This window comes from Ochotona curzoniae, unplaced genomic scaffold (assembly GCF_017591425.1).
Source record: "Ochotona curzoniae isolate NIBS_2020 unplaced genomic scaffold, NIBS_Ocur_1.0 contig_514, whole genome shotgun sequence".
Taxonomy (NCBI): Eukaryota; Metazoa; Chordata; class Mammalia; order Lagomorpha; family Ochotonidae; genus Ochotona; species Ochotona curzoniae.
Window position 1 is genome coordinate 47,203 of NW_024466452.1, and position 72,089 is coordinate 119,291.

General features: G+C 40.0%; 2 protein-coding genes and 2 pseudogenes across 2 annotated transcripts; 2 read left to right on the plus strand and 2 right to left on the minus strand.

Annotated features, from left to right (window-relative positions):
• Positions 1-2,911: 2,911 nt before the first annotated feature.
• Positions 2,912-3,817, plus strand: LOC121162102 (putative vomeronasal receptor-like protein 4). The gene has a single exon (XM_040988933.1). It carries the CDS (start codon positions 2,912-2,914, stop codon positions 3,815-3,817), a length of 906 nt encoding a protein of 301 aa, XP_040844867.1.
• A 15,697-nt stretch (positions 3,818-19,514) lies between these two features.
• LOC121162104 lies at positions 19,515-48,440 on the minus strand (annotated as a pseudogene).
• Positions 48,441-49,588: 1,148 nt separating this feature from the next.
• Positions 49,589-50,412, minus strand: LOC121162100 (annotated as a pseudogene).
• A 17,766-nt stretch (positions 50,413-68,178) lies between these two features.
• LOC121162103 (putative vomeronasal receptor-like protein 4) lies at positions 68,179-69,123 on the plus strand. The gene has a single exon (XM_040988934.1). The coding sequence runs from the start codon at positions 68,218-68,220 to the stop codon at positions 69,121-69,123; it is 906 nt and encodes a 301-aa protein (XP_040844868.1). The 5' UTR covers positions 68,179-68,217.
• The last annotated feature ends 2,966 nt before the right edge of the window (positions 69,124-72,089 follow it).

Consider the following 72,089-nt stretch of genomic DNA (forward strand, 5'->3'; position numbering starts at 1 on the left):
ACCTGCATAGGCGACCCAGAAAACTCTTGGTCAGTGGCTTGATAAAAGTTCAGTTCCAGTCAGTGTGGTCATTGAAGTAGTAAATTAGTGGATAGAAGATTTTTCTCTCTCACTCTCCGTTTCTCTGTAAATCTGATCTTTTCAGAAAAATTTAAAATATTATATAAAATATTATTATATACAATCTACACATGTGTATGATATATAAATATAATAATATTTAAATATAGTTTAGATATTACATATATTTAAGTTGAAAATATTTTTCCCAATAAAAGTAAATGTTTTGTAAATATAAGTATGTATATCAGCAGAGAAATAAAGAGATTATGAAATTTGAAGTAAGTTGATCAACCTAAAAGTTGGTCCTGATGAACATTTTCAGATATTAAAAACACTATAAGCCAAAAAGCTAACTTGAGGAAGTGACCACTGCTGACTCTCAGATACTTCTTCCAAGTTGGCTTATGAGTCTTGGTGGTGAGTGGCAGAGGTAGGATGAGATCACAGTCAAGTCCAAGGAACCTGGACCCTCTGAGACCTGCTCATCATCATGCTGCCTTCTGCTCATTAGTGCAGCTTCATTGTAATTAAGAACTGGGTGTTTATGGACTCAACAGCCAAGGGCTCAGCAAGAGAGAAGGCAGAGCTGGCCCCAGGGACCCAGAGCACCCTGAAGGAGCCAAACTCATTACACTGACATGTTGACATCACTGACAGCATCAATGAGTGCTGGAACTCAGGCAAGGATAAACAGGCCTGACTGTGCTGCTCTGCCACAGCTCCAGCCACAACCCTACAGACTGCTCAGGTGAGTGAGGCAGAGTATGTGTGTGCAGGGGGAGTTGCCTTTGCTCTCGAAGGGAAGCTGTTTCATGTAGGGCTCTTCAGGGCCAGGTCGGGAGAGGGCATTGTCTCAGCTTCCCTGTCCCTGTGGAAGAGCAAGGTGTGAGTACCAAAGGAGAGGGTGGCTATCGCTGCCCAGTGTATCCTGCAATACCTGCTTGTGTGGCCCTGGAGGGAGACTGTGTGCAGCAGAGCCATCGATGCCCTGAGTCTGAGGCTGCTGCATCTCTCAGGTGTGAGAGAGGCAGTGTGCATCAGTCAGTGGACTCTGAGCACAGATGGGGAGCTCTTCCTCTCACAGGCTCCTGGCTTTTGTATACCTTTCCTCTCCAAAGTTTTTTTTTTTTTTTTTTTGCTTTCATTTTAGTGTCTCTTCCTTCTGGTGTCCTTCAGTACTTTGTGGCATTTTATGATTAATTGTTTTCTGACATTTTTTAGACTCAAGATATGACAGAGTAACTATAATATAGAGAATCGATCAAATGTGACAACTAGTGTAAGGACAGCACAGACAAGTCTGTTTAGGAAATCAGTCTTTTTTCATGTTGGGTACTGACATGAGCATTGCATGCATCTACCCATTTAATTCTCACAGTAAATCTTGGTAATATAAAGCACCATCCTGTAACAGATGAAAAGTTAGTGACTGAAGAAGCCAGGTTGCAGTTTTAGGGTCATACATGGTAGTTTTCTTTAAGCAGACAGAGAGCAAGGACAAGGTAAACAGGAATGTAAAACAGACAAAAACAAAGCCATGAAAAAGCATTTGCTCGGATCTCCCCAGAAGTAGAGAAGCACAGAAGCCTCAGCTCTGCCACTTCCACCTTGGGCTAGGACCCTTTTCTTTTCTCTCTGTTAGCTACTGGGCAATTGGCTTGAAATGGTCAAGTGTAATTCTTCTGAGATGCTACCACTAATGCTAAATGTATAAATGATTCTTACATTTAGATTTTATTAATAGTATACATATATTAATTGCATCAATTCACAGGCTAGAACATGACATTTCAATCTTAAATAACATATGAAAAGGGCAGAGCCTGAAAACTGCTGTGTTTAAATACCTCCCAGTTTGTCATTCCCTCTGTTGGGAACATTCAAAATCCTAAGGGCTGCTCTGAACCTTGCATTTGTCCTGGTTCAAAATACATATTTTGCTGAGCTATAGAATGTCAAAGTTACTTCTCCTGTTAAGTCTCAACCTTCTGTCCACTGACTTTCATTTACCTCCTGTGCAACTACTTGTGTGTGTTTGACATTTTGCAATGAAATTTTCACTCCCATAGATAAGTGAGAATATGCAGAGTTTCACTTTCTGTGCATGGTTAGTTTCCCAAAATCCAGTGGAAGTGTAAGGAGGATGCCCATCAGATACCAGCACAGACCAGATTGATAAGTTGCTGAATGTGAGCAGAGAAATGCAAGGATCTAAGGATCGTGATTTAGACCTGATGAAGGACTGTTGTCACTGAATCCACATCTTTTTTGTAACAAACCTCTAGTAAATTTGGATGTAATTGATACACAGAAGGATTTTGTTAAAAGGCAAGAAAATGTCCTATCACAGAGTTAATGTTTAAACTGTAACTTTTACCATCATTGTTTCAGCAGAAAGAAGACAAAAAGAAGATACCAAGTAGAGATGGGAGCCTGGGACTGGCATGGTGATTCAACAGGCTGATCCTAAACCTGCAGCAGTGTTATTCCACTTGGAAGTTAGTTTTAGCTTTGGTTGCTCCACTTCTGATTCTTCTTGATAATGGACTGGGAAATCATCAGAAGATGACTCAAGACCTTGGGTACCTGCAAGCCTTTTGGAATGCTAGACTCCCCCCCCCACACACACCCGTCTCTCCTTCTCTCTGTATACCTTCATTTTGAAAAATAAATAAATCCAAAGGAAAGATAAGTTTTATGCTATACACAAGGAATGAACTATGGACATATTGTTGCATCAGTACTATTCTTTTCACTAATTCCAAAGCACATCCACTGATCTGAGACTGTCATGCTCACTTCTTTGCATTCCGCAAGTTTTCTCTAGGTCATTCCATGAAGTGAGAAGATGACACAGAGACACCTCATCCCGAAAATGAGCTTCCTTTCTCTCACAGGGCCTGGAATTTTGGGAAACATCCTTATGCTTTTGAAACATGTACGTACTTTAGTCATGAGTCATGAGAAAAATTCCATAGATCTTATGCTCATTCAATTGGCTATTTCAAATATTGTCATTATTTGTACCAGATGGATCAGAGACATAACCACAGTGGTGTATTTTAGTAACTTCCTACTAGGTGAGATTGTTTGCAAAGTCATGGTTTACCTGAGTAGGGTGGCTCGAAGTCTCTCCATCTGCACCACCTGCCTCCTCAGCGTTGTCCAGGCCATCACCATCAGTCCCAGGAACAACTTATGGAGAAAGCTCAAACCACGTACTGCATGGCAGGTTCTTCCCCACCTCCTCCTCTTCTGGGTCTTTAGCTTTCTCATAAGCTCTAACTTGCTGCACTACATCACAGCAGTTAACAACAAGAATGAATCAAATGTTAGAATGTATGTTGGTTATTGCTACATGCTGCCAGCTCCACAAATGGTCAGGTGGCTCTTCCTCTGTCTCATGGCTCTCCGGGACCTCACCTTTCAGAGTCTCATGGGCTGGAGCAGTGTGTACATGGCTCTCTATCTGTACAAACATCACAAGCGTGTCCTCTACCTCCAGAGCTCCAGGTGTGCCAAATATCCCAGCCCAGAGATCAGAGCCACTCAGAGTACTCTCATTCTCATGACCTGTTTCCTGTTCTTTTATTGGACAGATTTCATTTTGTCCCTCTACACAGGGATCACATTGTCAGAGGAATCAACCACATTGCATGCTAAAATACTTCTAGAACTGGGTTATTGCAGCCTGAGTCCCTTTGTCCTAATGAGCAGGGGTATTCATATTACTGGATGCTGGAGTGCTCACTGAGAACCTCAAGGATCTACTTCTGCACAATCCTTCAGGTATGAAAGATTTGTTTCTAGGGATTTCCTTTCCTTGCATTCATCATAATATTAAACTCATCAAAGTCGTGTAAATGGACTTTATTTTAAAAATAAAAAAATTAACCAGGCAATCTATGCCTGTTCAGGGCTTCCAGGAAGTGGAAAATACAGATTTCTCCCAGTTTCCCATTCTGTTATCCATGCCTTATTGCTTTTACCTTCTTGCTTATACAGCTGGGGCTGTTGTTTCGTTGGCATTCTGAGTTTGAAGAAAAAGGAAAATAATAGAAAAAGAGACTCTGTGTGTTTGCTGACACACACGCACACATACCCACATGCACATATAGAAAGAGAGAGACAGAGAAAATAAGCCCAAAATTTGTAGGACTAAAAACAAAGAAAACACACACACACACACGTTTTGAGAAATTTCTGAGGCACATTTATATATTCTTAAAATTACAGTCTGTGCATCCTCCAAATGTAAGGTGGGCAGAGAAAGGCTGTCATCTACAGACACACATCATCTACTGACACATCTTTTTCACAAGATATCCTGGTTCAGGCTACTCTTTCTCTGCATGCAAAAGCATGTAATTCCTCGTCCTGGTGCCAAGAGACAAATCAGTTTCTAGGCAGGAGAAGGACAGAGGTCAAGGTGGATACAAGTATTTTGTTTGATTTCTCAGAATTCATGGACCTGACTTCCAAAGGCTTCTCTTGATTTGAGATACATCTTTTAGAAATGCAAGCTGCTTTCTGAGTGATTGATCCATAATGAAAATTCTGCCCAGGTACATAGATTAGTTAGTTTTCACTCACTACAATGAAATATCTGAGGCTGTTAATTTATAAAGAGAAGAAGTTTAAGTGGTTCACAGTTTTGAATATTCAAATTCAACCTTGGGAGGCGCCATTGGCTTGGCATCCCATCAATGCATAGGACAGCAATGGTGAAGTGTGTTTAGAACAAAGATGAGATGGGGCCAGGTTGCAGTTATTAGAACAACCATTAAGTGCACAGCCACAATGATCTGGTGGTGGCCTTCCACCAGACTCCCCTTCTTAACATTATGATTTGATTATTTTCTCTATTTCAGTGTCATTAACTATTGACTAGTGGGTTAAGCCTTTGCCTGAAATTGAGCGCCCTATAGCTGCCCTTTGTAAATCATCTCATGCAAGCTTTATATTAATCCTACAAGGCAGACTGTACATGAGGAGCAAGACACAGGTGATGCCACTTGAGGAAGGATGGCTGAGTATGGATAGGTCGTTCATGGTTTCTCAAACTCCCATATATCATTTTGCCAACACATTGTGTGGTACAAGATGAATCACAAATCTGTTAATGAATAAACAATGATCATGGGATTTTCAACATACCAGTCTATGTATTTCATTGACAATAAGAAGCTGTGCCAGAAGTTGAATTATATTGAGTAAGATATTTGGTTCATTTTTAAAGAGCAATGCAATTGTCAAGCAAATCCAGAATCCATTTCCTTCCTACAAGCTAGCTACCAGCAAAGTCCAACAAATAACAGGATGACTTGAGAAGAAACAGCAGGACAGACTGTCTGGAATCTTGACTTCACAGACTGCTGGTACTGGAAACAGAGGTCAGACTCTGCAGGCAGTGGTCTGTGAGTGGAATAAAGTCCAGGACCAAGGCTGAGGCTGGTGGGCAAATGTCTGAAGCTGAACACAGTACTGTGTGCTTTTAGATATCCTGAGACGCTCGTGTACTGATCTGTGCTTGGGCCATACTGTTGCTTCCTGATCATCAAACACTGGCTGGTTAACATCAATATGGGACATATCAACTTTCATGTCACATCAAATTCTATAATTTGTTTTGCCAAACATTTCAACTGATTGAGGTAGGGACCCTTTTAATCTACCACCTTCCTCAGAGAAGTTGGCTTCCCAATGGTTGCCTGCTTTCATAGTCTTTTTAAAAAAGAATTATTGGGCCCAGCGCGGTGGCGCAAGTGGTTAAGGTCCTCGCCTTGCATGCCCGGGATCCCATATGGGCGCCGGTTCTATCCCGGCAGCCCTGCTTCCCTTCCCGCTCCCTGCCTGTGGCCCGGGAAAGCAGTTGAGGACGGCCCAAAGCTTTGGGAACCTGCACCCGCATGGAGACCCGAAAGAGGCTCCTGGCTTCGGATCGGCATAGCATTGGCCATTGCGCTCACTTGGGGAGTGAATCATCGGATGGAAGATCTTCCTCTCTCTCTCTCCTCTCTGTATATCTGCCTTTTCAAGAAAAAAATAAAATACATCTTTCAAAAAAAAAAGAAGAAACTGTATTCCATCTCTTCCATGGAATATTTCTCAGCTATTAAGAAGAAAGAAATTTATAGCATTTGCAACTAAAGTGTCCCAATTTGAGGCCAATCTGTTCAGGGAAATAAGTTCAATCCCAAAAGAACCAATACCACATAGTCTCTCTAATATAAAGAAACCATCATGTAAAGCCTAACTTCAATGACCTGTTGCCATGCTCTTTTGTTGTTGTTGTTAGGCCGATTGTTTGTTTTTAGGCTGCATGATTTTGATTTAGTTTCATTTCTTCCAAATACTTTCCTTTTTCTTGTCGAATTCATTGCTAGCTCATGGATTACAGAGTGACATCATTTTATTCAAGAGGCTTTTGTAGTTTCCTTTTGTCACCCATGTGTTGATTACTCAGTGGCACATTTTTCATGGTGCTATAATTTTATTGTTTCTGTTTTTGTTGTTCTAATTCATACAGGTTGTCGATCTTATTTCATGGCTTCTCATTTCTGGAAATGATAAGTGATGGAGTACTAGAGACTACCATACCCAGTTGTGGGGATACAATGCAATATGCATTCCTGGTTGCAAAGCAAAGATGCACTCCCAGTGAAACTATTTGATATGTGTAGACATGGGATGATGAACTTTCTGACATTGTCTGTACCAGCAATGTCACGAAAAACTTAAATAACAGGCTGATGGAATTATGATTCCTTATGAAGGACTATACTATTGTAGCATCAAGAGGAAAATCGGTCAGGGGGTGAGAGTTTGGGGGGAGGGAATTCCAGTCCGTATGAAATTTTATCATAAGATTCAAACCTTCAAAATAAAAATTAAGAAAAAAAAAAAAGGAGGAGACACAAACATGGGAAAATCTACAATGTTCATGGATTGATAGAATTACTCTCGTCGATACCAGCATGATAGCCAAGCAGGTAAACTGTTCACCCTCCATGTGCCAGGATCCCAAATGGGTGCTGGTTCTAATCCCTATAGCTACAATTCTCTTCAGGTCCCTGTTTGTGGCCTTGGAAAGCAGTTGAGGATGGCCCAAAGCCTTGGACCCTGCACCCGTGTGGGAGACCCAGAAGAGTTTTCGGGCTCCTGGATTCAGATCAATACAACTCTGGCCATTGCAGTCACTTGGGCAGTGAATCAATGGATGGAAGATCTCTCTCTCTCCCTTATTCTCTGTATATCTGACTTTCCAATAGAATTAAAATAAATCATTAAAAAATTAATGTAATCACACCGCCTGTGCTACTGAAAGTAATTTATAGATTCAATGTGATCCCCATCAAAAGTTATGATACTCTTCTCAGGTCTAGAAATAAATGATTCTAGAATTCATATAGAAACACAAGAGACCTGAAAAGCCAAAGCAGTCTTAAAGAGCAAAAACAAAACCAGAGACATCATAATATCAGACTTCAAGACTTACTGCAGAGCAGTTTATAATAAAAACACTTGGTACTGGCACAAGAGCAGACATGCAGCTCATGAGAAAGCTAGAGAAAACTCAAATGGTAACCCACACATGTAAGAGTCAACTAATTTGGGCCCAGCGCAGTGGCGCAAGTGGTTGAGGTCCTCGCCTTGCATGCCCGGGTTCCCATATGGGCACAGGTTCTAATCCCGGCAGCCCCGCTTCCCTTCCAGCTCCCTGCCTGTGGCCCAAGAGAGCAGTCGAGGATGGCCCAAAGCTTTGGGACCCTGCACCCGCGTGGGAGACCCGGAAGAGGCTCCTGGCTTTGCGGATTGGCATAGCATCGGCCATTGCGCTCACTTGGGGAGTGAATCATCGGATGGAAGATGTTCCTCTCTGTCTCTCCTCTCTGTATATCCGCCTTTCCAATAAAAAATAATAAAAATAAATATTTGGAAAAAAAAAAGAGTCAACTAATTTTTACAAGTGAAGTGAAATCAACCCAGGGAGAAAGGGCAATCTCTTCAGCAAATGTTGCTGAAAGAATTGGCTCAGTGAGTGTATAGATATGAATCAAATCCCTGGGTTTTATGTGTTTCCATATGATGTCCTTACATGCTACATATCTACCTGTTACACTGCAAGGGATTACATGAATTTTCAAAATAAATTGTAATAATTTATCATAAAAAGTATCACCTTAGTTCACTGCCTTAATCCAGTGAGTCACACTGGAAAAAAATTAAAACTGCATTAACAATCATCTTCAATCAATTTAATCATTAAAATGATTTTAACACATATGCACAGGAGTCGGACCTTCATCAATTCTCTCACTTGGGTTACACGGATCCAGACACTTGAACCATTTTAAGTAGGTTGTCCTAAGCACATCAGTTGCATGGAGCTGGACTGGGAGTGAAGTAGACAGGACAAGATCTGGTGCCCACATGGGGTGCTGGCATCGCGGGGAGCAGCTTTATCTGCTACAGCACAACTGCTGACCCAGTGTTTTAATGTTACTCCTTCAGCAACTTAGTTTTATGACACAAATGTCTTCATTGGTTTCTCAATCAACATAATTTTCCGTTAAAATTTGTATTTATCTTATTAATATAAAGTTTAACTGTGTGCCCTAAGCCCAGGAAGCCCCTTTCTGCCACCAAATCAGCACCCAACCTGAATCACAATCCTCTTTACCTGGTGTGATCCAGCAGGTCCTGTCTTTGTCTCGAGTAGCAAGAGTTGCGGTTTTCTGCCTTCCTCCCTTCTATGACTTCTGGTTACAGCTTCCTTGGATCCTCCTGTAGCAGGTGGTTCCCGCAGTGAGATTTTATTCCATTCAACATTGTCAAGTCTGCTGAAGGTCAACAGACACTGGCCCTTATTCAATGGGAGGCAGGGCATTCACGGACGAGACTGGCCCCGGTTTTCCCAGCCTGGGGAACCCACCGTCAGTCCTGTAGGTGAGACCCCCAGGGTGGCATCTTAACAGATTCTCCACCTCAAGTCACAATGAGCGTCTCCAAGCAACGCAATGAGACACATGCGCACCTCAAGCCTCTCCTCAGCCTTTCACGAGGCATGCGCAGGAGTACGCCAGGCAGGACCAACGTTTATATCACCAGTTCTGAGAGATTATCTTGCTGTCAAAGGTGAGTGGAGATTGCCTGACTTTCTGACACAATGTGGGAGAAGTTCGTGTCTGAATCTGAGACCAAAGACTTTGTCCAGAGAAAAATCTTCTAAAGAATGGCTCTCCTAAGTCGTCAGTTACACATTTCTGTGGGTTTTCCCGGGTTTCCTTATGATGTTAACAGCTGCAGCGCAGTTGAGTCTTGGTGATCTTAGAAGCTGTGTCCCTGAGGGTCATCAGCTGCAACTACGAAGTAGAAGTCAGCATTTGTTTGCCAAGGTTCGTAGAAAAAAATGACCATTTTCTGTCTTTTTTAAAAGAATTTCTGCATTTTTCAAAAAAAAATTTTTGAAATCAAACACAGAGAGAGAAAGAGACAGAAGGAAACCTTCCATCTACTGGTTCCTTCTCCAAATGTCAGCAAGGGACAGGGCTGGGCCTGTCTGCGACCAGGAGACAGGAGTCTATTCTGTATTTCGCACATGGAGGGCAAGGACCCAAGTATTTGGGCCACCCTCTGCTGCCCTTCCCTGTGCATTGCCAGCAAGCTGGGTCAGAAGCAAAAAAGCCTGGATTCCGGTCAGCACCATGGCCATCAGACTGTACTCACTACACTTCAACACCAACTGATACATGCTATTTCTCACACTCTGGGAGGGTCCTCACAGACACCTCTCTGAAGGTTCATGTTAAGGCTCACTGATTATCAGTTATTTCCAAACATGTTGTCTCATTTTATTACTAAAATCCTCTTGGTTAAACCTGGTCCTTAAAATCAAAATGTTGAGCAGGGCACTTGTACAACTTGTGCATTTAAAACATAACTTTCTCTCAACTTTTTATAAATACTTCTACATAATCAATATTGCAGGTTTGAGTATTTTGCAATTGTGAGTGTATCTTAAATATTCCCTTGTGTTGTTCACTTTTTTTTGGAGGCCAGATATGGGCTCACCTGGCTAATCCTCCACCACCAGCACAGGCATCCCATATTGTCCTCAGTTCATGTTCTAGCTGTGCTCCTTCACATTCAGCTCCCTGCTTAGAGCCTGGGAAAGTAGAGGAGGATTTCCCAAAGACTTGGGACCCTGTAACCACATAGAAGACCTGTAAGAGTCTCCTGGTTCTTGGCTCCTGGCTTTGGATCATCTCAGCTCTGGCCATTGTGCCCATCTGGGGAGACAAACAGCAGGTAGAATCTCTCTGTCTCTCTGTGAATCTGCCTTTCCAATGAAAATAAATAGGGAATTCAGGTGAGTCTGGGCAGAGGCATGGTTGTCTGATTCCCCCAGCTGCACCAGGGCCTGGCCTGGTATTTTGCTTGGAATCCAATGCTGCCAGGTGTGGTGCACAGGTGCCATGAGCCTCTGGTGGGGGTTCCATTCTGGCCCTGAGCCTCCCCCACGCATACACGCAATGACATGAGCACTATATGGGCTGACCTGGGCTGAAACCTGACCCTTTGCACCAGCTGGTGTACATCAGAGCCAGGACTTAAGACACAAGTTTTCTTAGGGGACAGCCAAATTGGACTGCTGAAATAGAATCCCAACTGTAGGAAAGATCCTAAGGCCATGTGCATTGAATCAGGATCATATGTCATAGGACTGCACAGTTTTGCTTGCTGACTTCCACATAAGAAAAGAAAGCATTCCCAGTTACACATGAAAAAGAAGATAGCCAGGTCATCTAAGCCAACAGAAGATTTTGAATATTTCACCAAAAGATGGATGGATGGACCGGGTGAAAAGCACTCCTGGACAGGTTTTGCGGCAAGCACCTAGGTCTGTGGACACTCTTAGGAAGACAACTGCAGACAATAGAACTTAGAAAGAAATTTTCAACTCTGGTATAAGGAAACCAACAGTTTTTCAGGGTAATCAAAGCCTTTCAAGTAACACCCTTGGAACATTGTATACATTGGTGTCTTTTAGAGGAAGCATAGGTAACATGAAATGACTGACTCTGTTCCTTAGCACTGATGTACTACACTGCTTTTAAATTGTTTGAAATGATGCCAGTGCTGTAGGTGAGCACACCTGTCCCAGGACACCACATTTTTTTAAATAAAACAAAGTCTATTTTTTAGCAAAACTTGAATATGATATCAATATGGTTGGTGTATGATACCAGGATTTATTATGACAATACCATGGTCAGATTAAGATATCAGAATCATGGTTTATATAAACTTAAGGTTGTGGTGTGATGATTTTCTGGGAATCCAGTAATTGTTTATGACACTAAAATTGTTTATGACAACGCAAAACCAGTTTATGACACAATTATTGATTATGGTCATAGCTAGATTATGGCCTCATCATTATGCTATCTCTGTGGTATGTGTGTGGCTTATCACAATCCAATTAATTATATTATGCTTTATTTTGAAAATGCTTTACAACATAAAAATTTATTGTGATGGCATGCTATATCTATGATATAAACATTGTGCTTAATTATATACTCAAGTATAAAGACACATCAATAATTGCTTATTACTCAATGACTTTTTAAACAATAAAGTTAATCATGATATCACAATTTAGTTTTATAATCAGGGTGGTACTTTCACATATCAGCTGATTATGACATTACAAGCTTTTATGACAATAAAATGGTGGATAATAAATATATTAGTTACTAACACAATAAAGTGGTAAAGTTATGGAAACACAATTATGGCATAATATATGTTTATCAGAAGGTGATTTAGGACCAATTTTGACACATTACATTTTTATGAGAATGCATTGTTGGTTTGTGACAACAAAATTTACTGTCATAGTATCAGAATCAAGACATGATAATTGGTTGTGATGGGACACAGTGTGTATTTTTCTTTAAAAAATTATATTTATTTTTATTGGAAAGTCATATATACAGAGAGGTCGAGAGAGGGACAAAGATTTTCCATCTGTTGATTGACTCCCCACGTGAGCTGAGCTGATCGAAATCCGGGAGCCTGAAGCTTCTTTTGGGTCTTCCACACGGGTGCAGGGTCCCAAGGCTTTTGGACCATTCTTGACTGCTTTCCCAAACCACAAGCATGGAGCTGCTTTGGAGGTGAAGCAGAGCAGACAGGATATGAACTGGCATCCCAATTTGACTTCGGCACATGCAAGGTGAAGATTTTAGCCACTAGGCTACCATTTCATGCTAAAATAATGATTTATCACAAGCCATCATACATGAAAATGTGATAATTTTATGACATCAAAACTGAAGTCACAATGGTTTGTTTATGAATTCAAAACCTATTTTGTAAAGAAATTATGATACGTCTATTCCATAGAATTATACTCTAGCATTAAAAAAAAACATGAAATTATACCATTTGCAATAAAATGGTCACAAGCAAAGACCATTATACTCCTTGCAATAACCCAATCACAAAGGACAATATCGTGCATTTTCTCTGAAATAAAGCAACTTCCAAGGAAAATACAACCTAAATAAATAGGTAAATATGTATATGCATCTGTTCTCATGGATGAACTGTACAGTGGAGACTGGCATACCAGGAATTCAAGATACTCCTGAATAAAACAAGGATTCCCAATCAGACAGTAAAATATCCTTGAAAATATGATCCTAGAAGTTGTATTATTGTCTGTATCAGCAGTGCCATTGTACATTTAGATAGCAGAATGTTGGAATGTGACTGTTCATGAAGGACTATACTATTGTAATAATATTAAGGGGGATGTGAGAGAAAGGAATGAAGAGGAGGAGGATATTTCTGTGCTTATGTAACTATATCATGAGAAAGAATTTTTAAAATAAATGAAAAAATACATTATTTTAAAATTCTAAACAGACCTTTAGCAAATAAAATTTAACATACAAAAACAAAATTTAAAATACAAAAAAATAAAATATGACATATTCAAATGGAAAGTTTCATCCATGAATACAGGGTTGGCTTAATATTTAAGAATCAGTTAATATTATTTACAGTATATATAAAAAACTGAAGAGAAGAATCATGTGATGATTTCACTGCAAAAGGGCATTTGACATAGCTTTATAATCTTTGGTGACTAAATGATCATATGGGATACTGGTGCTTGTAGGCTGAGGATTAATCAATTAAGATATTGTAGCAGAGGGCCTGGCACAATAGTATAGCTTCTAAAATCCTGGCCTTGAACATGCCGGGATTCCATGTGGATGCCAGCTCCAATCCTGGTGGCCCCGCTTCCTGCCCAGCTCCCTGCTTGTGGCCTGGGAGAGCAGTTGAGGACAACCTCCTTCCTCAAACACAGCGCTTCCCTCAAGCCACATGCTTCCATAGTTTTCATCTTGTATCTGCCTCATTTCTTATTTACTCAGTTGTGTGCTACATCCCCTCCAACCCTGGTCCTGCCTCGGTGGTCATGGTACCTACCTCAAACTGTTCTCATTTATGCTGCACAAATTAATACACTAGAAAACCTCTTGTTAATGTCCGTTTTTATTATCTTAAATGCTTTTTTTAACTTTCTCATTTTTTTACAGATAAGGAATAATACTCTGTCAGAAGTATTATCCCATACTTCACTAATATTTTCTCTCATTCTCTTGGCTTAGGCTTCACATTGTTGATGGTTTTCTATACAATCAATGCAGAAAAATTTTAACTTCATTTACTCCCATTTGATTATTTGTTTTCATTGCTGGTACTTCTGTTTTGTGTGTGTGGTTTTCCTTTGTTTTTGTTTTTAATAAGCTTTTGACTATACTCATGTATTGTAGAGTATCTCCAAAGTTTTTGCTAGTACTATGGTGCAATCACATCATGGGTGTACATCCTTGATCCATTCAGAGTTGATATTGTCTAAGGTTTAAGGTAGGGGTCTTCTTTTTATACTTGCCCAACAAATTGATTTTTTCCATAATAAATTTTGAATACTTGGTCCTTTTTACATGGATAGAGTCTGGTTTCCAGTAAAGGAAAAAATCAGTTGGGAGTAGATATGTAGGTTCATTTCTGGGATTTCTATTCTGCTCCATAGATTTTCAGGTTTGATTTTCTGCCAACACCAGGCAGGCTGTTTTGATTTCAACTGCCGTTTAGTACTTATTGAAGTCGAGTGTAATAATATCTGCAGCTTCATTTTTGTTCCTTGCAATTGCTTTAGATACTTAGGATCTATTGCCTTCCCATATGAATTTTAGCATCATTTTTTATTTCTGTATCTGGGAAGAACTTCATAGAATTTAAAGTAACATTTCATTGAATTTGCAAATTGCTTTAGGTCATGTGTGCATTTGGTGATATCATTTGAATCAATCCATACACATGGCAAGTTTTCCTTTATGTAAAATGGCCTTTTATTTCTTTCCTGATGGTTTTTTAATTTTCATGTTAGTGTTCCCTCACATTCCTGACTAAGTTTACCTCAAGGTATTTAAATTTTTTTTTTTTTTTTTTTGCAGCTGGTGTCAATGAGACTGATCCCCCAAGTTCTTTCTCAGCATGTAATTGTTGGTACATACAAATTGCTATTTTTACATGTTCACTTTTTAATCCTGAACCTTTACCAAAATTTCTTATGAGTTCTCTCCTATGAGTCTCTTAGAGTTGTGGTTCCATTATGTACTGAATCATCTCACCTGCAAACAGGAATAGCTTGACTTCCTGTTGTCCTGTTTGTATCCTTTTGATTTTTTTTTTCTTGCTTGTGGCCCTGTTTATAAATTCCAGGTCTATACTGAATTGCAGAGGTGAGAGTGGTTATACTTGTCTGGTCCTGTATCTTAGTAGAAATGTTTGCAACTTTTCCCCATTTTCTCTCTCTCTCTTTTTTTTTTTATTTGAAGAATGTTCTATATGCACCCAATTTGCTTATGAATTTTTCTTGAAAGGATGGTGTGTTTCAACAAATGATTTCTTTTCACAATTGTGATAATTATTTATTTTTCCTAATTCATCAATATCAGTATAAGAAACATTGACTTATGTATGTTGAAGCATTCATGCATTCCAGGGAAAAATCCTACTAGGTACAGATGAATGACATACTTTAAATATATTTCTGATTTATTTTATCTAGCATTTTGTTGATGACTTTTACATCTATGTTCATCAATATTATTGTTCTATAGTTTGTTTTTGTATCATAGCTTGGCTGGGGGATGAAGCTGGCCTCACAGAATGAGTTTGGAAATTATCCATCTGTTAGATTTTTTTTTTTTGATAATATGAGATTTGGAGTTAGTTCCTTTTGAAAAGATTGATAGATTCAGCAGTGGAATTTGGCATTGTAATTTTCTCTATCAGGAGATTCTTTGTTTTCTGTGTTTTTTTTTTTTTTTGTCCTGACACACTTTTTTTTTTTAAATTTATATTTACTTCTTTTTAAATTATTATTGTCATTCTATGATACAGTTCTATAGGCCTGGGATCTCCCTATGCCCTTCCCAAGTCCCCTTCCTCCCCACCAAATTCCCCTATATTATTACTATCACGTAGTCCTTCATAAACAGTCACATGTTCATCATTGCAGGCATGGACAATGACAGAGTCCAGCATCCCACTGTCAATATAACAGCTTCATTAATAGTCCATGTTTAATGCGGAAGTAGAGATGCACACTGCACTGCATACTCACTTCTGGACATGATAGTCTCTATTACACAGTCACCACACATCCCTTAAATGAAAATACACAATTACATGAAGAACAGAACACGAAGAAAAGTAGAAATTTACAATACCTAAAGTGGCTGACAAAGTGTAGGTTCCACTCTGCCCGTCCGGCCTGCCACTATCAGGAGATTCTTTATTAGTGATTCCATCCCTATCCTAGCTATTATTCCATTTATATCTTCTATGTTACCAAGCCTCAATTTTAGTAACTTGTATGTGTCAATAGATGTATCCAATTCTTTTGCATTTGCCTATCTATTTTTGTAGTAATTTCTGATGATTATTCATATACCTATTCTGTCTTCTGCTATGTTACTTTAAAATGTAACATAACTCAGAACCAGAATAAAAAATGCAATTTGACAATGGATATCAGACTAAAAGACTGCAAAACATACCACAGGGCAGCAATAATTCAAACAGCCTGGTACTGAGACTAGCCATAAAATTCAGTGGAACAGAATGAACAAAAGACTATCAAGAGGCAACAATCAAATGGAAGAAATATTTGTAAATTATGTAACTTACACAAAATTCATATGCAGGATTTCAGCTAGGATGGAGTCAGTCCAAAGAGAGGAGCAAGAAGCCTCTTCTGAGACTCCCATGTGGGTGCAGGTTCCCAAAGTTTCTGTACCCTTTACTACCCATCTCTGCTTTGCTATTAACAAGTAGGGAGCTGGATGGGAACTGGAGCAACCAGGAAAGGAACTGATGCCTTATTGAGAGAGTGGTGTGTTCAAGGTAAAGGTTTAGTGACTGATCCATTGCATCATGTCTTTTTTCTATGTTTACAAACCAAACATTATATAAATCTATGCATCTGAGATCACTTGCATATTACAACAACAGCTGTAAGTCAACGTAATCATGATTGTTTTTTGTTATTTAATTAGCAGGCAATCTATACTAAGTGAATGACTCTATAATAACAAAGATCTATTATGCCATTTCTCCATGGTGTTTATGGCTCCCAAACCTAGATGCTTTTACCTGAAGTAAGCATGCTTCCACCATGATATTTTTCCCATAAATAATTGTGAAAAGTTTGTCTTTGTCAATAAGGTGCGATCACTTGCTAGAATGACTGCAAATCAGGGTTAGTGAAGCTTGTACAAAACTTGTGCTGAAGAACTCCTCATTTAATGGATTAATGAGTAAAGAAAATGCAATATACATATACTGTGGAATATTATTCAGCCACTAAAAATGAAATTCTGTCCTTTATAACAAATGGTTGCAACTAGAAACCACTATACTTAATGAAATACACCACTATTCAAGTGCAAATAGCAAGCATGTTTTCTCTGATCTGTGGTGACTAATACACAGAAAATAAAACCACAATGTACAGGAGCAAGATTGACACTTCAAGAATTCTAGTTTGTAGCCTTGTCTATGCACTTGAGAAAAAATAGGGTTTTCTTGCTTTCCTATATTCTCACTGCATCATTTACTTCATGTAGTGTTAATCTTGGGATTGAGAGTGAACTGAAACTATACCATGGTAAGCAATTAGGGAAAGAAAAACAAAAATTAAAAATGGTGGATTAGAGTTCATAACATGGGCAGGAGGTAAAAAGGAAGTATCATTATGCCCTGAAACCTGTGTTGCAAAATTTGAAATTTGTGTTTATGATTGTACAGTTGACATTATATAATAATTATGGCTAATCTCACAATTGATTTTCTAGTGGTAGATTTGTGAAGTCATTATACTTTTATAATTGCACATTTCATTATGATAAAGCAATTATTTATGACTTCACAAAGTGTTTTATTATATCACACATGATTATGTCACCAGTGTTGTAGGTTTATAATGTTACAAAGTTTTTGCAACATCTATTGACCATGACATCACAATTCTAGTAGAATGAATAGATAAAGCATTGATGCTAACATCACAATGGTATAATTATGGTGTAAGCACAGCAGCTTATCACCTACCAACTGATTAAAGACAAACAATTATTAATTTTGAAAATGCAGTGATGGTTTAAAACATTAAGAGCTAGAATGAAACTATTGTTGGTTTATGATATCACAATGACATTATATGATTTCAGAATTCACCACGGTGTCATGGTTGTTTTATCAAAACAAAATTGATTGTTGTTGCACAGTGGCTGTTTTCTGATGTGAGACTTGATATCAAAACTGATTTTGATATCAAAATTGTTTTATCACATTGGACTGGGTATAATGGCACACAGTTTGGGTTATGACTTCACATTTTTATGATGGCTCATTGATAGCTTTGTGGCAGCACAAATGAGTATGACAGTTCTATTTTTATTTTATATCATAATGTGACTAATCACAAACCAAATTATTATGACATCACAATGTTTTATGACAATAAAATGGTTGTTTCTGAGAGAAAGTATTTCTGCTGGCACAGTGTGTGCTTCATAGCCTCACAAATAATTTTCATGAGACTCTAGTAGCATTATGGTATCAAAATTTGCTGTGACATAACAGCAGTATTTATTTCTTTTTCTGTGATCAAATTTATTTTCTGTTTAAATTTCATTTACTTTGTTTTACTGTAATTTAAACCAGAGACTGCCAAGTAAACTAGGTATTTTACATTCACCACACATATGCTCAAATCTCAACAGTTGTTAGAAAACCATTAAAACTCAGGCGCTGGGCTGGTGCTTCCATGTGCCCAGGTGCCCAACACGACAGATTCCAGTGACAGTTAAGTTCACTACAAGGAGAGGGCTGGACTCCTTACTTCGCAAAATGAGCCATTGTGTCCCTCACCCCCAGAGTGATGGTAATGAACCTAACTTACAGCGGAAGCTAGTCTCAAGGATACGCAGCATGGGGCAGATGGACTGCCCAGCGGAGGACAACAGGGTCTCAGGATGTGGCAGTGACTCTGAGGCCTGAGGACACAGTGGGAGGGATCTGTTTACAGGGCAGGGCGTGACTCAGGAACAGGGGAGGTTACAGGAGAAGGTCTCTGCCCTGAAGGCTTCAACGCCATTATTCTACTCAAGTTTCCAGGACAGACAGGATTAGACAGAACTGAGACAGAATGCAGACGCAGAAAGCTAATACAAATCTTACCTAGGTGTTCTACCTGCCTAAAATAAAATAAATAAAATAAAAAAATAGTAAAATAAAGTAAAGTAAAATAAAATAAAATAAAATAAAATAAAATAAAATAAAATAAAATAAAATAAAATAAAATAAAATAAAATAAAATAAAATAAAATAAAATAAAATAAAATAATAGTGAGCAGTGGCTTCCAGCAAGCATCCAAGGCAGCTGGGGTGGTAGCCCAGGGGTGGAGGTGTGTCCAGGCAGGGTCCCTGTCTCCAAGCTGGACACCTCCAGCTGCAGAGGGCTGCCACACAACCCATCTTGTGAGGACCCGGAGCGTTTGCATAGTTTCCAAGCCACAACTCCAGAACACATGTGTTTTAGGGACAAGACTCACCCAAGTGCCCTACTTCTAATTTTTCTGCACCATGACAAAGAATTCCCTCCTTGATTTGTTTGCCTAGCAGGAGCCTGCCAATTGCCTAGTGTTACTATAATCACAAACTATCATCTCCGGTTTTGATAGGTCTGATGTAGAAAAACACTTGAAATTTAAAATACAAAACTCCAATAAAAACTGGAAATTCTTTTTAAAAGGATTTTCCTCTTCAGGAAAACAAGTAAAAACTGGCCTGTAACTTTACTCTTTACTTAATAGACATTTTTTTATGACTTTTTTTTTTATGGTCACCAGCTTATAGGCACACATCTGGGGACAGTCAGGCTTGTTGGCCAGCTCCTTCTTCCAGTTTGGTCCCAAAGGGCCTCTGTTACTCTTGACTGACTGGAATAATGCCAATCTTCATCAGCTTTGTAGTCTGCTGGTTCAACTTAACTTAGATCTGCAATATCCATGTGGACAGTTTCAGCCATTTTCCATGTGTTTGGTTCTAAACCATGTATATTTTTCTAATGTTCCCAAGTCTGGGTTGTGCCATGTTTCAATTTTAATGAAGAAATCATCTTCCATATATTCATTCGTTACAATATTTCTGCAGTAGGGGTAGGCATTCCAGACTTTTTTGTGAAACACCAAGGAACCTTCGGGAGCAATCATCTTCATGAAGGCAGGAACTTTGCTCTTCAGGAGGCAAATTGTGTGGGTGTACTGCCCCGTTTCACCATCTTTCTCGTATGGCTCATTTTTTAGCATTTCAATTCCTTCTCAATCGCCAGTCTCATTCTTGCTAGCTTCTGCCACAGTGTAAAGCTGTTGAACGTGATAGGCTCCAGTTTGCCTGTTGCACAGTACTGGAAAGGGACTCCAACATCACATCAGAGTGTTTTTCATACCAGGACTTCACCTCTAGATTTTAAACTAATTCTTTAATAAGCAGTATCTTCCTAGAAACCCCACCCTGAACAGCTGCCACTGCCACTGCTGCTGCTACAGCACAGCAGTATTTATGATATCAGAGTGGTGGTTGATCACATGCTGATTGCTTATTACATCAAAATGTTTTGTGACAAAAAACTGGTAGCCTATTACATAAAAATTTGATTACACCGATCAATGGTTTGTTGGTAATATCACAATTGATTACTACCTCTTTTAAAAAATATTTATTTATTCTTCTATAGGCCAGAGTTAAACTGAGATGGGAAAGCAGAGATTTTCCTTCTGTTGATTCACTTCCCAAATTGTGATATTGGCCAGAACTGGACTAGACCAATGCCAGGAGCCAGAAGTTTCATCAGGTAATTGCTTTATCTGCTACACCACAATACCAGCCCTAAAAATTTGCTCTTAAAGGTAGGTACATGACATCACAGTTGTTAGCTATAACATTAAAGTGGACTATGATAGAAAATTCTCTGATTTATGACATCACAATATATTTTGAAGGCTCAATGTGGCATCATGATATTTGATTGTATAATTTTGTGATTGTGTCATCAGAATTCTGAGATTATAATGTCAGTATGCTGGTTTACTGCAAATCAGTTGAGTGTATCACCATATTTTCTTTTTTTTTTTTATTTCCTTTTATGACACAGTTTCATAGGCTCTGGGATTCCCTCAACCACTCCAAAACACCGTCCCCCCATATTGAATTCTTTCATATTGTTACAGTAGTTGAGCTCATATCCAGTCATGATTCTTCATGGCAGGCATGGACAATAGAGAGTCCAGCATCTTATTGTCCACATAAATTTAGCGGTTCATTGGGAGACCATCCCTGGTCTGAAAGCAGAGCTGGCAGAATATCATCCCCTCCAAAAGTCACTATACAACTTCAACAGCAATTTGCAACATCATGAAGTTAATTAACATGAAGTTAAGTGACCAATATGTTAGAAAATACAAGTTCTTTACCACATCCAGTGTCTACTTCATTGACTTTCCAAGTTTAGTTTATACACATCTGGCTGTAATGCATCTTAAAATGATTATAGGATACTATTCAGCTGTCTCGTGTCTATTTTCATTTTTATATTAAGCTTCTTATAGTATTCAAGCATGATTTCCCCCTGTATGTCTCTTTAGGTTTTGCTAGTGTCTAATACAGATTCAGGTCTGATGCCTTTTACTTACCGGTTACAATCTTGATAGGTTATACTTAACATCTTCGTCACACACTCTGACAAGGTGGAAGATTTAATAACAGGATCTTAAATGCATATCATGCTTTTCAGTTCTTTGATGTAGATCATAAGCAGTCTGTCTCTCACTGATTGTTGGTTCATATATATTATTCTATGTGACACAAACTGAGGTTGTAATAATACAATTCACAGGTACTGGTTTTTAGATTGACATTATTTCATCTTAAACTGAGGCAAACATATGGTATCTAACTTTTGGAATTGGCGCATTTCCCTTAGCATAATGGTTTAAAATTGGGCCTATTTGACCACAAATAAATGCAGTTTTTTTTTTTTTAAAGCTGAGTATTATTCCATGGAGTAGATGAACCATAGCTTTCTTATCCAATCTTCTGTTGCTGGGCATTTTGGTTGCTTCCATGTTTTTGCAATTATTGATTGTGCTGCTATGGACATAGGGGTGCAGCATGTTTCCAACATTTTCTTCCAATAAGTTTGAAGGTTTCTGAATGTAGGTTTAGGTCTTTTATCAATTTAGATTTGATATTAGTGTATGGTGAAAGATGTGGGTCTAACTTCTTGTTTCTGCAGGCTATCAACCAGTTGTCCCAACAGCATTTATTGAAGAGACCTTCCCATTTCCCTGGACTGTCATTTTTTTCCCCAAAGATTATTTGTATCTATGTGGGTACTCTTCCGTTGTTTCTATTCTACTCCATTGAATATACTTTCTGTCTTTGTGTCTGTTAACTTCCTGTTCTTTAGGATGGTTCTAGCTATTCATGGCTTTTTTGTGTTTCCAGATGAATCTTTGTATCATTTTTTCCAGTTTTATGAAGACTGTTTTGAGTAATTTGATTGAGATTGTGTTGAATGTATATGTTGCTTTTGGTAGCATGGACATTTTGTTGATACTGATTTTATATATCCAGGAACATGCTATGCTTCTCCATGTTTTGAGGTCTTCTTCAATTTATTTTTTATGTTTTTTTTTGTAGTTTTCTTCAAAGAGGTCTTCTACACTTTTAGTTAAATTTATTCCTAGACACTTCATTTTCTTCTCTGTTACTTTGAACGGTACCTTGCTGGTTAGATCTTTTTCTATCTTGGGGTTGTTTGCATACACTATGGCTGTTGGCTTTTGTGCATTTATTTTGTACCCTGCCATTCTACCAAATTCTCGTATGAGTTCTAGCAGCCTGTTGATTCTTCTATGTATAGAATCAAGTCATCTGTGAATAGTCAAAGCTTGACTTCTTCGTTTCCCATTAGGATTCCTTTGATTTCTTTTTCTTGTCTTATGGCCTTTCTGAGCACTTCTAGTACTATGTTGAATAGCAGTGGAGATAGCGGACACCCTTGTCTTGTTCCAGATCTCAGTGAAAAAGGTTCCAATTTTTCTCCATTCAGTATGATGCTGGTGTTGGGTTTTCATATGTTGCTTTGATTAGGTTTTGGATTGTTCCTTCTATGCCTACCTTGGTTTGAGTTTTTAACATGAGATGGGGTTGAATTCTGTCAAAAGCTTTTTCTGCATCTATTGACACTTTAAAAGATTTTTGTTCTTCAGTTTTGGGATGGGGTGTATTAGATTTATGGATTTATTAATGTTGAACCATCCCTGCATTCCCGGGATGCATCCTACTTCATCCAGATGAATGATCTGTTTGATGTTTTTTGGATTCTATTGGCTAGGATTTTGTTGAGGATCTTTGCATCAATGTTCATCAGGGAAATCGGTCTGTAGTTTTCCTTCTCTATTAGTTCTCTATCCGGTTTTCAAATTAAGGTGATGTTGGCTTCATAAAATGTGTTTGGAAGGATTGTTTGCTTTTTTATTGTTTCAGAGAGTTTGTAGAGGATTGGGGTTAACTCTGCTAGGAATGTTTTGTAGAATTCTACAGTGAAACCATCTGGGGCTGGGCTTTTCTTTGTTGGAAGGTCTTTAATCATTGAATTAATCTGTCACCCCGGTATAGGCTTGTTCAGGTCTCCTGTTGCCTCTGGGCTAAGTTTTGGTACGTGGAGGGAGTCCAAAAGCTTTCCATTTTCTAGTGGTCTTCTGATTTGTTGGAGTAGAATTTTTTGTAGTAATTTCTAATTATTGTCTTAATGCTTGCAGTGCCTGTTGTTAGGCTGCCTTTGGCATCTTTGATGCTATTAATTCTCATTTTCTCTTTTTTTTTTTCTTGTCAGTTGAGAGAGTGGGGTGTCTATTTTGTTTCTATTCTCAAAAAAACAACATTTTGATATGTTTTGTGTGTTTTTTGTTTGTTTTGATTCCTATGTGGTTTATCTTTTCCCTTGTTTGGATAATTTCTTGGTGCCTGTTGCATTTTGTGCCATTTTACTGCCATTTTTCCATTTTCTCTAAGTGTGTGTTTTTAATTCCTGTACTTTGTATTTTTCTTGGGACTTGACATAAAACTAGTTGCTATGAACTTACTGTGTAGTACTGCTTTGGCAGTGTCCCATAAGTTTTGGAATGTTGTGTTTGAGTTTTCATAAAATTTTTATCTTATTCTTAGTTTCTTCTCTGACCTATTGTTTATTAAACAACATATTGTTCAACCTGCAAGTGTTTGCATACTTCCTGGGACATTTTGATTTATTGATTTCTAGTTTCACTCCTTCACTCCTTGGTAGTCTAAGAAAGTGCATGATATAATTCCAATTTTTTTGAAGTTAGTGAGACTTGTTTTGTGTCCTATCCTATGGTCGATTCTGGAGAAGGTGCCATGCACTCCTGAAAAAAATGTATATTCTGTGTTCATAAGAAGGAAGGTTCTGCAAATGTCTGCTCAGTCCATTTGTTCTATCATCTGTGTGAGTTATGTAGGTTCTTTGTGGCGTTTCTGTCTTGTTTATCTGTCTTTTGGTGTTAATGGTGTGTTGAGGTATCCTAGAATGATTGTATTTGTCTCCCCTTAAGTCTGTCAGTAATTGCTTCATGTAGCTGGGTGCACTTGTGTTCAGTGTGTAGATGTTTATAATGGTAATCACTTCCTGATGATGGCTCCCTTCAATAATATAAAATGTCCTTCTCTGTCACCTTTGATGTTTGTCAAGTTGAAGTGTATGTTATTTGAAATTAGAACAGGTACACCAATGTATTTTTCTCGTACATTGGCGTGAAGTATCTCTTTCCATCCCTTCACTTTCAGTGTGTTAGCATCTTTTTTGGTTAGACGTGTCTCTTGCAGCAACAGATGATTTTGTCCTGCTTGTTAATCCATTCTGTTAATCTATGTCTTTTGATTGATGATTTTAGGCCATATGTGTTTAGAGTTAATTTTGAGAGGTTGTGATTATGACTTGCTGTGTGTATGTGTGTTTGTGTGTGTGTGTGTGTGTTTGAAAGTGTTGTTATCTCTGTCTTTTCTTGTGTGGCCTTTAGTGGGGATGTCTTCCAATTCGCCATCTTTGATTATGGATTTTACTCTCTTCCTTTCTTTCTTTCTTTCTTTCTTTCTTTCTTTCTTTCTTTCTTTCTTTCTTTCTTTCTTTCTTTCTTTCCTTCCTTCTTTCCTGCCTTCTCTCCTTTCTTTTTTTCTTTCTGGGTTTATCACATTTCTAAGGAGATTTATTTTTTTTTTTTTAGAACTGGTTTCATCCTGGCATTATCTTTTAGTTTCTCTCTATTATGGAAATATTTAATTTCATTCTCAAATACAAACAAGTTCTTTGCTGGGTACATTATTCTTGCTTGGCAGGTTTTTTCAGGATTTGAATGATTTTACTCCATTCTCTCCTTGCTCAGAGGGTTTCTTCTGAGAAGCCAGCATTGATTGTGACTGGTTTTCCTCTAAATGTAATCTTGTCTTTTCTTTGTACTTGTTTCATAATTCTTCCTTGTATTCGTTGGAGGGGAACTTCATCACAGCATGTCTGAGTGAGGACCTCTTTTTGTCAAATTTGTTGGTGGTTCTCTGTCCTTCCTGAATTCGGGCTGGATTCATGTTCGCAGTATTTTGGAAGTTCCCCTCTATAATTTCATTGAGCACCTATTCCATACCTGTCTCTCCACTCCTTCAAGAAGGCTTATGATTCTGGTATTTGATTTTTTAATGTTGTCTTCCATTTCCTTTATGGTCTTGTTGGGTTTGTTCAAGTTTTCCTCCAGGTGTTTGATGTTCTGTGTGTTTTCATTCTGGCTGTCTTCCATTTCAGAGATTCTGTCTTCTGCTGTATTCATTCTATTAGTTAAGGTTTCAACTTTGTGCTGCAAAGTAAGGATCTCATTGTGGAATAGTTTTGTTTTTGTGATGATGTGATTTTTGGATTCCTTGAGCTCCTCCCATCGTTCTTCATTGTCTCTGAAGAGTTTTATTATTATTTTTCTGACTTCCCTATGTGATTATTTGTCAGTTTCTTCATCTGTCATCTGTGCAATTGACCAGGCCATTTGGTGACTTTTCAGGGTGGCACTGGCTTCTTCCTCTTACTCATTTCTTTCCATGTGACCTTGCCCCATGCCTTTGTGTTGTCTTGTTGCTTTGTGGTATTTGTCTCTGCTGTGTTGCTGGGGTACTTGAGAAAGGAAAAAAAAAAAAAAAAAAAATTCAAGGTCAGCAATAACTCGGTGTATCCACAAGGTGGCAGCAGAGGTCTAGGATTAGAAGTAAACTCTTCCAGAGTGCCACCTTGTGGGTGATTCGAGTTACTGTCGACATTCACTCTGTTTTTTTTTTTTTTTTCCTGGTGCCTGCTCTTTTGCTGGCAGAGCTTGGTTCCCATTGTCATTCACTCCTGCAACTCTGTGACCCTGTGGGCATCTCAGTGATATTAGAAGTAGGTGTTAGGTCTCCCTTTTGTGAAGTTCTCTTGGACTCCGGATTGGTGCAGGCCAGTGTGGCAGGATTCTAATTCCCATGTTCACCTGGTGGCTTTGATTCTTTCTGCAGGATGGCTTTCTCTCCTCCAGCCAGACTGCCTAACTCCACATCTGCCGCATAGCCCTCATTTCAGACACCCTTTGCCCTGTTTTTTTCCCCAGGGTTCATTCCCTCCTCTTTGCCTGCTAAGGGCGGTCACTTCCCTGTCTTAGCGACTCACTAAAATTCGTTCCCTGAATTTCGCTCACCGAATTTTGTTTGAGTCTCCGTAGCCCAAGGAGCCGTCCTTCACTCTCTCAGGTTGCAGCTCACACTCGTTCACGTCTGTTTCACTGCTGGGTGCCGTCTTTCTCAGTCCTGGTGACCCTCGAGCATTTCCCCCGTGTTCCTCGGGATTCTCTTCCTCTTGCCCTCACTTCTGTCAACTCCCGTCCTCCACTTCCCTAACTCTTGGTCACATCAGTCTGCCACCGTCGGCCATCTTAACGTCTCAGCACATTTTCCTAACTACAACTGTGGTTTATGAACTCAAAAGTAATAATCTCGGGCCCGGCGCGGTGGCGCAAGTGGCTAAGTCCTCGCCTTGCACGCCCGGGATCCCATATGGGCGCCGGTTCTAATCCCGGCAGCCCCGCTTCCCTTCCAGCTCCCTGCCTGTGGCCTGGGAAAGCAGTCGAGGACGGCCCAAAGCTTTGGGACCCTGCACCCGCGTGGGAGACCCGGAAGAGGCTCCTGGCTTCGGATCGGCATAGTATCGGCCCGTTGCGCTCACTTGGGGAGTGAATCATCGGACAGAAGATCTTCCTCTCTGTCTCTCCTCCCTGTATATCCGCCTTTCCAATGAAAAAATAATAATAAAAAAAAAAGTAATAATCTCATAATTCACAATGGATTGTATGATTCCATATTTGAGTATGACATGTCAGTGGTAGTCTTATAACTGACTAATTGATGATGACATCAAAATGTTCTTATGAAATTAATGGTTTATGTATTCAATGCTGAACATGACAGCATAGTGGTTGGTTTCTGACATTCCATTGATAATGATTATACAAGGGAAGGTTAATGAAATCAGAAAATGGTTTCTGGGATCATTGCGGAATGTTTATTACATAATAGTGGCTAATAATATAACATGACTATAACAGCACTATGATTTTATGAAAATAAAATGAATTGTGGATCAGGAAAACTATTTTGTTGAAATTTCAGCTGATTTGTGACTTAACCAGGACAAATTTATAGCAGATTACGCTTTTTCTCATACTACAATCTATTATAACATGACAATGATAATTCATGAAATGGCAGTTCACAAAAAAATGTGATTATAATATCAATTGCTGTTTCATATTATCTTGATTAGATCAACATTGGATCAAATTTATTATGTCAGGATGCTAGTTTGTCTTGAAACATTGTCTACATTGCTATGATGCTTTATGTGACAATAATGTTACGTTCAGGATACCAGAACTGTGTATTGTCTCACAATTGACCATGACTTTTCAATGTTTCTTTTTCTGAAAGTAAATGACTATTTTAGACATCAAAATTAATTAGGCAGACACAATATTGTTTTTTGACATCACATTCTGTTATTCTTGTAGAATGTTAGCTTTCTGAAGTCATAATGATTGTACGACTTCACATTTTTTACGATACAACAATGATAGCTTTGTGACAGCATGATGATTATGACAATTTTGTTGTTATTTTATATCATAATGGTGGTTTTTGACATCAAATTAATTTTGATAGCATAATGACAAATTTATGGAACTAGATAAATCATTTATGGCATTATGATTCTTCATATGTCTATTATTCAATTATAATTTGACTTATGGCACCAAATTGATTATGATGGCAAAATGGTGAGTTTCAGACTTGAAAATTAATCATGAAAGTAGGATACCAGTTTTGTAACATCACAGTTACTGATGATATCACAATCTTCACTTGTGATATCAGACTTGTTTCTATCACATGCTAATTAATAACAACAGTTTTATTTTTTTGACATTACAAAATTCAGTCATGTCATTAAAACTGATTTGCAATCATTACGGTAAGATTTAATTATTATGCTTTTATGATACAGTTCCATAGGTGCTCCATCCTCCATCCCAAGATTCTTATCTCCCATTGATTTCCCCTTTATTATTATCATGTGGAGTTCTTCATGAATAGTCATAAGTACATCATTTTACTATTTATATGTATCCTGTCATTTTCAGGTCAGGGTCTTGTTTCTTTCATCTTCAGGCTGCTATCCATTTGTCCCAACAACATTTGTTGAAGAGAGCATATTTTTTATTGTCATTTTATCAACTTTTTTTCTGTTTTCTTATTAATTTCTTTAGTGGCACATAGGTCATACAGTACAGAATACTACTAAGTGAATAAAGAAAAACTTCCAATCTTTCTCATTCAGTATGATGCTGATTTTGGGTTTTACATAAGTTGGAGCTAATGGAACTGTCATTGCTCAACCAGCAGCCAGGTGGGTAGGGAGTTCACCCAGAGACCAGGTGATCCGAGGCAAAGAACTGCCCACCCTAGATATGTTTGACCCCAATTGGAGCAGAGGCAGAGTAGCAGGCCCCAAGAACAGGATGGATTTCACAGGGCAGACTCCTACCATTGCCACATCAGTTGCCATTTTATGTAGAAAGACAAAGGTATGGATGGAATGGAAGGAAAACAGCAAGCTGCACATGTGCTAAGCTGGGAGTGGTTTTATTTCCAGATCAATATATTACAGTGAGCCCACAGGAAAAATAGTACCAACTTGCATTTAAAGGTTCCGTGCAAAACAGGTGTAGGTGGTCTCGAAACATAATGGCCAGCAAATCCATAACTACACCTACACCACATTAGGCACCATTTTATGTAGTACAGCAAAGACTGTGGGACTGGAGGGATAGCAGTGAGCTGAGCATGCATTAAGCTTGCAGCAAACTCACTTAACAGCTCTTTGAAATGTTCATGTCCCATAGAAAAGCAATATGGATGTGGTATTTTATAGATTGAACTGAAAATATGTTGGAGTGAACCCCAGATCTAATGCACAGCAGGTTACACCAAGATCAGCACCATGAACAGCCAAGTTATTTACAACACATGGAGACTCCCTATTCCTGGGGACTGCTCAAGCCAGAAGGGGCAGAAAGGCTGTACAAGCAATGGTGAAGCCACAGAAAGAGATCACAATAGGCTGGGAGTGGTGGTCCAAAAGCTGGTCAAATGAAGATTGTGGTAGAAACCTAGAACAAGAGTTCAGGCCTGAAATGCACTGGATGGAGTGGCACAAGTGACTGACTACAAATGGAGAAATGGGTGCCAAACTCAGAGGGTGACATAGCTTAGAAACCTGCCCTAAGTAGAAGCATAAGCTAACCAGAAGTGCAATGACTAACAGCAAAAGAAGAGACAGCAGTACAATCAATGCCCAATGCCTAATCTTATGCCCAAAAAGGAGAAAAAGCCTTTATCAAAATCAGCATTAACTGATGAATACATTGAGGAATGGGGGAATTTTTTGAGAAGCACATATAAGAAACATAGGAATATATTTCACAAGAAACAGTAACACTGGAATGACATCAAGCATACTTGTTAGAAATGAAGGAAACAACAGAGCAACTTAAAAATTCAGTTAACAATCTCAATAATAGAATGAGGCAGGAGAAAATATCTCATTTTGAAGATATTTCTTGCCACAATGGATAAACAATAAAAATTGGAAGTATGGCCCAGTACGGTGGCCTAGCTGCTAAAGTCCTTGCCTTGAACCTGCCTTGATCCCATATGGGCACTGGTTCTAATCCTGGCAGTTTTATAGCTGAAGCACACTTTCCACACAGACAGCATTTTGAGTAGACAGTTCTTACAGCATTCAATCCCACTTATGATGTCACCATCCAGACCAGAGCCTCTGACCACAGCAGCACCACCAGAGGCCTGTGGGCTGGTGCCATTCTGCTGACCTCTTTGTTGTTCTGATTCTTGGGGTTCAGGGTCTCACTTCCTTAGCTTTCCTTAATCCTAGTGATGGGCCATATATATCAGGCTGTAGGCAGAGTTCTTTGGGTGTTGAGCAATTGAGAGCACACACCCAGTGATGACAGTGATTTGCCAACAGGCTCCCTGTCACAAAGCAGGGCAGCATCCAGAGAGATTTCAAACATCTGGCCTCTGTATCACCAAGAGGTTTTGGACTTGTCACCACAGAACCCAGATGGGGGCAGGAAAACAGCAGACCCTGTGCCTGAATCCTGCGACCCGGGGTTTGGCACTTTAAACCCAATCAACCATGTTGTCACATACATGTCTCTTGCATCAATGAGAACCTCAGCAAGGGCCACACTATTTCTTGCAGCCAGTGTTGGACTTTGGCACGTTTCTGCTCTGAGGACCAGGTGAGACTCTGGACATAGCATCATACTCTCTGTAAGGAAGAGACAAGTTAAAGGTCAGAAAGACACCTGGAAACCTGAGGATGGATTACTGTGGAACAGGAGATAGTCAGGGCCAGCAAAGTAGTGAAGGAGCCACGTTGGTGTTACAGGTGGTGATTGAGGGGACCCCTGATTTCCAGTTGTAGGAAGATGAGGGTTTTGGGGAGAGGAGGGGGAAATCCCAGTGCCTGTAAAACTGTGTCTCATGATGCAATGTAATAAAAAAAAAAAATTAAAAAAAAAGAAGAATTTCCTATCTCTAAAAAAAAAAAAAAGAAAGAAAAAGAAAAACACCAATCATCCCCACAAAGCATCAAACCAATTATATCCCTCCTGTTAGGAAAGTAGAATAGCAACCACACTGGAGAAGCCACACATATTAGCACTGCTCCACTCAGTCTTCTACTGGTTAGGGACATCTTCATGCACCAACTACACAGTCACATTGTATTAAAGGACAGCCCAAACTTAGCAGCCCTGCAGAAAAGAACTGTAAAGACTGAGGGAGCAGATCAGACTGGTCAAAACCATTGGAAAATACACACTCATGCACATGGGTGTGTTTTCGTTTAAAGGCATTGATGTTGTGCACATGTGCCTGTGAAATATACCTGTGGAAGCTAATGGTGGAAAAATAGATTTACTTTGGGGAAATACTAACAATATTTGAAGAAACTTGATGTGGAAGGCTTGAATAACCAGCGTAACATTTTAGAAAAAGATTTTTATTTTGACTGTCTAGGAGCGTGGGTTGGGATATTTGGAATCAGAAGGACAGGAAAGATGGAGACGTGGCCAAATGCCCTCTATCAGCCCCTTAGGTGACCTGTGAGTCTTTGTGGGCAGCCTCACCTTCACCAGCATGGTACAGGATGCAGCCTCCGTATACCACTTTGGCACGTAGAGTGGTGACCAATGACAAGGAAAAAGCTTGTGCTGGCAGGACCTGTGGTTTGTGGAGGCTGTGAGTGTACAGATTCCAGGAAGCGTGAACCTGAGTGGTGTGGATGAGATCCTGATGAACTGAAGACTATGTCTAGACATGTACACACATTTGTTAGATGAATCCAAGAATGAGTACATAGCCAGTCTGAGGACAAAACCATGGCAAGACTTTGTACTATATCCAAACAAAAGCAAATGTTTATGTGAGTTTTGCTGTGTTAAACTGTACTGTAGCACTAATTCCACCATTTAAAATTTTAAGTATTCAAACGTATTGTGTACATTTAGAATGTGCAACTGTCACCCTTGTGTATTTGCAGAACATTCTCATTAGCCCAAACAGAAATGCTGTTTTCATTAAACATTGCCTGCAAATCTTACTCTTATTTCAGTACCCTGAAATCTTTCCCCTACTGTTTCATCCATGAATTTTCCTATTTTAGGCACCTTATGTAAATGAAATCGTGAAAACATTGTAATTTACAAAGCAAAAACTTTCAACCCTGGGTTTTGTTTCTTACACTCACCTGAACTTCAGAATATAGCTTAAGTGCTCTAAGTTGGTTTCATCTGTGGAATAAATAGGGATACTAAGAAGCTAAATCATAAAATAGCAGAAACATTAGTACAATTTTGGTGCTCTGTGAGCACAAAGTACTAAAAGAGTATTGGTGTGTGTTTATCAGTGCAATTTTTTTTTTCTCTATAGAAACTGCTCTTGATGGCAAGTATATTGGTTCAGTGGGTGAGTTCTCGCCTTGCATGTAGCAGGATCCAGGTTGGTGACTACTTGGGAGTCATATACATCTGGATATTACTTGCCTTAACAATAGTACTGATAGGATTGCAAAATATTTACTTTATCACATCATAATTGATTATGACAAGCTAACTGTATATATTTGAAGTCACAATACATTGACTAAAAATTGATTATGATGTCATATTTATTTAAATGGTATCAAAATTGTACTTATCACAAACCAGATGATGACAACAGTTTTTTAAGACAGTGATTTTTTTATCAAATTTTTATCAAAATTTTATCAAAATTGATTATGATGTCAAGATAGATGGTTTATGATATCACATTGTGATGTCATTATGATCGGTTTGACAATAGCACAGTTGATTATGAGATCACTTTGTTAGGTTTATGATGTCAGAATGGTGATTTACTTGACACCAATAGATTATAGCACCACAGTATTTTTGTCGATGCAAGGGTGGTTCATGACATAAAATTATAACATCATTATAGTATGTTTGTGATATCAGGATGATATTTCTTAGAGGCAGATTGATTATGATAACGCTTTTTAATATCACAGCTAAAATTATGATTTGTGACAGCATAATTGATTAGCACACAACTGTTTATCACATCAGAAATATGGCAGCACAATTGTACATTTAATTGGTAGCAATGTATTATTGAACTTTACAACTGATTATGGCATCTCAATGGCAAGTGTTCACAGTGGTTCACTGTCACATCATTATAAATATTATAATATGTTTAAGAATATACAGTGGTGAATTATAATTATGAGGATCATAATATTAGTCTTATGAGATCAATGTGATTGTCAGCACAATTTATTATAATATGATAATGGTCAGCTATGATATCAAAATGCTGGCTTATTGAAAGCTAGTTATTGCATCAAAATAACTATCTCAGCAAAATGGTTGCTTATAATAGCAACAGTAATTGTGATAGTTAAGTGATTTATGAAATTCTACTTGATTATGATGTAATAGTAATAGCTGTATGGTCTCACAATCCACTATTTGGATTTTCTTTATGATGATTTTGCAATTAGGGATTACACCACATTTTATTTCATTATGACACCAGAAAGCATTTTATGAAATCATAATTGCTTATGATATTCAAATAGTAGCTTTATGGCATCACTATTTTTAATGAGTGCACAATTGCTTCTGAGAAAACAATGCATCATAATGTAATATAAAGCTTGTTGCATATTACTGTTTTTAGTGTATGGTTGGTTATAACAATGTTTTAGTGGCATGACAATTATAAACAATTTTTGGTTTATGGTTTTTGATAACCTTTATAACATCATAGGAGCTTATCACATAGCTGCAGATAACGAAATCAGGATTTTTCATAACAAACTGACATTAAAAATGTCAGGTTGATAAGCTTTTATAAGCTCACAAATTTTTTTTTGCAATTTAATTTGAAATCAGAATTGCACTTTTATTATATCAGAATGGTGATTTATAACATATCGACTAGTTATAATACCACAATTTTTTTATGGCAGAGCCATAACAATAAGTAGTTTGATTTGATCCTTCTGTATAAGTGAAAAAGAGTCTGAAATGTAAAATGAGAATATTTGTTAGGCCAGTGAGAAAGTAAAGGAAGGCTGTAGAAACCAATAGCAGAGCTTGCTGGTTGCAAGACATGCAGAGGGCACTCCAGAGATGCATACCGAGTAGGGAGGTCTAATTTTAAGTCTTTAGTATGTACCCTAATGACCATTTAATCTATGTAATAAAATGTTGCCACCACAGACATAGGATTTGGGTGTCACTGAATTGGCTGGCTTAGAATGGGCTGGTGTCAGAGGGTTCCAGATGTTGCAGGGTATTTTTCAAATGTGAGAGAGGCATCACTGACCAGGTTCTGATGGTCACATTAATTTGGATGGTGGTGAAATGAGGGATAAGGGGGAAGTTCACCACATTTCCAGATCATGCCAATTTTGGCTTAACATTTCTCCCTCCAAGATGACTAGCCAAGCCTTGTTGGAAATTAGAATGATGACCAGTCTGACTGTATGTCACTGGGTATGATTAGAGTGGGGGAAGAGTTGTCAATTTTGGAAAGTGTTTCAGTCATCTTCTTAGGTGTCCATTAGGGGTTCATTTAAGAATCATTTGTAATTTGAATGCTTAAAACTGTTGTTGGGGGATGAAATTCAACAGTTCATTTAAAAAGTGAGGACCAAAACTATGAACTAGAAGTGTTAGGTTGAGAATATAAGTAAAGGGACTCTGAAATGTCCAAATTCTCTATTTGAGAATCTTTATCAGAGACACCAACCAGATTTCCAGGTTGAGATATCAGGGAAGAGTTATAGTTAGTGCCTATAGTTGGATTAGCCCCCACCTTCTATGGGTTTTTGATTCAGAAGCAACAGCTTTAATTTAGGGCACAAGCACTGGCTTCAGTTACCAGAATGTCTAAAGCTTGCTAGTTTGGAAGAACAACCCTGGCTAGTTAATTAGTCTTTTGAGATTTCATTACCTCAATCATGGCCCTTCAAAAGTCGATGCAGCATCAAGGAGAATTTACAGATAGAGTTGTGTGTTCCTTGAATTCTCATGGACAAGAATGTCCTTGGATTTTTTTCTGATCCATTTTCCACACTCACTCTAGGAACAGATTTTCCACGATTAGGGGCCCAAATTTACTTGGTAGAAGAATTACTGGTGAGAGGACTAATATACCTCTCTTAAATCTAGACTGTTTGACAAAGAGCTCAGAGAAAGTGGAGTGTTGGGATTATAGTACTAGTTTCTGAGATAGGCAAAACTACAGTGCATTGCACCTTCACTGAGATATCAGAATAAGGTATAAATGAGAATCCCATGCTCAATAGAATGAATCTTTGATTCTTTCTTTAATGCACATTTTTGAAGAGCTGGCATAATATTTTGTATTTATGACAAAAATAAAGATAGCATGGGACAACTTGTGATATTCTTGGGTCATCTCTGGAGAAGAATGCATGATCAAGACAAATGAAGGTATCCTCTCTGTAGTGGTTATGGGATTCCTGGCATATCGTGTTTCAAATAAGTTTCAAAGGAAACCTTGTAAGCAGTTGTAACCAGTTAAGAACCAGGACCACAAGGTAGGAAATGGATCTCTGGATGGTGTCATTGGACATGTCTAAGGATTCATTAGGCAGAGATCACTGAAGTCAAGAGAGCAGCTAAATTAAAGCCAATATTTCCAGAAAAAGAAGAAATCATTTATACTTTCATAATCAGTTTGGTTATGCCCCAGGACCAACGACATCTTTAGGTACTAAAGGTGGTGTTTTCATTCTTGCTGAGGAAAAACTAGAATATGAAAAACTGATTTAATAAGTCATACCAAGAATTTCACACAACTGGTTTGTACTACTAAAATGGGAGAAGCAATAGATAAGCCTTTGTATGAGAAGTATCACTGGCTAGATACAATAGGCTTTTCTCTCTATTAAGTGTGTAACCAGGCACCACTTCACCGAAATGTATGGCCTAACTCATTGTTTAATTGCATGAGTTGGTACACAGAGATATCACCTGTTTGTTGATTTCATTGGATGGACAGGATAGGCATGGCTTAGAGTTCAACAAGGTGTTTCCAACATATGAGCCAAGATAGACCGTCCAACTGGACGACCATTTCAAAGTATGGAATTTTATGGTTTATGGACATACCTAGTGAGCGAGTGAGAAAATATAAATAACTAAGATGGGAGTTTCAACTACAGTCAGAAGTGGCATAATTGCCTTTGGAAGTCAGGATAGGACCAGGAATAATAACACCAGCTCTCCTGTATTAAAAGCCCTGAGGTGCAATTGTGGTATTAATTTCCCACCTGTAGTGCTTGCATACCATATGAGCACCTGTGTGGATCCTTCCCTTCTTATGATCCACCTTTGTTAATGCAGCCAAGAGAGCAAAAGATTATCGAAGTTCTTGGGCCTCTGCACCCACATTGGAGACCTGAAAGAACCTACTGTCTCCAGGCCGCATCTTGGCCAATTCCTAGCCATTGTGCCCATTTGGACTCATACCAGAGGATCAGTGACCTCTCTGTGTATCTTTCCCTCTCTTCCTAAGTATTCCTTTCAAACATATATAAGATAAACATTTGAAAAAAATGAAAGAAATTCAAGTATAACAAGTAAAGAAGACATGACTGTATTTGATGGATATACTTGTGACAAAAGAGGCACCAGAGTCCTTCCACTGGTGTGGAAGAGTCCTTGAATTTAGAGCTGTAAAAAAAAAAAAAAAAAAAAAAAAAAAGAATTTAGAGCTGTGTCTGAGGTGAATTATCATTTCCAGAAACTAAAACTGTCGTCTCATGTTTTGTGATTGAATGGTGGATTTGTAGGATATTTCAAACAAAGGATCAAGGGATTTAATCAGGGTGGGGCAGTCTCTGTATAAGAGCAGATAAATTTTGAAGAATGGCACAGGATTAGTAGAACAACAAAAACAACAACAACAACAAGTAAGGTTCTGGAAGATCTGGCATAAGATTCATCTGTTAGTTCCAACAATGGTGATGTGATCTCTTGGAAATTGATACCCATATATTACCTCAAAAACAATCAGACCCTGGAACCAGGGCTGTTTTTAACTTGCATTAAGATCATTGGTAAAAGCTCAGGTTCATGTACCACAGTTACTTGAATTATTTTGATTAAATATCTCTTAAAAATACCATTGCCTCTTTATTCCTGACCTGATGAACAGAGGCATCATGAGTGGAGATGGTAATCAATTCCCAGAGTTATAATTAGTCCCTCAATGACCTATGAAAGAAAAGTAAATTAATTATTGCTCTGGATTCAGTAGAGAACTTCAGTGCATGACATAATGTCATTTATTAGCATCTTAACTACTTTATAAGCTTGGTTTCAACAACAGGAGTGAGCCTCAATTTATCCTTTGTGGGAATTTATTAGGACTAATGGATATCAGTAATGTTTTCCCTTGATCAGTTATAAGTTTTCCCTTGTGTAGCTGCCCCTATGTTGCTTCAGGAGTCAATAGCCAGCTATTTTGTGGGTTAGTTTCATGGCACATCTCACAATTTTCGTTAGTTTGTAGGGTTAATTATTGAAGTGTTTCTTTTTTTTCTGAAAAGTTTCGTTCATCAATAGATGGTTATTCTTTGACCTAACTGAAAACTGGAAATACCCTGTTGTTTCCTTGGATAAACCTAAATTTTGAAGTCTAATGCTTTTGACCATGTTTGATTATCACTACTTTCCTGAGATTGAAAATTACTCCTATAAGCTTAAACTTATACATAAATCCAAGTAATAGGTTCAGCTTTTGAATGCAGATTCCTGGGATTATGGTTTGACTCAATTACTTGAGCGTTGACTCATTTTGTTTCAATATTTATACCCTATTAGAATGAAAGATCTTGCATCCGTGTCATAGATTTTCTAAGGATTATAGAGGGTCTTATAAAAAATATCAGGTCTTAACAGCTGATCTAGGACAAAGACTTCAGAGCAGCAGTGACTAAGGCCTGAATGAGTCTCATTCAGCATTCAAATAGAAAGATTTAATCCTTGGTGTGATTCAGTGGATAGTTTGGATTCTTCTGAACGTGGTGTCTTCCTATGGCATGAGGGGACATAACTACCAGAGTTCTACAAAGGATACTTTATTTTTCCTTAGAAACAAGGAATCTTCCTGGTTGCACATTCCTTAGTAAAGCATGCCATCCCATAGAAATGTTTTTTTATTTAAATAGCTGACTATAAAAACAAACAACAGCAACAACAAACAGCTGAGGATCCCAGCTATTGAGTAGGAACACCCAGGGCAGTGACATATTGAATATTATGAACCTAAGTAGAAATCCTTAAGATTTGGTTTTCTAAGAGTGATTTGTTTTTAATCCCACAAATACTGTGGCTGCTTCCACTCCCCAATGAAAACATTAGCTCCAATGTTGTTGGGTCTGTTTTTGAAGGTGGTTTAGAGGCTGATTTTTTCCAGCATCCTGCAATATAAACCTACAGAATCCTGTCACTACAAAGGGCCCTTAGTTTGCTTTTTTTTTTTTTTTGGTTTGGGTTTTACATCATGTTTGTGAAGCCATGTTGGATAAATACATCAGAATTCTTGTTATATTAGAGATCATAAATTTTTTTTTTTTTTGCATTTTTTTTTCTTTCTTTTTTTTTTTATTTTAACAATCTTTACATGGTTAATTTGTGCATAAAGGGTCAAGGGCTACAGGAAAGTGGGTAAGACTGTTATTTCCATATTGTTTCCTTCATATATCTGAGGTAGAGGGGGATATTGAGGGAGAAGCCCCACCTGATTTCCCACCCACCCCAAGTCCTGCATGTGGGGCATGCTCCGAGATACTCATTGAAGTGTTTTCAATAGGTCACCAGTTGCTTCCAATCTTGCCTCTCCAAACACGATGAGGTTGTTGAAAAATCCATTAATTGACATTGTCCATCATAGTGTCTCTATTTGCCCAGTATTTTGTTGCTGAGGTGGTTGATTAACTTGTTCCATCTTCTGTCCCTTCATGGTTAGGGTTCTGAGTCTGGCATTTCAATTGGGCAGATCACCAAAGAAACTTCGTCTGAGGTGTTCCCAGGCCAGATACTCGTATGCACCAGCAAGCACAGTGCCCAGCACAGTCCATCACCCAGTCAGCTGGTAGTTGCAAGTGCTAGGTTGCTTCTGTTTTCAGCCCCGCCTTCTACTGGAACCAATGGGTGTTGCAGTCCAGCCTGGTTCTGAACAGCACATACTTGGTCTTCACCTAAACCAGTGGGAGCTGCATCCTGATGAGAGCAGCCCACAATAACCCCCACCAGGCCAACCCCCTACCCTGGTTTGCCAATATGTGTGGCAGACCAGTCCAATCTGACCCACATCCCCCTGATTGCCGTACATGGCAAATGGCATTGAAGCTTGGATCCATCTACCCAGCTCAACAGTCCAGCCTTCATGGGCGTGGTTGAGTGCCTCTCTGTCTAGCTACCCCAGCCCCTGTCCTAGTTCTTGTGCCTTCCCGTGGCAGTAGTAACCCAAGAGGGGGGAACCCACTATTTCCCTCCCAAGTCTCTCACTCCCGGATTGTGCACTTTCCAGATGGTTCTGCAGTTTAACTTGACAGGATTAGCCCCCAGTGCCAGTTTCTGCCAGCTGGTGCTACGGCTATGCCCAAACAGCCCTCTCCCATTCTAATTGTAGGTTGCACCCAAGGAACAATCAACCCATCCTGGCTTTTCCCTGGTCTAGTCCACATGAGGCGCACAGGTGTTGTAGCCCTGCTTAGTCTAGTCTGCCCCCATCCCAGTTCTTGCTCTCCAGTGGGAGTAGCTGTCCAGCAGGGGAACCTCCCCTTATTCCCCCGCTGGCTCTGTCCCCTCCCCTCCTGTTTCTCACGTGTGCTGGATGGGCACTGCAGTCACATTCGGCACAGTCACCCTCCTCCTGGCATTCTGTAGTGTGGATTGGTTTTTATCGCAACCAAACCTGGCTCGACCCTTACTCTGTTCTGGTGCTCAGATTTGCCAGTGATGATGTCGACTGATTAGCCTGGTCTGCCCCCAATCCATGCCTAATGTTTGCCAGTGGGAAACTTCTTGTGGCCTGCTCTGGGCTGTTTCCATTCATGCTTCTTGCGCTTACCAGTGGGGTCTGTGTCCTGCCAGAGGAGTTGCCCAGGCTCCTCCATCAGAACCTCTCCCAGTGCCGGCATTTGCGCATGCCAGTGGTCCATGAGCCAGCCCTAGCCCAGTTCCTGACTAGCTTTTGACCCAAGCTGGTTCTTGTTGTTGGATATTTCAGCCCAGCCATGGCTCGTCCAGTCCATTCCCACATACGGCTCACACATGGTTCAGTAGGGGTTGCAACCTAGCATAATCTGTCCCACTTCTATCCTGGTCCTCCAGGAGCACCAGACAGTACTGGGGTCTGGTCCAGCCTAGTGCGTCCAATCCCAGTCCACACTTGTGCCAAGGGGGATTTCACTGTTACCGGATCAGAACACAGCCCCCATTCCAGCCCACGTGCTTCTTGGCGGTAGCCTTAATCCAGTTAGTGTGTCTACTGGACAAGACACATGCCAAAGCTTTAGCATGAACTGGTATTTGGTGGTTAGCATTGCTAAGTGGTGCACCTTCTTAAAGGAAGAGGAACTGTCATTGGGAAACCTTAGGACGTATTCAACTCCAACTCGCAGAAACACATCGGGTTCAACGTGGAGCTACATAAGCAGCAATTCAAACCACCAAAATCCCAGGGCTCCCCTGCCGGGCACAAGGTCACGCCCCACCCCAATCCCGTCCGCCGCCCAATGAGAGCGGCGGGTGGACCTGCCTAGCCAGGCTCCAGAGACCTCCCCCCTCGGTCAGTGTACTCACCCCGAAGGAAGGAAGCTGCCTTGGAACCCCGGCAGGCAGGCCCAAGCCCGGTTCACCATGTGCCCATGATGGCGGGCTATGGGATCCGGGCATGACACGCCCAGTCCAGGGACCCACCCGCTGCCGAGAGGCACCGGGAGGTGTAAGCTCCCAGGCACAAGGTCGCGCCCCACCCCAATCCCGTCCGCCGCCCAATGAGAGCGGCGGGTGGGCCTGCCTAGCCAGGCTCCAGAGACCTCCCCCCTCGGTCAGTGTACTCACCCCGAAGGAAGGAAGCCGCCTTGGAACCCCGGCAGGCAGGCCCAAGCCCGGTTCACCATGTGCCCATGATGGCGGGCTATGGGATCCGGGCATGACACGCCCTGTCCCGGGACCCACCCGCTGCCCGAGATCATAAATTTTATAATCATGGATTTGGAATACTGCATATGCTTAATAGAGATTTGCATGAAGAGCTAAAAATTACTGGTGAATAGAACTACTCAATGTGGACTTGAATAACCTCAATAGGTGAGTTGTAGAGTAAGACAAAGAGAGTAACGAGTAACAAAATCTAGATGAAACCACAGGGAGCCTAAAAGAGCAGAGTCTTAAAATCCATGGCCTGGTGATAAGGTGATGCTGGTTTTTTTTTTTGTTTTTTTTTGTTTGTTTGTTTGTTTGTTTTTTTGTCCAAGATCATCTGGGGGTTTAGATGTTTCAATTATTTATCAGGAACAGGAGACTCTGCTGTCTAAAACATGGTCAGCTAGGATGCTTATTACACTCATGCAGGCTATTCTCATAGAATTATGGAGCTATCATGTGATTATGACAAGAAAATAACTAACAGATTTGTGGGAAATGTGAAGATAATGGTAGTTCATTAAATGAAGAAGTATTAGACACAAAATTGAAAAAAATCTACCATGCCTATGCGTTGATAGAAGTAATGTACTAAAACTCTCAATACTACTGAAAGCAACTTACACATTCAATGTGATCCCAGTCAAAATACTTATGATAATCTTCTCAGCACTAAAGATGCTAGAATTCATAGGGAAACACAAGAGAATTGAAGAGTTAAAGCAATCTTAAAGATCAAAATCAAAGCTGGAGATATAATATCAGACTTCAAGATTTACTGTAGGACAGTTTATAATCAAAATGTGGTGCTAGAACAAGAATAAACATGTAGTCAACAGAAAGCTAGAGAAAACCCAGATATTAACCCACACATCTACAGTCAGCTAATTTTGGCTAGTGAAATGAAATATACATGGGGAGAAAGTACAGTCCCTTTAGGAAATGTTACTGGGAAAATTGATTCAATGAGGACCTCCAATGACTCTTACATTTTGCCTTTTAGTCTTTTAATTCTTAAATTGCTTTTTCATTTGTCCCAGTTCCTCTTCCTCTTTTTTGATTGTTTCCCCATTTTGGTTAAATATCTTCTGATTCTGTGATTCTTCTGCCAAAAAAGCTAGGCAAAACCATGTGAATCAAATATTAATAGATTTGAGTGGAGAAACAGATTCCAATACAACAATAGTGGGAAACTTAATATGCCATTCACATCAATGGACAGATTGATGGGACAGTAACTTGGCAAGGAAACAACAGAGCTTCAGCCCAACACTACAGCAAATGGACATAACTGTTATCTAACAGAAGCTTTTCTCCTACAGACCAAGCATGAACTTTTTTTGTGTGTCAGCACATGAAGCTTTCTCCAGGCTTGACCTTGTTACAGGCTACAAAACAAGCCTCATCAAATTATAAAATACCAATGCACTTTCTCACACCATCATGGAATGAAACTAGAGACCAACAGCTCAAAATATTCCAGAAGAAATGTAAATACCTGGAGACTTATAATATGCTACTAAATGAGCAATAGGTTAGAGAGAAAATCAAAGGGCAGAAAAATTACCTGAAACAAAGGCATCAAGGCAACATATCAACACTTATGGGACATGATCAAGGCAGTGTTAAGAGGAAAGTTCATCTCAATTAATCCTTATATTAAGAAAATAGAAAAACACCAAGTAAATGAGCTAACCATACATTTGAAGAAGCTAGGAAAACAACAGCAAAGCATTCTCAAGATCAGCAGGAAAAAACAAATAAGCAGGCCCGGCGCGGTGGCGCAAGTGGTTAAGGTCCTCGCCTTGCACGCCCAGGATCCCACATGGGCACCGGTTCTAATCCCGGCAGCCCCGCTTCCCTTCCAGCTCCCTGCCTGTGGCCTGGGAAAGCAGTCAAGGACAGCCCAAAGCTTTGGGAACCTGCACCCGCATGGGAGACCCGGAAGAGGCTCCTGGCTTCGGATCGGCATAGTATCGGCCCGTTGCGCTCACTTGGGGAGTGAATCATCGGACAGAAAATCTTCCTCTCTGTCTCTCCTCTCTGTATATCCGTCTTTCCAATGAAAAAATAATAAAAATAAATCTAAAAAAAAAACAAATAAGCAAAATAAAGGAGGAAATAAACTAAATAGAGATCAAAAGAACAATACATAATTTTAATGAACCAAACACACGGTTTTTTGAGAAATAGAAAATAGACACCCCACCAGACCAACTAATAGAAACAAAATAAAACAAACACACAAACACAACAGAGGGAGCAGATAGTAGGAGATGAGAATAAAAAAACGCAATATAACAATAAATTGCTTGAACATATAGAACCGCTATAAGCTACTATATGCCAACCAATCAGAAGAGCAGAAGAAACGGATAGAGTTTTGGGCATATATGATCTGCCAAATCTGAATCATCAGACAATTAATAATCGAAATAGGCCTATAACAAGGACTGAGATTGAACCAGTAATTAAATCACCCAACCAAGAAAAATCCTGGACAAGATCGTATCATTGCAGAAATTTACCAAATATTTCAAGAAGAAAACAGCCCAATGCTCCACAAGCTACTCCATACAACAGAAAGGGAGGAAATCCTTCAAGACATTTTCACAAAGCCAGGCAGAGAGGTAACAGGAAAGGAGAACTACGGACCAATATAACTGATAAACACAGATCCAAAGATCCTCATCAAAATACTTGCAAACACCATCCAACATTTTATAAAGAAAATCAATCACCCGGAGCAGGTGGAATTTATCCCTGGCACGCAGGGTTCTTTTAACATTGGCAATCAATAAGTGTGCTTTACCACATCAGCAAATTAAGAAACAAAACCATATGATCATCTGAGTAGACACAGAGAAGACATTTGATAAAATCCAACACCACTTCATTTTAAAAACCCTAAGCAAGATAGGCATAAAAGAGCATTCTATAACACAATCAACACAATATTCAAAAACCACAATGCCGGGTATCATACTAAATTGGGAAAGACTAGAAGCTTTTCCACTAAGATCTGGAACTAGACAAGGATGTCCACTACCACCACAGCTATTCAATATAACATTGGAAGTGCTTGCTAGATCTATTAGGAAAAAAAAAAAAACCAAAAAAAAAACATTGCAAAGAAATACAAATTGGAACTGAGGAATTAAAAATACCACTATTTGCAGATGACGTTTCTCTACATAAAACCAGAAGATTCAATCAGGACACTTTTGGAACTCATATGAGAATATGGCAGAGTATCAGTTTGCAAAATTAATGAACATAAATTAATGGCAGTAATATACACAAATAGCTCTGAGTACAGTTCCTATAAAATAATGGAGAGGAATCTCAAATACCTGAGGGACAAACTAACCAAAGCTTTGGAAGCCCTCTATGATGCAAATTACCAAGCCATTAATAAAAATATAAGAAGATATTAAAAGATGGAGAAACATGCCATGTTCCAGGATCAGCTGGATTAATATCATTAACATGTCCATGTTTCCAAAAGTAAGATACAGATTTAACATGATCCCAATAAAAATAGCAGCAACATTTTTTCAGACATAGAAATGATGATACCAAAGCTCATCTGGAAACAAGAGACCACAAGTAGCTAAAGCTGTCCTGAAAAATAAAAATCAAAAAGGAGGAATCACAATTCCAGACCTTGAGACATAGTACAGGGCAGTGGTCCTCAAAGCCATTTGGCATTAGATAAGAAACAGAGACGAAGCTCAGTGGAATAGAATAGAAGCACCAGAATGGTGACCACACATATACAGGCAACCAATCTTTGACAACAGAACTGAAAATAATCCAGGAAAAGTCTAGGTCTCTTCAAAAATGCTGCTGGGCAATTGATTAGTAGCCTGCAAAAGCAAGAAGCATGACACACCACCACTCACCTTATACAAAAATCATTTCTAAATGGATCAAGTACCTAAATCTGCACCAAGAAACCATCAAACTATTAGAGAAAAAAACACAGGAATCAGTCTCCAAGCTGTAGGAATTGGGAAGACTTTTTAGAAAAGTCACCTAAAGCACAGGCAGAAAAGCAAAGCCAAAAAATAAATAAATAAATAAATAAATAAAGGAACTACATAAAACTAAAAAGCTTCTGTGCAGCAAAAGAGACTATTAGCAAAGTGAGACAACAACCAACAAAATAGGAGAAAATCTTTGCACCCTACACAACCAGCAGGGAACGGATATCCAGGATTTATAAAGAGCTTCATAAAATCAATGGCAGCAAAACAATCCTGTGAAGATATGGTCAAAGGAAACGGACAGATATTTTTCAAAAGAACAAATTCAAATGGCTAACAGACATAGAAAAGGATGCTCAGTCTCCCTAGCTGTCAGGAACATACCAATAAAAACCACATGGAGGCACCTCCTAAATCCAGTGAGGTTGGCCTACATTCAGAACTCTACTAAAAACACTTGCTGGTGTGGATGCGGTGAGAAATATATCCTACTTCATGGTATAGGAGTGTACGCTGGTATGACTACTATGGAAATCAGCATGGAGAATGCTAAGATAACTGTAAATTGACCTGCTGTATGACCCAGCTATCCCATATCTTGGAATATATCCAAAGGCAATGAAATCTGCATATGAAAATTGGACCTGTAGTCTTATATTTACAGCAGCACAAGCTACAATAACAAAGACATGGTAACAACTCAGATGCCCATCAAAAGAGGAGTGGAGAAAGAAACTGTGGTGTATCTACTCCATGAAATATTACTCGGTCATTAAGAAGAATGAAATTCTACCATTTGCAACTAAATGGTCCTAAGTTGAGACCATTATATTTAGTGAAATAAGTCAATCCCAAAAGGACAAATGTCGTATCTTCTCTAATGCACCCTTCATTTAAAAAACAAGATTGATATTTTTTCAACACCTTTATTCTACATCTCACAGGTTTTGATATTTTTTGTTTTATTTTCATTCACTCTAAAATTATTTTTCTTACTAATATCCCCACTGACTCATAGGTCACACAATATCATTGCTTTCTTCAAGGTTTTTTATTTTCTTTTTCATTTCTTCAGCAACACATCAGTCATTCAGTAGCATGTTTTTCAACTTCATGTTGTGAATTTCTTACATTTTCTGTTGATTCTTTTTATGGCTTTTCATTTAAGGGGATGTTTAGTACTGATATCAAGATGCACACATCTCTGTTCTACATCAAACATGGACTCCCAATATACTTGTTGAATATATCTTCACAAAAGTGCTGGACTTTCTGCCATTGCCTGTACCTGTAATGTCAGGATTCAGTTAAAGGGCAGACTAATGGACTTATCACTGAGAATGAAGAAGTATTTTTTATAATGATGTAAGGGAAATCATTTGGGGAGGGAGCAGTGGTAGCAAGTTGGGGTGGAGGAAGATGAAATTCCAGAGCAAATGGAACTATATCATAAAATAATATAATAAATAAATTTAATATTGGAAATAAATGTAAGATCTCACATAATGTTTATACCATCTCCAAGTAAATAAAAAGAAAATCTTATTAAATTTGTAGATCATTACAATCATATCTAGGCAATATTTGAGATATATTCAGATTATTTGCTTTTATCTAAAATGACCAATAAATACTACCAGTTAATAATAATATTAAGAGGCATGCTGGTTTTCCTGTGATAATTACACTAATCACATTATTTAGTAGGACTTGTGCTTTTTTAGCACCACATATACTAATGAGTTGCCTAAATCTGATAAAACTAACACCTCCTTATCACATGCTTCAAATGCAATTTTACCCTTTACCTAAATTAGCAACACAAAATACAAATACAAAATAAACACAAAATGACTTGAGTCTGCCTCAATCAGAAATATATTTTTAAATTACTTTAAAGTTCACATTTGTTATTTAAAACAGGAACAAATTTCTGACTCTATTCTTTTCAAGGAAAATTACTGACAGATGCAGAGGATACCGCATGTCATAGTCCACAAAACAATTTAACTCAACATTATGAGATCTATGTATTTCCTTTTTTTCTGTTTACCTATTTAAAGTACAAAGTTCTTAGAAGAATTTAGGACAACATGACTTTATAATATTCAGAAATGACTACACAGAGCATGTGCCATGATTATGTGATTTTCTGAATCAATTTAAAATAATTTTCAGGACCCGATGGCGTGGCCTAGCAGCTAAAGTCCTAACCTTGAAGCCTTGAACGCGCCCGGGATCCCATATGGGCGCTGGTTCTAATCCCGGCACTTCACTTCCCATTCAGCTCCCTGCTTGTGGCCTGGGAAAGCAGCCGAGGATGGCCCAAAGCCTCTGGTTCCTGCACCTGCCTGGGAGACCTTGAAGACGTTCCTGGATCCTGACTTCGAATCAGCACAGCACCAGCCGTTGCGCTCACTTTAGTAGTGAATCATCAGACAGAAGATCTTCCTTTCTATCTCTCCTCCTCTCTGTATATCTGACACTGTAATAAAAATAAAAAAGTCTTAAATAATAGTTTTCAATATTTTGATTAAAAATACTAATAATTACTTCAGACATTATACTGCATTTATTTTCATATGAAAATTAATGCTTAATAACACACTTGATTTGTATCTCTAAAGAGGCTAGTGCACTGGCAAATAACTCAGTAAACATTGGAGAGCTGTGAACAGCAGATCTTAGAAATACCCCAACCTGAGGAAATTATAGCTTTCCCTGCTCCCTGCCTCTGCCAGAAGTCCAGAAAAAACTTGCAGCACAATCAGCCACCTGCTGTGCTTCTAATTCTAAGCAGCAAAAAGAGGCATCCCCCGTGGAAATGAGAAACATTTTCAATATGAAGTTGGGATCCCGTATGTGGGTCTGAAAGACCTCAGAATCACGGTTACTTAGCTTAACTGATTCCCTCTTTAGCCCAGGTGACTCCCTGTCACTCTAATCTGAAGTTACACAAGTGCCAAGTCACCATGACAGGACATTCCTCAAGGGAATGTCCCCTTTAGAGAGAAAACTCTATGCAAATGAGGGAGTGAGAGATGACCAATAGTATGCCTCAGAGATAAGACTCTATGTAACTGAGGAAGCAGTGGTTGTAATTATGGTTGGCTGAAATATAAATAACCAATCATAAATGTGATTGTGTAGAATCCCCCTTAACTGTGTAAGAATCCTGTGATTTTCTACCTTGGGGCTCTCGATTGAGAACCACTGTGTTAGTGATGGTTGGAACCTTGATACTCTGCCCTTGTTGTGTCTGCATCGAAGTCGGCCTCCTGCTGTTTCATTAGGGGAAGGCCCAGGACTGAGAGACCAGAGCTGCTGCCCACTGGAGCCTGCTTCCAAGGCTGCTGCTGAGCCACCAGACCTGCTGCCAAGCTATAACTAGAGCTGTGACACAGTCATGGTGGCTGACACTGTCCCAGCAGAATCGGGATGCATATAAGCTCGGCTGTGTGGCTAGCTGTCTCCACCACTGAGCTGTATCATGGAGGCAGTTCAGTAGGCATCCCTGAGCTGCTCTGGCCGCTGGCAGTAAGTGGTGGCTGCTGCTCCATGTCAAGATAGGTCCGGGTACAACAGGACATATGCCTATTTAAATCTCAGAGATGTGTGAAATTCCCCTAGTAGCTGTTTGATAAGCAAACAAACACAAACAAACAACAACAACAACAAAAACTGGACACATCTGATTTGCTCAAAAACATAATATAGAAATTTCAGGAACAATTGTAAAAATCATCAGGAGAAATGCTCAGTGAAAACTGGTCTCTCAAACTCAACCATCTCAGGGCTCAAACACCTGTCATTCATCCAGGCTGTATTGCTTCTTTCTATTCATCTGGGATGCAATTAATGAATGACACCAAAACACTTTTTAAGCCCGCCTTGGTCCGAAGCACAGGACTATGATTTAAGCAGTCCTCTGCATGGCTTGTGACAGCAGGCTCACAAGATCCCAAGTTCTGACCCTTCTTTCCCAGATACCATGTCAAACACAGAGAGCCTCCTGTCAGGTTACTTTTAAGATCATGAAATACGGAAGCACATTTTAAATACTTTTAATTCATTTATTTATGAAAATGTTCTCTACCAAGATTTTCAATTAGCTTACAATTCAATCCAGTCTGTAATTTTTCTGGGTCCCACCTCAGTTTTTACATCCAGCCATCAGTGTGAACAGCATCCGCATGGTGAGAACCCTGCATCAGCAAGTGTTCTCCAGGGGAACCAACTAGATGTTAATATTTCTCTGCTGTAAGCTTAAACTTATTGGAAAAGCAATGAAACTTCTCTAAAGTGCACTTTTAAAGAAGAGGTACTTATTACTTATGAATAAAAAAGGCGAGTCCTCTAAGGATAATAAAAGGGCATATTTTACAGTTAAGCATACGATTTGGAGTGAAGAATTCAGACGTTGCTTTGCTGTTTCAGGTGGTTAGTACTCTTGTTATTTTGTGGGCTCCCTTCAGCAGGTATCACAAAGCTTTCATCCATAGCAAACAGAGTGTCCATAATCCTCTGCACAACAGGGCTGTTTTCCCCTTCGTTTTCCTGACAAATAAATCCAATGTTTCTTAGCTTTGCAAAACAGAAATCTCTCTCTTTCTCCAAGTCTTTGACAATAAGTTTCAGTGTGTTGACCTGCTCCATCAGTTCATCTGCTCCATCATCCCCACTGCCCATCCCAGGATTCGGGTGCACCTTCTCCTGGCCAACCTTAGGAGCTGCAGTGGTTCTTTGTGTTGAAATGGGCTTCTGTGGAGCTGCACTGCTAGAACTGAAACATTTCTTCAGTTTATTCAGAGCTGGAGCCACAAGTGAGGGAGCAGCAGCTTCTGGATCTTGACTGGAAGCTACAGGGTCATAATCCTTTCCACCAGAGTCTGCATAAAGAACAAACAAAAAACAAACTTGAATCAGGGAACAAATTCAAAATTGTCCTGAGATGTCTCTAATTTGAAATTTTACTGATTTGTCCAAAGGAATTATTTGCCAACACCCCTTTTCTTAAAAGCTGCTTGTAGTATTTTGAAGTTCTGGATGTATTTTTCTTCTAGTTTACCTTGGATTTTCACTTTCTTCAAGGCAATGGAGCAAGGAAACAACACGTCTATGAGCTGACAATACACTGCCCTGGTGCATAACTGCTCGAGCTTCATCAGATTCAGCTAGAGACTCATTGATGCAGGCCAGGTGTCAGGACAACTTAGGTTATCTCTAGCGATTGACATCGAGTTTACCTTCACTGCTGCACTCCATTGAAAGCATCCACTGGTTACCCCCTGCTCTGATTCTTCCTCTGGTTCAGACAATCTGACCCTGCCCGGTCACCTGCAGGATAACCTCATACACTTCCCCCAGCCACACCCGCCTATGTAAAAGCTAGTACAGTCCTTTATTTACAGATACAAATTAAACATTCTGCTTTTTAAATTTATTATGCTATTGTAGCTATAGATAAAAGTAGAAAATTCATTTTTGGAGCTGGTGCTGTGAATCAACAAGCATACCACACAGGTTTTGGTTCCTGTCCTGGCTACTCCACGTGCAATTCAGCTCCCTGTTTGTGGCCTGCAGCAGCTCTCTGTTTGTGTCCTGCAGAAACAGTGGAAGATGGCCCAAGTGTTTCAGTCCTTGCATCCATGTCAGAGACCCAGAAAAGACTCCTGGTTCCTGTTTTCAGATCAGCTCAGTTCCTACCATAATGACCATTTGGAGACTGAGCCAGCAGATTAAAGATCTCTATCTCTCTGTCTCTCCTTCTCTCTATAAATCTGCCTTTCAAGCAAAAATAAATGAACCATTTTCTAAAAAAAGGAAAATCTAACATATTATCAAGGTTTATTTGAATGATTCACTGACAGTCCTTTTATTCAGAGTAGAGATGTGCACTGCAACACATATTTACTTCTCAAGCTCCAATATACAGTTCATCTATGAGAATATATGTATATATGTAACCATGTCATTTTTTTGAATTTTACATGAAGGATGTTTTATATCAGAGAGAATATATGATATTTGTGCTATTGGGACTGACTTACTGAGCATAATGCTCTCAGTCTTACACTTAAATGTAGGCGCTAGGAGACCTTGCTATTATTTCTGTTGCAAACTCATTTTTGTCAGTTCACAAAACTGAAAAAAATCTGGTATTCACTTTGTGATATCTGGAGAAGGAACGCACTGCATTGCACAGCTTCAGGACTGTGGCAATTAGTATTATATTCCTAAGAGACTCTGGAACAAACTGTGATATTGAGGGAATAACCTGACTGTATTTCAATCACCCATGCCAACGATTATAAATGTGAAACTCTTAGTATATCTTGTATTAATAATGTAATGCTTGGACAATGAGCACTTAACACGTGGGATGTTGGTGCTAAAGACCTGGGTTGTTGGTGCTAGAAGTCCTAGGATTATTCAGAAGAAGATCCTATCCATATCATAGAGTCTGGAGGCTACAGCTGCCTGTGTACAGAAACAGTGTCACGGTTACTTGTCTCTCAGGAAAAAGGAAAAGGCTCTCTGTGTCCTATAGCATTAGAAACATGGAAACAGCATAAAAACGTCTCATGTGATTGACATTCAACACCTTAGGATCATGCCCCTTATAGTAATATGACCAGCCATTGACAAAGCACTGCAGACAATACAGGTTGCTGACATTGTTGAGCTCTGAAGAAATAATTCAAAAGTTACAATGCTATGCTCAACTATGACCAAAGTCACATCTCAAAATCATAAAATTCATCCCATAATAAAAAATTATCATGGAAGATGTGCAATTGCCAGTGAAAAAACACAGAAAATATGAAAATGTGGCATCTCTAAGTGAACTCTGTAGTTCTCTAGAATTAGATTTTGACCTGTAGGAAATCCACAAAGATTCTGTATAAGAATTCAAAATGATGCTAAAGGGAAACAAGATGTGACAGTATAGAAACAGTGAGGAAGAAAGGGAAGTGAGGAAAGCCATAGATCACATGAGTGAGATGTACTACAAAGAGATAATAATCAGTAAAAAAAAAAAACCCACATATTTTAGAGTTAAAAACTTCAATTGATAAAACAAAACTTCAAGAAGAGCACAGCAAGAAATTTCTAATTTGGGGGTCAAATTAGTATATAGAAAGTTAAGCCACTATTTTCCATGCATCATCATGTAAAGGGGCTGGAAAGTCCTGGCTTCACTATATAGCTCCTGGATAATGCACCTAGGGAAGTATCAAATATGCCACAGAATTGTAGCCCGGCACCAATGTGAGAGACCTTGAAGTAGCTTCTGGTTCCCCCCTTCTGCCTGGCCCATCCTCAGGCCCTAAGGCCAGTAGAAGAGTTAAAGACTGAATAGAAGACCCTTTCATTCTTCTCTCTGTAACCTTCCCGTTCAAATAAAAAAAAAATAAAACACATCAGAATTTCTCATACAGAAAAAATGTTTTGAAATAACACAGACAAAAATAAAAAAAAAAGGAACTGAGGAAGATGATATGCCATATACAATGCCATTAAACAAATCTAAGGATTCCTAAAGGAGAAAAAAAAGACTGAAATAATCATTGAAAACGACTCAAGTATGAAACATACAAGGGCAAACATACATAGAACATTGCAAGGATCACAACTACATTCAAGAGCAAAAGATATTCTCTGAAACACATTATATACAAATGTTATGAAGTTAATGAAAAAGACGGAATCCTACAGGTTGTAAAAATGTCAACATTCCTATAAAGGAAAATAAATTAGATTAACAAAGACTTCTGAAATGTAAACTTACAGGACAACAAAGAGTGAAATGATATATACAAGGTTTCAAAAAACAACAAAAAGCCTCAAACAAGATCATATCCAGTAAAGCTATCTTTTAGAATGAAAAAAACATAAGGTGTTGGCTAGACAGTGAATTTGCTACCAGACCAGCCTTGTGAGATTTTTCAAGGTACTATTTATATCAGAGGTAAACATCATTAAAACATGTGACAATATCATCTTCATCAATAGAAACTATGTGATCAGTATCACATTAACAGAATGTTAGGGGTTAGTTCTTATTGATCAGTAATAACCATAAATGCAACTACATCATAGTCACATTCAAAAGCTTTATGCTTGCAGACCGTATTATAAAAAGGAAACAATTATACTCTCCCTACGAGAATTAACATCAAAGATAATGATACACAGCCTCTCTTTCTGTCTTTGCCCTTCTCTGCATCTGTGCATCTCTGCCTCTCAAATAAGCAAAAATAAATCTTAAAAATGAAAACCATTGAGACAACTGCCAAAAGTGGACCGGAAACTAAAGTGAAATATTCACTCCAATATTTCAATACTTTGGGAATATTTTGAAAAAATGATTTAGTTATTATTGGAAAGTCAGAATTACCGGGAGAAAGCAACACAGAGTGAAAGATTCTCCATCCTCTGGTTTACTCCCCAAGTGACTGCCATGCCTAGAGTTGAGCTGATCTAAAGCCAGGGGCTTCTTCTGGGTCTCCCCTGCAGGTGCAGTGTCCCAAAGTCTTGGGCCATCATCTAGTGCTTTCCCAGGCTACATCAGGGAGCTGGAAGGGATGTGGAGCAGCCAGGATATGAATCAGTGCCCACACAGGAACTTGGCGCATGTAAGGGAAGGCCTTTAGCCACTAGGCTATTCAGCTGGGTCCTGCTTTGGGAATTTAACATCTTACCATTATCAAGCAACATTCATCCAGAAAGAAAAATCTGCAGATAAAAAATTATCTCACAGATTTTCCCAGAACATTTCACTAAAGAATTTATTAACACATAGATACATTATAGGATAGACCACATATTAGGCTATAAATTAATTCTCAGTAAATATAAGAAAACCAAGCCTTACTGTATTTCTCCTTAAATTAAAAGCCATAAAACAAAGTCAATAAGAAGCTAAACTGAAAATATACAACCCTATGGAAGTTAAATAACATGCTACTGGATGACCAATATGTCACTGAAGAAATGAAAAAAGAAAATTTTTCATAAGAAAATTGTGCTACTGTATGATCAATATATTACTCAATAAATTAATCAAAAGAAGAAGTGTAGAAGTCTTGAAAATAAAAACAAAAATATGAAATCCATGAGTTACAGCAAACAGAGTACCAAGATAAATATTTATAATATCAAACACTTACAAAAATAAAAATCTCTCAGGCTTAGCACAACGGTTCAGTAGCTAAATCCTCATCTTGCACATGCTTGGATCCCATATGGGTGATGGTTTCTGTCCCAAATACTCCAGTTCCCATCCAGCTTTTATCTTGTGGCCTGGGAAAGCAGAAGAGGATGACCCAAAGCTTTGGAATGCTGCACCCACATGGGAGACCCTGGCTCCTGGCTTTGCATCAGCTCAGCTTCAGCCATTGTGGTCATTTGTGGAGTAAATCGGCAGCTGGAAGATCTTTCTGTGTATTTCCTGCTCTGAAAATTTGCCTTCTAAATCTTTTAAAATCTCAAATAAATTAACTATCTCAAAGAATTATTTTTAAAAATGAGCAGGAATTTGAAAAAACATTCTAAAATCACAGCAAAAATAAATGGAATTGAAATGAAAAATACAAATTATTACAAGAAAAACTATTTTAAAGATTTATTTTTATTATTTTTTATTGGAAAGGTGGATATACAGAGAGGAGATACAGAGAGGAAGATCTTCTGTCTGATGATTCACTCCCCAAGTGAACCCAACGGCCAATACTATGCCGACCCGAAGCCAGGAGCCTCATCCGGGTCTCCTACATGGGTGCAGGGTCCCAAAGCTTTGGGCCGTCCTCCACTGCTTTCCTGGGCCACAGGCAGGGAGCTGGAAGGGAAGCTGGGCTGCCGGGACAGAACCTGTGCCCATATGGGATCCCGGGTGTGCAAGGTGAGGACCTTAACCACTGCACCACCGCGCCGGGCCCAAGAAAAACTATTTTAAAAGAAGGTGAGTAAAACAAATTACAGCTAGACTAACAAAACAAATGAGAGAAACATTAACTAAAATTAGTGATGAAAAAAAAAATCATTAGAAACTGTCATGAACAACTATACACTGCGAAACTAGGGAACCTAAACGTAGTGGATTCTCAAACAAATCTAATTTAACCCCGTTGAAGGATTGGAATTGACATTGTGGCATAGTACGTTAAGCTTCCCTCTGCAATGCTGGCATCAGTCCCGGTTGTTTCGCCTCTGATTCAGATTCCTGTCCATGCTCCTGACAAGTCAGCAGATCACGGTCCAGGCCCACAGTTAACCTAGCTCTGACTTTCAGAAGTCACATGATTTGTACTGGGTGTCTTCATGCCAGTGCTTCTGTTACAGTAAATCTAGGCTCAGCAACAGGGCAAGGGTATAGACTGCCAGGTAGGGGGAGAACCAAATCGTGAGTCAGATACTTGTGCACTGTGGAATTAGAAGCCAACTAATGCACCTTTCTGATCCTAAGCAGCCTAATTTGTAAAAAGTAATTACAACAGCATGTTCCAAAAACTGTTGTGATAACTACAAGAAGTTATACCTGTGAAGGATATAATGGAGTGTCCAGTTCAGAATCAACTGATCAACGAATACTAGTTTATTTTGTAATCTCTGCCTTTCCTTCTCATATACAATTTTAAAATATTTTGAAATCATTGCATGTAGTTTGAAAGAGTTCACTGCAGAAAAGAGCTCACTTGAGGGGTCAAGCATGCTGTGGCGCCTGTTTTGTGGTACAATGACATGGAACTTTTACAATCCAGGAAAATGTGCTCTCCAAGATGTAAAGTTGCCCTCTGGTAAAAACATGGTATCAGAGAAGACAATTCATTTCTTCTTTCAAACAAGCCACAGCTTCAGATGACATTTCGCCATTCAGGGTTTCACAAGAGATGTGTCCTTTTTATTTTGGTTTTATTGGAAAGTGGGAAAAGAGAGAAAGAGTGATTCCATCCACTCTTTCTTTCCCCTACTAGCAGGGGATGGCCCTAGTCAAAGGCAGGAGCCTAGAGTTCAGTGTTGCCTCCCTGCCTACACCTGAGGGGAAAGCTGGGAGAGCAAGGAGGGGGCAGGACTCCGGCCCAGCACTCCTGTGTGCACGATGGCCATCCCAATCAGTGCACAAAGTGCTCTACCAGACACTCCAGGGAGGTTTGGATGCTTATTTTAATAAACCAACCTTTAGAATTATTTGATTTTTAGTTCATCCTTAGTCATTTCTTTTTCACTGTAAAATGACTAGGAATGTGTATCTTCTTCAAGAACTTTCACCGTTTTGTGTACTTTATTTGAATGCCAGATTTACAGAAACAGAGGGAAGGAAAAGAGAATGGGACAGATAGGAGAGACAGGAAGAAACTCATCTAGAATAAAGCCAGGTGTCAAGAGCTCCATCCAAGTCTCCCACTTGGGGAACAAGGGCCCAGATACTTAATTTTTGGATGCTTTCCCAATGTATGTTATGACTGGAAGTAGAGTAGTCAGAAGATGCACTGGCCCTCCTTGGGGTGCTGGAATAATAGGCAGTATCTTTAACTGCTACTTATAACTGCTGTCCCATCGTTTGAATCTTATTTCTTCAGCAAGTTAGTTTTAATGACACAAAACTTTCCCCAGTTTTCCAGAGTCAACACAGATTCCTGTTACAATTTACATTTTCCTATGAATATAAGATGCAGCCCGTGTGCAGCAGTAGTTGTAGGGGCTGGAGTCTGGCATCCCTGTCACAGGAGTGCCCAACCCCTGTGTGCCCAGAGCCTTGGACGCTTCATTTCTCCTACCCTGCAGTACCCAGCCCAGCAGGCAGGCCCCGTTACCTGGTCTGGTCCCCACACTTCTCACCGTTTCTCCTGACTGTCTGGAGCTGCTCTTCTCCACCTGACTCCCTGCCTTGGCTTCTGCGAGGGTTTTCTGCAGATCCTCATCTGGCAGGCTGTCCTTCGACTGTTTTCATCCTACTCAATATTCCCACTCCTGGGGCCGTTTAAGAGATACTTGCCTTTCTTAAGATGGGAGGTAGAGTGTACATGGCCGAGACTATCGGCACTTTTTCCAGCCTGGAGAACCCAAGACCAGCCTTGCAGATGAGCCCCAAGTCTGGCCTCTGAGAGACTGTCCACTTCACGTCACAATGAGCGTTGCCAAGCTACACCATGAGACGCATGCGCACCTCACGCCTCACGAAGGCCATCTGCTGCGCATGCGCTTGGAGGCTTGCTGTGCAGGACTGATGGTTGTGTCTTCCTTTCTGGACAATTGTTTTCAAACATGAATAGATATTGGCTGACCATAGGGCTCAATCTGCCAAATATCCGTTTCTGAACTTGATGCTAAACACCTGGTTCTTGTGTGTTTCCACTGTAAGTTGACACTTGCAAAGACAATTGTGTCCTGGAGATCTCAGAAACTGTGGCCATCAGCAGCATCGTGAGCCGCAACTTTCAAGATAAAATCAGCGTTCATTTTCCAAGATTCATGAAAAAAGGAGCCTTTCCAACTTTTTTTAAGCGTTCTTTTTTTTTTTTCTTTATGTCTGTAAATATGATAGAATGTTGGAGTCACCGAGAAAAATGCAGACACAGAAAGCGATTTTTCCATCCACTGGTTCTCTCGCCAAATGGCTGCAAGGGTAGGAAGTGGGACTTTCTGAATCCAGGAAACAGAAGCATCTTCCAGATCTCCTGAATGGGGGCAGGGGCCCAGGGATTTGGGCCATCCTCTCCTGCTTTCCCCTGTGCGTTAGCAGGGAGCTGGGTCAGAAGTGGAGCAGCTGGGATTCCAATCAGCAATGACCATACCATCACGTTAGACCATCAGTACATCAGACTGTACTCGGTACACTTCAACACCAGCCGATACACACTATTTCTCACTCCTGGAGATGGCCTTCACAGGCTCCTCTCTGAAGGGTTATGTCCTAAGGCTTACAGAGTATCAGTTACTTCCTAAATTTTTGTCTGTTCTTATTACTAAAACACTCTTGCTTTCCATAATGTGCAAATCCCAATATTGAGCAGGGCTCTTGTACAAAATCGTCACAGTCAGAGCATAACCTTCCATTCTACTGTTTATACACAGTTTGGCCCACTTGATACTGCATGGATGAAAAGATTTGCAATTGTTTTTGTACTCTAAATATGCCTTTGAGAAAAGTACTTGTTTGAAGGACTAGTGCATTGGCTCAACTGACTAATCCTCCAGCTTTTATCACAGACCTTCCATATGGGCAATCATTCATGTCCCAGCTGCTCCACTTCTCATCCAGTACCGGTCTGTGACCTGGGAAAGCAGAGAAGGATGGTCCAAAGCCTTAGGACTCTGTACCTGTCAGGGAGACCTGGAAGACTCTCCTGGCTTCTGGCTTTGAATCAGCTCTGTCCATTTTTTATTGTTTCTGGAATGAATCAACAGATGGGAAATCTTTCTCTCTGCCTCTCTTTCTATTTGTGAATACGACTTTTCAGTGATAAAATATATCTGGTTAAAAAATTGTTTTTTTGCTTATTTTAATTTTTCAAAATAATTCTATACATGTGTGAAGTTGTTGCACAATATGTTGGCCTCTGAATCATAGCTGAGCTGATCTGAAGCCAGGGACTGGAGCCTCTTCTCCCTCTCCGAGATGCATGCAGGATCCCAAGGTTTTGGGAGTCCAAAACTACTTTTCCAGGCCACCAGCAGGGGGCTGAATGGGAAGCCGCATCACTGGTACTAGAAGCTGCACCCATATGGGAGCTCAGTGCGTGCAAGGTGAGAACTTTAGTCATTAGGCAGATGTGCTGGGCCCCTATACTTCTTACAATTTGTTCCTAAATCTTGGTAGTGAGTAAAAGAAGTGACATGAGATCACAATCAAGTCCAATCTACCTGGACTCCTCTGAGACCTGCTCATCCCTGTGCTGCCTGCTGCTCATTAGTGTAGGTTCAGAGTAATCAGGATCAGAATGTTTCTGGACTCAACAGTCAAAGGCTCAGCAGGGAGAGGGCAGAGCTGGCCCCAGGGACCCACATCATGCAGAAGGAGCCAAACACATTACACTGACATGCTGACAGCACTGAGAGTGTCCCTGAGTGCTGGGATTAGGGAAGGATAAACAGGCCTGTCTGTGCTGCTCTGCCACAGCTCCTGCCACAGTCCTGCAGACTGCTCAGGTGAGTGAGGCTGAGTGTGTGTGTGTGTATGTGTGTGTGTGTGTGTGTGTGTGCAGAGGAGTTGCCTTTACTCTGGAAGGGAAGCTGTTCTAGGCAGATCAGGCTTGTCAGGGCCAGGCTGAGAAAGGGCAGGGTCTCAGACTTTCCTGTCCCCTGTGGAAGAGAAATGTGTGGGCATCCAGGGAGAGGGTGGCTATCACTCTCCAGCACATCAAGCTGCACCTGTTTGTGTGATGCTGCAGGGAGATTCTGTGCAGAAGCAACATTGATGCCTTGAGCCTGAGGCTGCTCCATATCACAGGTTTGAGGGAGGCTAGGGATTTGGCAGCAATGGGCTCTAAGCCTGTATGTTTAGCTCCCCCTCCCACAGGTTGTTGGCCTTTGTGTACTTTGCAGCTCTGGGATGATTTTGTTGTTTGTTTTCACTTCATTTGTCTCTTACTTTGAATGTCCCTTTGTACTTCAGTTTTTTTTTTTTTTTCAGCACAGACTCCTCATAGCTTTATAAGGTGTTTTAGGATTTTGACATTCATTTTGCAATTTCCCTTTAAAGTAATGCTCTTTTAACACAGCACAGGACACTGTTCTAGAGTTGTAGACACACTGGAGGAATATCAGCTGTGAGGAACATGTAAAAAACACCAATTATTGCTGTTTAGAAATTGTTGCAAAGTCTTACCATACACATGCAAAAGCAACATTCACCCATGTGTCTGCTTCTCACTGCAGAGCAAGCACTTCCTTGTCATTACAGTGGATTGGGGTTACAACGGTGGTGTGCAGACAGACTTTGGGGCACCCAGAATCTGAACTTCAGAGTAGGTGATTGCAGTGTTGGTTTTATGAACCTCTGCATTGTCACACCATCCAGACCCAATGACACTGAATAAACTAAGAGTGAGTCAATATAACCTTATAAGCTTCTTCATTTAATGATCAGACCTGTTTTGTATTGCTGTGAATTCTCAATTATTAAATCATTTATGGGGCCTAAGAAAGAGAAAGGTATACTAGAAGATGCAGTTGTGTCTCAAGTTGTTCCCACTTTAAAATGAGGAAGCAAAGACCCCGGGAAGGAAGCATACGGTCCCCAAATTAAGGAACAGGTACCTACCAGACCAAGGATGTAAACCCAGGCTCAGCCAAGGGTGCTGCACTGACACCTCTCACATCAGTTACTGTCTCAGGGTGTCAAAGGGACTGGGTTCTCAGGATTACTTGGGGGGAAAAAAAAACACTTGGAAATACTGGTACATTTTAAATGACAAATCTCAGGGCTATATTGTAAAGAAAATCTTACTTTTATTTCCAATTGTATTTTTGCTGGGCTTCCAACTAAAGAGATACTTGACTTTCAGTTTTAAAACTGAGTGGTCCAATGGCCCACAGACAATTTAATGCCAAAAACAAACAAAACAAAACAAACAGTAAAAGCCATAAAACAAACAAACAAAAAAAACCCTTCCAGATCAGAAGCACACATTCTCCTGTTACAGACAGCCTGTAGCTTTAATCCAAGTGAGGCATGTGGCCTGCTTTCCTCTTCCCTTGCCTCCCTGTGGCTGGAAAGACAGGACACTGTTAGGCACAGCTGAGTCTCTCAGGCAGTTTGCAAGGTCTTCTCTGACATGCTTGCTGGGTGCTTGCAGCTGCAGTTCCCTCTAGGCAGGCCTTCCCTCTCACTCAGAAAGGCCGGTTTTGAAACCTGCACTGGATGTAGGCTGTGGACTCTCAGCTGGGATGCATTCAGCACAGTGGACCCCAATGTCCATATTGCACTGCTAAGCCACATCATGGACCACCTGGCATGCTGAGTGAGTTTCTTTCTCACTACAACTATTTCCTATGGTGTTAATGTCCCTGAGTAGTATCTTGTGCAACATGACTCCTGCATTATTGCTGAGAGGCCCTTCTTATGTTTGGAATTAGGATAAGCGACCCCCTTCATTCTTTCCCTTGGCAGGCTCCAGAAGAACCTTGCCACAGCAATTTCTCCTCTTAATGGCCTGTAAATCCAAGCACCTTGAACACTGAAAAACTTGGAACTAGATTGTAAGCTCACAGAATGCAAGAACTGTAAAACTGAGTGTGCCCAAAAGGAAATCAGAAGATTGTCACATATTTGTGTGCCCTTAAACTTTGTATCCTTTTTTTATAATGAGATTTTAAATATTTATCTCTGCCTTAAATATTCTACATTGGCAGGCAAGAATGAATGGGTTAACCAGGAACAAAGCCATGTTTTGAAGTCTATGCATCTTGTGGAATGGTTATATCTGGCTAATTAACATGCACATTACCTATGTTATTTCCTTCAGTTTTGGGATTGTGCTACACTAAGTAGTCACAAAACTGTGTGCAATAGTTGAACATCAGCACAAAATGCCAGAGGATAGGTAAAAGGTTAAACCTAGTAGCTGCCAGTTGGTGTAGTGGTGAAGATGCTCCTTTGCAAACATGCACCCTATAGCAGAGGGCTTGGGTTTGAGTCCTGGCTCCTCTGATTGCAGCCTCCTGCCCAGGTGCACTCCAATAGGCAGCAGGGAGTGCTGAAGGAGTTGAGTTCCTGCCACACACATGGAGAGATCCAGATTGAGTTTGTTATTCTCAGGGAACTGCAACATGTTGCAGGAATTCGGAAAATACAGATGAGGAATCTCTCTCTCTCTCTCCCTCCCTCTCTCTCTCTCTGTCTCTCTGACCAAAACTAAAACAGAAGACACACACACTCTCTCAAATGTATCATCTGGTGTTAGAAAAAATATCCCAAGAAGGAAGATATGAATGAATCAATGGTACTTTTTTCCTAAGAATTTATGATTTTTAAATAAAATACAGAAATACAGAAATAGAAGGATACACACAGGCAAAAACAAAAACAAAACAAAACAAAAAAACCTCCCCAAAACAGAAAGAGAGAAATCTTCCATCCACTGTTTCACTCCGTAAGTGGCAACAAGCACCAGAGCTGGGCCAGGTCCTCCACATGGGTACAGGAATCCAAGCATTTAAATTAGTTTCTATGATTTCCGCATGCCATCAGCAGGGAGATAAGTTGGAAGTAGAACATGTAAGACTTAAATTGGCACCTTTATGGTGCACCCGCATTGCTGACACTGGTTTAACCCACTATGTCCCAATAATTGACTCATGAATGAAATTTCAAAAACAACTGAAAATTTTCTTAAAATTTTAAAAAGTAAGCTGGATAGTCAACAGAGGCAACACCATATTGAAATATTTGAATTAGGGCAGTGCATTTTAAAGCAACAAGAAATTCACTGGGTTTGAAGCATATATCCAAAATAAACATGTGAATTTTGTATGCCAGCTCTATATTGCGAATATCAAGCTGAGAGAATCAGGTATTAAGAGTGGCCAGACAAGGGGCTGCCATACCAGTGGGACACAAGGACCTGCCTCTGTTTGCTCCCACATACCTGTGAGCCTTGACTATAACTTGTTCCTCCTCATGAGAAAACACTGGAGGTGCTAACAAATGTATGGTTAACAGTGATGCTTATGAGTTTTCTAGGACACAGAGTTCTTGGATTCACAGAGAAAGGGAGTCTCCTCAAATAGCTGCTTCTCTAATGGCCTTGGACTTCATCTCTGTCATTCACCTGTGCATACACAGACAGCAGCTCATGCTTAGTTGATTTTCATTTGACAAACTTGCATTGGATATCATTTTTGCAAGCACAGAGCCAGGTTGCCTAGACTCTGTATACAAAATGAAACCTCTCTGGATTTCCACAGTCAGGTGCTGGAAGAAAAGTGAAAAAGTGTCAGTGATGGTACAATCCAATAGGTCCAGTGAGGATTTCTTAGGCAAGAGAAGTAGCTTGCCTGTTGACAAACAGGTATCAGTTGTGGAAAAAGTACATGACAACAAGTGAGGGAGTTTGGATAGAACATATATCCATGCCCCCATGATAACGTGAATGCTTAGATTTAATTCATTTGAAAGTGTTCAGTGTACTTTAGCAGTGCAGTGTAAGTTTGATAAGAAAGTAAGGAGACCACTGAAGAAAACTTAAGATGAAAAAGAGAAGAAACATGCTTGAACTAATGGGAAGAGAAGTCATGAGGTATGAGTTCAAATAAACCGATTTTTGCTTTGAATGTCACCAGGTAACAAATTGATGGAAAAACCTCGAGAGAGAATGAGTTATGAAAATATTTCACCAACTGTGGCTTAGATATTAAGTTATCATTTCTGGCTGAGAAGGTGGTGAGATGAGACAATGTTCAGGGAGAGCATCAAAAGGACATTGGTTTTGTCTGAGTGGCTTCGAACAGACTTTGGAAATGGGATTTGGATCTACATGAATATAGAGGGAGTTACAGGAAGAAAATAGTATCATGTAGTAGAAGTAAGTGGGTCAGATATGTATCTATTTCTTTGAGACTGTGAGATGAGGGGATGACTTTGCATTACCTAGGGACCCAGGCAGAAGGCACATCGTAACTTGGCTTGCACTTCTATGTCAGTTGTAACTAGTTCAGCTCATGTGTTAAAAGGGAGAGAAGAAGAGGAGGAGGAGGAGGAAGAGAGAGAGAGAAAGGGAGAATGAGAGAGAGAGCGTTTCCTATTAGAGGTTGGTGGATATTTTCTTTGGACAACTCTGCATAGAAAGTTTCAGCCATGAAACACCTGCAGACCACACTCAGCACACTCCAGGATTGAGCAGAGGCCACTAAAGCACACGTAACAGGGAACTCACAGTGCTCACAGCATGGCAGAGATGACTGATAGTGTCAGGGAGGTGAAATGGCATGCAGGATTACAGGGCAGTGACTGACCATGTGTCAGGAAATATGTGAAGAGAGGCAGGATTGCCACATATCACCAACTTTTATAAAACATGCAGGCAAAATATAAAATGACAAAGATAATTGAGGGAAGTACAAGCTTAGTCATGTACCTTTATGAATCACAGTGTTCTTGTTATTCTCATTTTAGCAGATGAGATGGAAACCACACATGAAGCATGTAACCTTGCTCATTTGTCTTTTTCCAAAGTTTTTTTTTTTTTCCTACTCAGATGTATAAAAGTGCAGAATGAGATCAAGTATCCACATACAAAGAGCTATCTTCCTTTCTCTCATTGGACTTGGCGTCAGAGGGAATTATTTTCTGTTTCTGAAGCATAGCCACATTATTACCATGGGTCCCGAGGAAAAAACCACAGACATTAACATTATGGCATTTTGTGACAGTGTATTCTCAAGCATATTATCAGCGTTTCTTCTCAGTAACTTCCTACAAAATATTATTTGTAAAACTGTAATTTAACTGAGTAGGGTGGCTCAAAGTCTCTCCATCTGCACCACCTGCCTCTTAAGTGTAGTCAAGGCCATCACTATCAGTACCCAGGAACACCTTGTGGAGAAAGCTCAAACCACGCACTGTGTGGCAGGTTCTTTCCTACCTCCTCATCTTCTGTGTCTTTAGCTTTCTCATAAGCTCTAACTTTCTCCACTACATCACAGTAATCAACAGCATGAATAGGTCTAGTATTAGAATGTATATTGGGAATTGCTGCATGCTGCCAGTTCCACAAATGGTCAGATGGCTCTTCCTCTGCCTCATGGCTCTTTGGGATTTCACCTTTTAGAGTCTTGTGGCTGAAGCAGTGTGTACATGGCTCTTTATCTGTACAAACATCACAAATGTGTCCTCTACCTCCAGAGCTCCAGGTGTGCCAAATATCCCAGCCCAGAGATCAGAGCCACTCAGAGTACTCTCATTCTCATGACCTGTTTCCAGTTCTTATATTGGATATAATTAATTTTCTCCTTCTATTTTGGAGGAATTAACAAGTGATTTCACATCATTAAGTACTAAGTTGTTTCTGGAGCTAGGGTATGCTAGTTTCAGCCCCTTTGTCCTGATCAGCAGGTATTCTAACTTGGTCAACTATTGGTATACTTACTGAGAAATTGGAAAAGTACTTTCCATAGCAAATGCTCCAATTAAGGAACACATCACTTACGGATTTTTATATGCAGCACAATTTAAACATGTCACATATAAATAGTGTTCTTAAGATGCAAGCAAAAACAAAATCAGAACTGATTAGGGTTAACTCCTGGAGAGAAAATTCAGAAAATTGTGATGATTGGAAGCATGGGGGGAAGAAAGACAGGAACACCTTGGACTACTTGTGATCTGACTTGATATAATTCAATCATGGACTTTGTCACTATACCTCACCACAATATGGGCACAGCACAATATGGACACATTATAGAAAGTGGGGGTACCTGGCCAAGTACTTTTGCAGTTTTGTGATCTGCTTGGCATGTTCTTGTTTTTCACAATTAACTGTGTTGTTAGGCTGTCTAAATCTGTTCAGGGGCCCATTCTTAAGACACAGTTCTTGCAACAAATATTTTATTATTGCTCTTAGGATATTTTTCTTTGTGCTTGCAGAATGATGGATACTTACTCATCTTTTTTTGATAATGGAAGAAAAGGAGTGAATTACAAGCAGAAAGAAGAGCCAATTGTATGAGAAAAAAACAGACTTTGTCTTATTTTTCCCCAATGTTTGTCCCACTTTTAGTGTCAAAAGTGCTTAGCCACTCAAAAGAGGCCTGAGAGAGATGTGTTAGCCTCCCCCTCCTCTGACATTCTCACACAATGAAAGACAGGAATGCCACTGGACTGAACCACTGTGGGTGGGAGCTGAGTATCTCTGCAGGAAGGCCTGGGTGTCAGGGACCCTGCAAGCAAGCATGTCCAAAGAAGGAAGACTTGGAGGAAAGAGAAAAGAGGGCAGGCACTTCTCTACCTGTAGTTCTAGACTACAAGGCTTGGCTTCTTAGGCTCCTTTCTGTTTGAGAACATCCAGCAAAACAGCCTAACAAGTGTTCCATCTGATCAACGGCACTTTGCCTTTGATAACAGCTGCTGGTGAAGCTGCAGAGGATGTGCACATGTTGGGACAAATGTGACCTCAGCTCATCACAGTGGGCAACAATTCATAATAAAACAGAAATGTGTGTACATTTAGACTCAGAGATCTAATTTTGTCTAGCAAAGAATGCTGTGGCTACTTTCACATGAGATGTGATATACACCAAGGTACATTTCAGTGTCTATGCTTTCAATGACTGGAAGCAGTGCAAACATGCACCAGAAGGAGACTGGGCCCAGTGCATCCAGGTGTATCATGAAATGGGATGCTCTGTGGCTTTAAGGATTGTAGGAAGTTCTTCGTGTACCAATATGTAGCAAGCCCCACAGGCAAGAAGCATTTATGCATCAAGCCACAGAAACATTTATACATTCGCTGCTGTTTACACTGAGAAGGAAAAATATGACTTGCATATTTCTAAGAGACAATATGTATTTGTGGTAGTGCATGAGCCAAATTTGATTTTTAAAGTTTATCTATGAGTAATTATTTTTAATATTTTTATCTTATTTCTAATATTATTTACATAGTTGAAAGGTATGCCTGCCCATGTGGGCTTCCAATTATGGTGGAGAGGGTCAAGGTATGGAGCAAGGTATGTGGGACAAAGGTTTCCTTTTTTTTTCCTTCTGTGTCTACTGGATTGGAATAGGAGAGGGGCTGTTAATGGCTGCTAAACTACATCAGCACCAGTAGATGGGGTTGGTTATTTGATGGCACATTATAAATCCTACTGTTCATAGAAAGGCTCTGAGGGTGTTGCTTGAGTGGATTGGCTAGTTCTGAGACATTGTCTGCTATGTTGCTCCAAAGTTGAGAAAATCTTTCCAAGGTCTGTTGACTTAGTGTATCCACACACCCAGAGACTCATTGCAAAATTTGGCCAGGAGAGTGGTGCAACCTGTTGTGCTTTCTATCTTCTGACCAGGCAATTGATATCCTTTACTGGCCTAAATGAGTTGGTTCTCGTGTTCTTTGTTTGCACCTGGGCATGCTGTCCATTGCACAGAAATTAGCAACTGAGGATGCCCAATACTGACACATGACTGCAAATCAGACCACACCTCCTGTGATTTGCCCTGTGGCCAGGGTCTGAGTCTGGGAGTCTCATTGAGGAGTCCCCCAAGAAATGGCATGTGGGGAGATCTCTGGCTTGACACTTGTAAGCACCAGCCAGTGCAGTGTCAAGTTCAAGCCATCACCTGCACTAGCCAATGCATATACAAGTGGATGCAGATGCCTGATCAGTTCTGCACCAGCCCCATCTTTCATGTGAACTAATGGGTACTACAACCTAGCCCTGCCCAGCCTGCTACTTTTGCAGTCCTCACAAATGCCAGTGTATGCTTTGGCTCAGTTGGGGTCACCCCCAACTAGCTCCACAAAACCAACCCCAACCCTATTTTTTGTGTTTACTAGCCTATGTTGTGGCCAGGATCAGCCAGGCCACACCTCGATGCAGCCCACATGCCAGCCATAGGTGCTACAGCACTACCAGGGCTGGCCCAACCACAGTTCCGGTTCTCACACTCAGCTGTGGAAACAATATCCTGGCAGGGGAGTCCTTGATGTTTCCCTACCACGTTCAGTTAGAACTGATGAAGGGGGGTTATCACTTTAAGATTTCTGGGAAAAGTTCTTCAAGTAATTTTCCACCTAGGGAACACATAAAAGGCTCATGTAGAAAGGCAGGAACATGCACTAAGGCAGGTGTTGTGTTTCAATTGCAACTTTTACCACCCCTGTTTCAACAGAAGCAAGACAAAAAGAGGAGATCAAGTAGGAGATGAGAGAGCTTCTAAGCATGAACAGTGATGTATGAATGTGTACGTGCATATCAACATGTATGTGCATCACTACTGCTCTTTTGAATAAGCAGAGAAGATCCACACACCTGAAATTTGCCATGTTACCTTCTTTGTTTTCCTTAAAAGTTTTATCTAGTCCTGTTCCTGAAGTCAGAAGATGACTTGGAGTGACCTCACCCAGAGAATAATCATCCTTTCTCTCACTGGACCAGGAATGGTGGGAAACCTCCTCATAGTTGTGAGACATGCACACACTTTGGTCATGGGTTTAGTGAAAAAATCCATAGATCTTATCCTCATCCATTTGGCTTTTTCAAATATTATCGTCATCTGTACCACAGGAGTGAGAGACATAATCACAGTCATTTATATCAGTAACTTCCTACTAGGTGAGATTATTTGTAAAACTGTGTTTTACTTGAACAGGGTTGCTCGAAGTCTCTCCATCTGCACCACCTGCCTCCTCAGTGTAGTCCAGGCCATCACCATCAGTCCCAGGAACACCTTGTGGACAAAGATCAAACCACACACTGCATGGCAGGTTCTTCCCTACCTCCTCATCATCTGGGTCTTTAGCTTCCTCATAAGTTCTAACTTGCTCCACTATACCACAGCAGTCAACAGCATGAATAAATCTGCAGTTAGAAAACATGTTGAGTATTGTTACCTACTGCCAGCTCCACACATAATCAAATGGCTTGTCCTCTGCTTCATGGCTCTTCGAGACCTCACCTTTCAGAGTCTCATGGGATGGAGCAGTCTGTACATGGGTCTACATCTGTACAAACATCACAAACGTGTCCTCTACCTCCAGAGATCCAGGTGTGCTAAATATCCCAGCCCAGAGATCAGAGCCACTCAGAGTACTCTCATTCTCATGACCTGCTTCCTGTTCTTTTATTGGGCAGATTTTATTTTCTCCTTCTACATAGGGTTCACTCTGACACAGATTTTCACATTATCCAATGTCAAACTATTTCCAGAATTTGGTTTTGCCAGTCTCAGTCCCTGTGTCCTGATTGCCAGAGAATTCTACCTTGCTAAATGCTGGAGTGCTCACTGAGGGGTGCAGGATACAGCTTCACTACTACCTTTTCTAGTCACTTAAGATATATTTCTAGAAACTGACTGTCCTTGAATGCACGAAGTACTAATTCATTAAGGTCTATACAAATAGACATGGTTTCTAGAAGAAGCCTCGTAATAGGCAATCTAAGCTTATTCTGACGTTTTGGGAAGCTAGAAAGAGAGTCTTCTTTTGCCTTCAATGTGCCATTCCTAACACATGGTTTTATGTTCTGTTTACTTGGTTTTTGCTTGATTTCGTTCTTTCAAAAGCAGAATGACAGACAGGATAAGGTGAGTGCAATTGCTGTTTTCTGTACAAAAAAGTATGATTATCATAAATCAACAAAAATAAAAATATATCAGATAAGAATGCAATAAATATGAAAGTCAAAAAGTTCTGTTCATACCCAGTTTTTTTGCAAATGTCTTTAATCTGATTATTTCACAAGCAAAAAAAGGGTGTTTTTTTATTACTTCAAAACAGTTTAAAAATTAATCCTTTTAATCATTACATTTGCCTTGTACATTTGCCTCAATGTTGTGCAGACATGATCACTATCAATTCTAGTGTTTGTCTTTACTTCAAACGAAATCTTATATGTATAAGACAATAATTTACTGAAAGTCAGAGGTTTTGGAATTCAACAAAGACTTATAAGCAGATCAAGGCAAAGGGAGACCTGGAAGAGGCTCCTGGTTTTGGATTAGCTCAATTCTTGCCACTACGGCCGCTTGGGGAGTGAACCTCTGGAGAGAAAAATCATCATCTCTGTCTCTCCTCATTTATGTACATCTGCCTTTCAGATAAAAATAAATATATCTTAAATTAAAAAGGAAATAATAGGGAAATGATGATCTTAGCTGATGCCTGGATGCCAGCATCCCTTATATGCACCAATAAAAATCCTTGCTGCTCTGCTTCTGAACAGGTCCCTCCCATGGGTCAAAGAAAACAATAAAAATGGCTCAAATTCTTGTACTCCTGTCTCCTGTGAGAAAGATCCAGGTGGTATTTCTGGCTCCTGGATTTGTTGCAGCAGTTTAAAGAGTGAACCACCATGTGCAAGATGTTTCTCTCTGTACCACTTTGCTCCTCACATAAATAATAAAAATGACACAAAACTTTTAATAAGGGAAACTGATTGAAATTAAAAAAAATGATCTCCTTTGTAGTATATACTCTATTATTAAATGTTTATGTTCATCAAATCAGATGGAATAAACAAACCTGAGAAGTCCTGATGCTTAGCCTTGTTCTGTGTCTATTCTGAGAACTGCAGGGCCGATGCAGTTGGGACACAGCCACACACTGGTGTTTGGAGTGGCTCAAAACATACAGAGGGACTGTAAGAATTAGCCAATAATCTGTGAAGGAGCAATCCATCCATTCACAGCCCCAAGCAGTTGTGGATGGTCTGAGTGGTAAACGAGATCCTGACATTAAAGGCCACAGTGTTGGGCAGCTCAGAAGTGGCATCAGACCATTTCCTCTGGACCAGCCTCAGTTTACCTCTACTTACCAGGCTTAGTTGCCAGAAGTACAGCTGCTCCTGTGGTGGGAACGATGTCTACTGAAGTGAGGTCTCAGCTGTGTCCACCCAGTTCAGCACATTCCTTTGCAGCAGGGTTAGCCGTTGAGGAGGGAGGAAATGGGAGGGAATGAGAGCAGTGCTTACAACCTAGTCATCACTGTAGGACAACCTAGGGTGTTCCTGGCTGCTGCCTCCTCCATGTTGTCTTCTGCACAGATATATAGAGGTCATCTCTGAAAAAGCGTGGGGGCCCTGGGACCCATGTGAAATCCAATAAATGAGGCTACACCCTCACTCATTGAGGACTCAAGCAAAATAGCAGAATTTGAATGTTCAGTGCCAGTGGCATTATGAATCATGGTCAGTGAACTTTGGAAAGATAAATAAACAAGTAAGCACACTGAGAAGGGCAGACAACTAGAGATTTGAATCCTGGATTCTCTGCATGCTGCCAGTATATAGGTCAAGAAACAGCCTCACTGCTTGAGGTGCCCTAACTTCATTAACATGACTCCACAAGACAGCCACTGATTCTACACTCAGTGGCCATGTATATAAAAGTTGAGCACCTTTTAAGTGTTTACAAAGTATATTTTAAGGTACCTTTAACATAGCCTATTAGGAAAAGCTCCTGAGCTTTGGTTGTAGTGGGAAGGATGAGATCACAATCAAGTCCAAGGGGCCTGGACCCTCTGAGATCTGCTCATCATCATGCTACCTTCTGCTCATTAGTGCAGATTCAGTGTAATTAGGATCATGATGTTTCTGGACTTGACAATCAAGACCAGAGCAGGGAGAGGGCAGAGCAGGCCCCAGGGAACCACAGCATGTAGAAGGAGCCAAACTCATCACATTAACATGTTGACAGCAGTGACAGCATGTCCCTGAGTGCTGGGACTCAGGCAAGGATAAACTGACCTGGCTGTGTGTCTCTGCCACAGATCCTGCCACAGTCTTGCAGACTGCTCAGGTGAGTGAGACTGAGTATGTGTGTGTGCAGGGGTAGCTGCCTTGGCTTTGGAAGAGACGTTGTTCCAGACAGGTCTATTCAGGACCAGGTCGGGAGAGGGCAGCATCTCAGATTTTCCTGTCCTCTTGGAAGAGGAAGTTGAGAGCAGCCAGGGAGAGGGTGGCTATCACTTCCCAATGCATCCAGCAACAACTGCTTCTGTGGCCCTGGAGGGAGACTTTGTGAACTAGCGCCATTGATCACCACAGCCTAAGGCTTCTCCAATTCCCAGATGTGAGGGAAGCCGGGCGCATCAGGCAGCAGCAGGCTCTCAGCCTGTGTGGGGGTTCCCGCTCCCACACACTCCCGGCTTTTGTGCACTTTGCAGCTCAGGGACTTTTGTTGTGGTTTTATTTTTATTTTATTTGTCTTTTATTTTGCGTGTCCTAGTGGCCTTCTGTTGTTTCAGCATGGGATCCT

What these genes read in the sequence shown, in the direction of transcription:
- LOC121162102 (XM_040988933.1), top strand. Translation starts at nt 2,912, where the DNA reads ATGACACAGAGACACCTCATCCCGAAAATGAGCTTCCTTTCTCTCACA.
- LOC121162103 (XM_040988934.1), top strand. Translation starts at nt 68,218, where the DNA reads ATGACTTGGAGTGACCTCACCCAGAGAATAATCATCCTTTCTCTCACT.